Below are 72,089 nucleotides of genomic sequence, written 5' to 3'. Positions count from 1 at the left end.
GGTAGTCTTTCTGTTAATGTAAAGTCAAAGGAGAATATGTATAATTACTGAAGTTTTAGAGTAATTTGTGAGAAACTGAGACATGAAATATTTCCTACCCTTAGAGAAGTTCTTTGATCTGTAACAATAACCATATCTCTAAATACAACCTTGAAAGAAATTTTGAGGTACATTGTGATTTACCAGCTGCTTTCACATTTCTTGATAAATTAAGGGGTGTTACCTCAAACATATGGTGTTATAATCATCTAAATATCCTTTCAAGATTATGAAAAAAGTACCTGTTGGTAGAAAAGAAATATGTAATTATAGAAGGTAGTAAGAAGAACAAAAATAAACAAATAAACAAACAAAAATATCTATACAAAAGTCATTTGAAATCAGTGCATTCTGTGGAACAAAGTTTTCACAGTCTACTTGATCTCTCTCATATTCCTCTGTGTGTCTTTTATGGCTATATAAGACATATAGCATGAAAATATATGCTGTATATAACAATTTTCTTATAGAGATACTTTTATTCTAACAAAAATTTAAGTACATAACTGAAAACTACATTAAATCTAAATTAAAAGTAAAAATATATGATGAAACTATGGTCAATATTTAGTAATTATAAACAAATATTAATGAGAAAAAAATAATAAAGTGAAAAAATTCTAGATGTTGTACTTAAAAAATATGAATACTAATGCTAATAATACATAAACATGTTGATATCACCCTATGAAGCATGAAATGATAACTACATCCCTCCAATAACTGAACAGTTCTGAAAAATATGTGACAAAACATTTGCATTACTTGTGATTTGAGAAATGACAATGAAAAGCAGAGGAGAGAGCAGAATACAAAAAGATTCAAAATTCCATAATGACAAAACAATATTGTGGTAAGGTTTGAGCATATCTGTAGTTGAATGGGCAAAAAAGGTGAAACTGTCTATCAGCAGAGTAATGATTACAAGCTTTAAGTAACGTTATTTTCTCAAATATATCAATAGAGCATACCTGCCAAGCTCTGTGCCTTTCTCTCAGTAGTCACATGATAAAAGATAAAAAAAAAAAAAAAAAGAAAATATGATTTCATTCAGGTCCTGAATTGCTATTGTGGATATGTTGTTTTACATAGGATTCATTACCGGATTGGATTAGGTGATATGTTGGATGTGTCCGTGCACTTAATACATACATTTAGATGTGTAAGGATGGTTTGTAACAAAATTGTAACAAAACTGGTCACTAATAATCTGTAGCTGGCTCAGTGGATTTTGAGGAAGATGAATCTTTTTCTACCTCTTGAGTCCCACCTCCCGTCAGCTACCGCACTGGAGTCATAAAAGACTCATAGGAAAAATATACATCAAATTATGGAGATCTTACTTAACAACAGCTAATACTTGGAGGTAAAATTGGCTAATAATAATGATTATTAAGTGTTACATTTACAACAATTTTAGGCAACAGCTACTACAGAGAAAAGAAGACAAACAGAAAAAGATAAAAAACAGGGAAAAGAGAGAGAGAGAGACAGACAGACAGACATTCAGATACACAAAAATAGCAAAACAAAGCAGTTCATCACTCTTTAATACAGTGATGTCTTGGTGATGCTGATCTTTGGTAGTGGAGGGGTGTCCAAAATTGTGGCATGTTAAACTGGTGATCAGCAAAAGAAAATGTCAACAAAGGTTTTCACAGAATCACAGAATTGTAGGGGTTGGAAGGGACCCCCAGAGATCATCTAGTTCGACCTCCATGCCAAAGCAGACTCCCTAGACCAGGTTGCACAGGTAGGTGTCCAGGCACGTATTGAAAGTTTCCTGAGAAGGAGACTCGGCCACCTCTCTTGGCAGCCTGTGCCAGTGCTCCATCACCTGCACTGTGAAGAAGTTCCCAAGCACATTTGTGCAGAGCTTCCTATGCTCCAGTTTGTGGTCATTTCCCTGTGTCCTATCACCTCACACTGCTGAGAAGAGTCCAGCCTCATCCCTTTGCCTCCCACACCTTAGATATTTTCAGGCATGGATCAGATCCCCTCTGAATCTTCTTTTCTCAAGGCTGAACAGACCCAGGTCTCACAATCAGTTCATTGCAGTGATGTGTTTTTAAATTGCCACCAAAATTTGCAGTATCAAGTATCCTTCATGGTTTTAAATTATCCTGGCCTAATGGCACATAGTTCAAATAATATAATGCATACACCAAATGCACCTGGTGACTAGGTCACTGCTCAGATCACAGATTAAATATTGTTTTCTTTTTTTTTAGTTTAGAACATAAACCATGGTGCATCTCAATAAATGTGATTTTGCGAATAGTAGTGGAAGGCCATAGGCTTTGCACTGACCTGACACTGAAGACTGTCAAACTTCTGGCCTGGTTGTTTTTACCTCATCAGTACAGTCAGAGAACCATACGAAGCAATTAATCTCATCCTAATACATTTGTATTTGGCCTGTCAATTCATGATTGCTTTAATTATATTGCTACAGATTGATCCTATATGCTTGTAAATATGTCTCATTGCTCCCCTTCTGGATTTGGCAGCCTGTCTTTACCAGTTGTCCTTGTGACAAAGTAACATAACCAGTGCTGGGAGATGGAACACATCAAAATTCTTCAAAGGCTTATCTTAATGATTCCTGATAAAAGGACAGGATATTTGTAGGTAGTATGAACATAGTCTGAGCCTTATCTCACTAACAATAAAAGTACAGCTACACAATACAGAAAGCCAGGCCTGTCAAATCTTGACTTTTAAGCTCTTAGAGTTTGTCAAATTCAAATAAGTGGACATGTGATCAGAAGGAATAGCAACACTTTCCAGAGCACAATGCTGCATTATGATTTTAAAAATATATTTGGGAATCTATAGCTCAGATTCTATAGTTTGTAATAGCTCTGCTGTAGTCAGTGGAAAAATATTTTTGGCAAATTAAAATGTATGTAGAAATATTTCCATTCTCTGTTACCATATTTTATGTTTTTATCTAAATTTTTATCTTCAATTTTCTATTTTATTTCTAATTATATAGAATAGTTTTGTGTGATTTGTGTGTTTTTTGGATGATGAACTGCCATTCAATATCTCACTAAAGCAGCTATGTTTACTATGCAATGAATTTTAGCTAGTTTTTTCCTGTAAAATTCAATGAGCAATGAACTACTGAAATCCTTGTTTAAGCAGTTGTGAGGAAGAAATGAAATAACAAACTTCAGCGCCTACAAGAAGAATCTTTGCTGTTCAACTCAGTATTCAATGGCTTATCTTGTTGAGCTGCAACTTGTGTGCTTCACTGGACAGTGTAGAATCATAATTGACACTGCTGGTTAACTCAAGAAGCATCATCCATCAATTCACAGGTCCCAGTGTAATATGCAATGGGACCCAGTGTGCACAGTTGTTTTCAAATTAGGAAGGAAAATTCTAAGAGAAAGATGCACCATTAAAAAAGCACCTTAAAAAAAAAAGCTCTCAATTCATGTTCTGAGTATTTTTTTTAGTCTCAAGTCAAATAAGTGGGTCTGATGCTCTTTTGCTTCATACTATGTACTTTTGTTTACTTACCTGGAATATAAAGAAAGAAAAATTGTAGAATAATGAGAAATTACCATACAAATAAACCAAACAAATGGAAAAAAAACAAACAAACCACAATATGTGGTGTTCTTTTTTTTTATTATTTTTTTTCTTATGTGATTTTTTTAAGAATATAAAGTATATAATAATTCAAAGAGGCAGTATACTTGTACTACACATCTGAAAACATTGCTTAACGTAAAAAATATTGAACAAAGAATGTTTCCCATTTTGTAACTGTTGGACATGAAGACAAAATAATGCAAATTCTGAAGCCATTACAGGAATCCAGTTAGAAACATTAGACTATGAATTATGGAGTATCTCAGCTATGGTTTCTGTATACTTCTATATTGCTCCTTCTACTGAAATACAAGTTTTATCTGAGAAATTAAATGAGACACTAATTCCAAGGAAACCCAAACATTTGTGATTAAAGAAAATTTTGAGAAAATTAACTTTCAGATACTCAGCAAGTGTTTCTGAAGTTTGGAGTAATCTCTATTGAATGTTAGTGCTTCAGTTTGTGTATACCATCTACTGGATTTTGGTTTTAGTTTTGGTATAGTATTTTACATAGTGTTTGGGTGTTGGATATATAAAGAAGTAGGAAGAGACAGGTGGAAAAAAATGCGGAAATGTGCAGTAGCCTGTATATTAACAGGAAGAGAGATTGAAGTGACTTTTCAAAGATATAATTTCTTTACTCTGAGGCAGCCCCATATATACAGTCTCCTAATGATTTACATTCATCTCCTATTTTGAAGTAAATAATTCCTTGACTATTTTTCTCTTTCTCATTTGTGAGCTGACAGCACTTGTCTTTGTGGCATAAAAGAAGGACCACTCCAGCTAAGTTTCAGTTTTTCTACAGCCCTCCTTGATCCATGAGATCAAGCAAGATGCTTATTATTTTTTTATATCACCCTTATTCTGTTGATTTTTTTTTTACTTATTTTCAATTTTGTCTTTTTTTTTTTTTAATTTTGCCAATTTCCTAGGTTTACTTAACAAATAGCTAAGTTGAACCTTACGTATTTTGACAAAACAGTCTAATGTCCATGATAGTGTCAGGGCTCTAACGGAATTATCAGGTTCACTGCACCTGTCCAGTCCCTATGGCTTCCCCAACCTGACCAAGGCCCCCTTTCAGCTGCTGTGGCTGTCAGCTACTACTCAAGTGATGCCATAGCAGGACTAATCTCCAGTGTTCCATAGGCTTTGTTCAGCCATGGTCCGTAGTGAGTTGCACCCCACCCCATGGCTTTTGAATATGTCATTTAATTTAAGAAATTAGACTGCATGAATCAACTTCTGAGTGCACCTGCACTTCTGTAGAATAACTAAGTTTATATCCAAAGTGGGTCAGTGTATAAGATACAGTTAGAATATGATTTTTCTCACTTTATTTGAAATCCTCACCAACACTGAAACTGTGCTGTATGTATCTACACAGGTCCTATATGATTAGATGGGATCCCGTTATCTGTATTTCACACATACACTCTTGTAGAATACCTCTATCTCTACAGGTACTGAAATACATAAAAAGGAATTTTAAAAAATCAGGGGATTAAGTTGAAGTTAGAAAGAGTTTCCAGTGTAATATACTTTCAGTAATAAATCTCTCTCACTGACTTACCTAGTTCCATGTAAAAGTCATGAGCCACATGGTAACAAAAAACAAACTGAAATCCTCATAAATGATGATGAGTTGGCTTAATCTGCTGCATATTTGGTGGTACCATCCTCCGTGGAAACTTTGAGCACAAATGCATTCCTGTGTTTTCTACTTCGGAATTAAAGTTGCCAGCATATGTGAATTTCATATTTTCTGCGCTGTGTCTAAAACTGTATGATTCAGGAATATTTTACTGCATAGATACCACAAAGCATGTGGTGATAGTACCTACTTCTATACTTTAAGTGTCTCAAAAACCAATGATAAAAGTGTCCTCTATGAGAATAAAAGTGATAGACTGCACTTGATAAAAAATATATTTTAGAAATATAATTCAAAATTCTTAACTAATTACATAAATTTGAGTTATGAGTCACCTAACACCATTGAAATGCCATTTCAGAAGCAAGAAATCTGCACTTGATTGAATAACAAACTTTGAGGACATTTAAAATTACATAATTTATTTTAACAACTTCTTTAAATATAGAATAGACTTTTTATAAGCCTTATCTTCAGATTTTAATTTTCTACCTAGTATTATTTGCATATCTAGCATTATCTCTGAAGGAAAAGGAGATACAAAACTCATCAGATAACTGATGAATAAAAATCTCTTTCCTACCTCCCAAACAAATTCTACAGTCACTTTTAGGCTTCATGTTGTAGTTTCACTACCATATTTCCTGATTATTCGTATCGTTTTGTCCATTGTAGAATGAGATTCTGTCTGAATCCTTATTTTATTTCTTGGCTCAAAGCTTGCTTTCTAAGGCATTTCTTGAGATAACACTCTGGCTTATCTAGGAGACGAGTGGCAGGTGTAGCCATGTGGCGGCAGGCATGCCTTTGTGGACAGTTTTACATTTGAAAGCATTTCTTTGGAGCTGTTTGCCTTTGAAAGAGAGTGCTTAGGAGTGTTTACTTGTGAAAGATCTGGCCTGTGAGAAAATAATTGGTACTGGAGACTGGGGGTTGATACTGTTGTATTCTGTGAAAGCAAGATATAACTCTTATCTGCTGGCAAAGCCCATAAGGTGGGAATAAAGGAGTTCCTGCTGAGGTCCACAAACCAGAAGCTGCCACTCCAAAGAGAGATGACTCAACCGCTTTGGACTTATTTACATGTTCGTACTATCCTTGGGAAAGGAGGAAGTCGTCGTCAGTCAAACAACACAGCATCTGACAACCCATTGCTACTGAAGATCAACATCTGAACTACGAACTATGTTGGAATCCCAGTGACTGTCTCTCTTGCTTCCTGAAAAGTCTCTTTGCTATTTCCTATCTCTTTTCTATCGTCGGTCTTCCCTTCCCCATCTTCCTAAGCAACTAAGATTTGTAATAAACTGGTTGGGCTAACATTTGACCGGTTGTGTCTTAATCTCACTGTCAGGTACACACATATTGAAAGAACCTCTTCTCTCTAATATAAACTGAAGTGGGACAGATTCCTTGAATGGTAGAAATAATTATCCAGAATAGAGTTTTGCTGATTATCTGTTGTCAGAGAAATTGAGTTGGTTTAATGGATAAAACAACAAGTACAGTATTGTTGGTCTACTGAAGAAGTGCATCCTTGAAATTAATGTCCCAGAAGTCTCAACTGTCTTCTCAGTTGTCCTTATCTGTCATCTCTAATTCATGAAGCAAAGCTTTTTAGCAGCAGAAAAATGAAATAAAATTATTTAGTTCAAATGCCTAGTATATAATTATGGACCATCACATAAACATGACTTCTGTCAAATGTATAAGTTATTGCTAGAATTATTGCTTTCATAGAGAAATACTGTAGGAGTTACAGTAGTGATACACATGAGGTACTATGTCAAAGGAGCTTATTAGGAGTATGAATATATATAGTTTCACTTTAGTCCATTTTAAGAATATATTGATGTGTTTTTGTTTTGTCTTCTTATGTTTTAACTCAAAATACTTAAATTGCATATTTGAGTGAAGAAAATATCAACATAGTATAAATATTCTGGTTCCTAAGCATGACATGTAAGTATGATTATTTGTTCTAAGGCATCTAAAAACATTTTTAATTAAAATTAATTTATGCCTAGTAGGGAAATTTAGACACTTGTTTGGGCTTCCACAAATGGAAGCACTGACATACGAATGAATTTGGGATTCCCCAGACGAAACTGTAGACATCTAGGACATTCAGAAAGAAAGCAAGAAGGACAAGCAGAGAAGGAAACAAAGTGAAGGAATAGAAAAAAAATAAATAGATCAGGTACACAGAATTTAAAAATGAAGTGTCAATGAAAATAACAAAATTAAAGCGGTTAAAAGTGACAGAGTCAGAGCGTATATGTGAAAATATAAAAGATAAAACAAGACATTTTAAAACAAATGACTGAATTTGAGAAATAAGGTCTGAGTAGAAAGGAAGATATCCCATATTAAATTTAAAGATGTTCCACTATACAAAATTTTGTCATGAGTCCTGGCTTGAGATAAACTGCAATGAGAATTTTATACAGGCAGGATTTGACCTTTTTCTTTAACAGTTTAGGGTGCTTAAAAATATAGACAGATCATAATAAGAGAAGATAGAGAATTAAAAGCATAGTCTCTTTTCTCTCTATTCTGTCCATTGTTAATTTTTAGCTTCTTTAATCCATTTTGTGCTGTGCATTTGTTGTATCTGAAAAGGATACTGGAAAGGTTACTGAACACTATCATCAAAACTGGGAAAGAAAGAGGAACTAGGTGCTAATCAAATATACAGACAATGTTGCAGTTTTCTTATGGAAGAGTGCCAAAGAATATTTAAATTGAATCAGTGATTTTTTGAATGTGCTTTGGGTCATATAATGCTGGATGTCAAAATCCTATACATTTTAATCTAGATAATATATTTTAACTAAAAATATTTGTAGTGCGGCTTTTTTTACATTTTAATTTTAAAATTTATTTTATTTTTGGTGGAAAAGAGATACTAATCTCCAAAATCCAAACTGTTCTCAATGGTGCAGGGTGATAGAATCATAGAATAGCTTGGGGTGAAAAGGACCTCAAAGATCATCTGGTTTCAAGCCCCTGTTGTGGACAGGATTGCCAACCAGTAGACCAGGCTGCCCAGAACCAAATCCAGCCTTGCTTTGAATGCCTCCAGGGCATCCACAACCTCTCTGGGCAACCTGGTCCAGGGCTTCACCACCCTCTGAGTGAAAATCTTTCCCCTATCATCTAACCTCAATCTCCCCAGTCATAGTTTAAAACCATTCCCCCTTGTCCTATCACTATCAACCTATGTAAGTAATCATGCCTCTTCCTGTTTATATGCTCCGTTCAAGAACTGGAAGGCCTAAGTGAGGTGTCCCTGGAACCTTCTCTTCTCCAAGCTATATGAGCCCAGTTTCCTCAACCTTTCCTCATAGGAGAGGTGCTCCACCCCTCTGATCATTGTAGTGGTCCTTCTCTGGACCCATTCCAAGAGCTCTGTGTTTTGTGCTGATGGCCACAGGCCTGGACACATTACAAGAGCTGAGTATATGGGAACGATTACCTCCCTGTCCCCGCTGGCTACCCCTTTTTTAATGTGTTCTAGGATATAGTTGGTCCTCTGGGCTGCAAGTGCGCACTGCTGGCTCATGTCCAGGACCCCGAGGTTCTTTGGGCTGATAGAATGAGTAGGAATGGCGACAAACTGAAGCATAGGAAGTTCCACACTGATATGTGTGGGAACTTCTTCACAGTAAGGGTGACGAAGCACTGGAACAAGTTGCTCAGTGAGGTGGTGGAGTCTCCTTCTCTCTAGATGTTCAGGACCCGCCTGGATGTCCAACTGTGCAACCCAGTTTAGGGAGCCTGCTTTAGCAAGGAGGTTGGACAAGATAGTCTCTACAGGTCTCCTTCAGCACCTACGATTCTATGATTCTGTGATTCTGTGAAAATAAAAGAATTGCACATGAAAATTAGTTATCTTTACAGAGTGTTCAGTGGAGTGGTAACTGTGCACTTCTCTGGTTTTAGGTCTCTTCTCATTTAACAGGTCAGAGAAAGCAAACTCTTATTTCTCTTTCCTGAAACAAAAGCCATGCTTAACTGGCTTGTGGGCTAGTTTGGCCCACTTCCATGATGATTGGGGTGGGTGGTTCATCTTCAGGAAATAAGTTGGCTTACACATATGAGTATCAGAAGAAGTACACTTTTCAACGAATCCCCAAGAACAGGAAGAGAAACAGAAATGAAAACTCATATGAATAGATAAGGAGAGCAATACAGGTTAACAAGATTGTGATTAGAGATTATTTGATTTCAGCCTATTTTAAATTCCCTCATATCAATTGAGAAATCTCTGAGGCATGCTGTAGAACGGAGAAAAAATTGAAAGACTTAGGATTTAGTAAATGATTGCATCCTTGAACCACAACAAGGAATAGTTTTGTCTTAATCTAGATTGAATTTTAGCTAGTGACTAAGGCAATAGTGGTAAATTATTATGTATTTGTATATATTCATGGTAAAACAGAAGACAGTAAAAAAATATACAGTTATATAAAGGTAATATGTAAATATATATACAAAATACAGGTTCTTTTTTGTTGTTACATTTTAGAAATAGCATAGTTTTATGCAAAAGAAAAAACAGGAGTATGCAAAGGAATTGGAAAAATGAAATGTAGTGATAAAGATAAAAATGCAAAGAGTGTAAGTAAGAAGTAGTAGGTACTAGAATCAAAGTAAACTTCAGTCTAATATGCACTACGTGATAATATATTGAAACAAATAAAATACTATTGTGCCAACCTAATCTAACTATAAACCACTCATTTAAAAGTACCGTGACATATATGCAATTCTAAAATGTAGTTGAGGTGTGTATCAGCTTAAATGGTGTAGAAAGTGTCATCCCTAGTTACTGTTTTCAGTCCACCACACACAGTAGTATGAGGAGGCATAAACAGATATGAAGATAAGCAGAACTAGGCCATTATTATAAAAAACTGAATGGTGCTCTTGCGTTCATCACACAGGTCTAAAGCAGTGTACAATTTCCCCCTTGTGACATGATTATCAAAGCACGAGCGTATGATTCAACATCATTAGCTCTGCAACATATTGTTCTAAATAAGTAATAAATAAAATTAAATTCAATACTCAAAAGATTAACAACTGTTTTATAGTCTTGATGAAAGTAAGCAAGATCAAAGCCTACAGAACGTTTAAAATCTGAATTATATTGATTGAAGAAAGAAATGGTTTATAAATAAATAAGCATTGAGATAAATGTAGGTAGTTATCTTTTGCAAAAAAAAAAAGAGTCTTTACTTTGTACATTCTGTACATATTAAAAAATGAGTTAAGATATTTGTAAAAAAGAAAATGAATAGTTTTGAACAATGAATTATGAGGGCTTCTCTGAACGTAATGCCTTGTTTTATTATGTTGGCCCATGATATCAGAAGCACACGTTGATCATATGACAATAGAGGTTGAACCTTTCCTCCTATATTCCAATACATTTTGTTGCTGTGTGACAGATGGAACAAGAGGGACAGTTTTACCATATGGCATCTGATATTAGAGTGCATATTAATCAATATGTACAACTGAATACCTCAATTCAGAAAAATTGTACCCACTGACATTCACTGATGTTTGCTGATTGTTTCTGGAGACCAAACAGTGGATGTAAACATAGTGAGGTGGTGGGTGGTGTGTTTCAGCAGGAACAACAGAAACGTGAAAGACAAGTCATGTTCTAGATGGCAATGTGAATTTTTATGAACATTGCAGCATTACATGCAAACTATTTATAACATTGCTGATGATAATCATAGCTAATAGTGGTGACAATGTTGAAAAAGAGCATTTTGTACCTGACAATTTACCAAATAGTGTGCTCTTGCCATCTGTTGTACTTTTCATGGAAATAAGTAGTAGACAGTACCCCTGATGAAACGTGGACAGAATCAGAACTGATGGTGGTAGTTGAAACCCAAGTGAAATGGAGTGTAATCTCCATTTCAACAAAGACTTCAAGAGTAGAGGCTCCTGAGCAGAATCTCATGCTGGGGGATCTTTTCCAACTGGCCAAACTGTAGCAAAAAGTGCAAATTCAGAAGTGCAGGAAGATAAAGACAGCACCAGCCCACCACCCTGAGTGGTAAGCATGAAGCTCTGATGCATCATTAGAGGAGCTAGGAGTGACACTGAGACACCTCAGAATGTACAAAGGCAGGCACTAAGGAGCATGAGCAAACAGGATGGGCAAATGGGAAGTACCTGTCAGTGGAGTATTGCAGTAGTACATGCAGGGAGGCTGTGGGGAGGTGTGTACTCTGAGGCATAGAGAGATGAGTTCAATATGTCATTATCGTCCACTAAGTTCAAAGTCATCATAGTTTAAATACAGGATTATCATTCTCTGAGAACAGAGACCCTAGTTACGGTATCTGTGGACAGCACCAAGCTGTGTGATGCAGTCCACACACCTGAGGGATGGGATGCCATCAAGAGAGTGGGCCCAAACCTCATAAATTTCAAGGAATCCAAGTACAATCCCTGGGTTGCAGCAACCTGCACTATCAATACAAGCTGGAGTACAAAAGGATCAAACACAGCCCTGCTGAAAAGGATCTGGACATGAGTCAACAGTGCGCTTTTAGAGCCCATAAAGCCAACTGTATGCTGGGCTGCAGCAAAAGAAGGATGGTCAGCAGGTCGAGGAAGGTGATCCTGTCCCTCTTCTGTGCACTGGTGAGATATCAACTGGACTATTGCGTACAGATGTGGAGTCCTCAGTAGAAGAGAGACATGGACCTGTTGGAGTGTGGTCAGAAGAGAGCCACAAAAATGATCCAAGGAATTGAACATCATCTTTGTGAGGTCAGGCTGAAAGACTTGGGATTGCTCAGCTTGGAGAATAGAAGGCTCCAAGGTGGCCTTATAGCAGCCTTTCAGGATCTAAAGGAAGTTTATATGAATTAAGGGGGCAGACTTTTTAGCATGACTTTTGTGATAGGACAAACATGAAAGAGGAAAGATTTAGACAGGATATAAGAAAAAAGTTATTTATAGTAGGAGTAGAGAAGCAGTGAAACTGGTTAGCCAGATCTGTGATGGATGCCCATCCTTGGAGACATACAAGGTCAGGCTAGACCAGGCTCTGAGCAAGTTGATCAAGCTCTGGATATTCCTGTTCATTGCACAGAAGTTGGACTGGCTGACCTCTAATGGTCCTTTCAGCTCAAACAATTCTAAACAGCAACAGGGTACTCCTGAGAAACAGTCCTTGGCTCTCTGAGTGATTTTCAGAGTGACTCGCCAGAAGAATTTACTACAATAACTGAACCTTGCTATGATACTGAACAGTAGCAGTATGCATAGGTTTGGTGCAGGCATTAGACGGAAGAAAAAAATGAGTATTTTCAACACAGCTACATATATCCTGAAGAAAATTAATCCGTAATTCTTGTATACACAAATCTTTCTAAGTGAAGAATGATCATGCAGTCAAAGCATTCTGAACTTTAAGATCCCTGCACTCAGTTCATTGCAGGCTCTGCATAAATAATTTAATGAGTCTATGCTTCATTTCTCTAAGTGCAAGACTAGATTAACACTGTTTCTATTTCCTTTATCTACTTTGGTTATGTAAAAGTTAAGTTCTTTTTATCAAGATATGCCCCATCTTTTAACTGTATCTGTTGTTATAGCGTGACGAGAGCCTAAGTTGGTGAGCATTTCAGTGTTATTTTATTCAACAAATAACATGAAATATTTGTCTAAAAAACCATATATCCAGTATTCCATCCCAAACACCAAATTTTATAAGTTAAACAAGGACTGATTCAAACAAGGACTGGAACTTACTGTAACTGAGGAGTGAGACTTTTTGCTCTCCAAGGGAAAACAAACCAGCAGGTGGGTTTTGCAGGAATCTCAATGCAGAAAGAAGTAGTGATCTCATTTATGAAATTGTTGTCTCAAACTATTCAAGCAAGGTTATCACTAATCTTAAGGTTTCAAATTTCATGAAATTTAAGACTACAGTATAGAAGACTGCTCTGAATGCCATGATCAAGAATCCAGTTCAAATGAATCAAGAGGAAGGATTTGGCAACTTGGTAGAATAAAGGACATGAGAAACATTCATTCAGGACTATTTATTGCCTGGAGCTCTAATAGATTATTAGCAGAATTTATAATGCTGAATTATTTTTTATTTTCCACTGTACCAGTGGTATATCTGTATCTACATATTAACACTGAATTCTTTTTTTTTTTCAATGTGCATTTCCGTTTATTTAGTATTTTTTTAACCTCATCTTTTTCAGTGAAAATTTTGGCAACTATAATAAATATAAGATGGAACATCTTCTTAAGGCCAGAGAAAAAAAGAGGAACAAAGTTAATTAAAGAGGAACATTAATATTAATACCTGCTTAAGATGCTTTCAGTGACTGACAATGTATTTTCCTAAAAAGACCTACACAAGCAACCTAGATTTAGGTACAGTGAAGCCTTTCACCTGTCTCATGTCTCAAAGAAGAATTCTAACCAGAGGTATGTATGGCAACAACCTGAAGTATCTTGACTTTTAAAGAAAGTGAAAGCCTAGTTTTCTTGTAAATCCTGTGAATACTGCAACTCTGTTCCATTCTTAGTCAGGTAAGTAGGAATTGTTCAGCCCTAAAAAGAAGGCCGAAATTAGACTGAGTCAATCCAGTCTCTAACTAATTGGAAATTGACTTGTGTTTGTGGTGTTTTTTAAATACAAGAGAAATAATTCATATTTTAAAGAGCATTTAAGAACAATTATTGATAAGCAATGAATTGAAAAGCCCCAACTGCTTTTGCTGTCACTATCTTGTTCTATTGTGGAGACAACTGTTGAATATGAAGATAAGATAACCAGAAAGTTACTAACATATGAAAGGAATAACAAAAAAAAAAAAAGCTTTATCAAATAATGCAGAATTTTAAAATTATTGTTATATTTTAATTAAATAATTTAATAGGGAACCTATGTGACATCCAGTGATTTTATCTCGAAAACAATGATATTTATTTTTCCCGTAAACATTTGAACTACAAAAAAAAAAAAAAAAAAGTAATCAATCTGATAATACAATCTGGTTCATAATACATTTTTGCCAGATTGTAGAATTGTTAAAGCACAGAAGATAAAAAAATATTTCTAAATCACTGATCCTCATATATTGTGGAAATCAACATTTTTGATACAGAAACAAATGCTTATATCTGTGTTGCTTATGTCTGTAATGTAATGAAATTATCTGTTGTTATTATTCATTAACGTTCTAACCATTTTCCCCTAAGAAATATTTAACAATCTAAGAAGGAGCATATGTTTGTGCAAATTATATTCTCCCTTAAGATTTCATAAGAAGCTCATGATAATAAGCAATTATACAGTACTTCTTTGGCTTAAACTTTTAGATTAATCACAGAAAGGTTTTGTGTATAACCTTATTGCCAAGAACACACTTTAATGTGACAAGTTTATCCTCAATTAGGTTTTGATAAAGAGTCTTCTTTGTACTATTAAGCATGTTTTTGTTTAGTACAAAGATAGTGTATTCTCACTACAGATATATTAATCTAAAAGATACTCTGCTGAATACACTGCTTTTGGTGAATAATTAATTTGATAAAACTATTCTTCTCACTGGTCTCTTTTGTATGCACAGCTTAGCTTTTGATGATTAAGATGACAAGATAATACAATATCATTATGCAAACACTGTAAACAACAGGTAAGCACTGTGCAGTGCATTGAAGAAATGAATCTTTTGTAGTTTTATCTTATTGTTTGTAGATATCAGCTAAACCATATTTAACATCTTTTTCCACAAATAATTTGAACATTTGAATAGTTCTGTACTTTTTGTTAGAAGAAAATAAAGTCTTATAAAAAAAAAATCCAGTGTTCTGTACTTCTATTTGACATTATCAAAATGTACCACAGAGGTAATGTGTCATGTTTTGTCATAATACAAAATGACAAGCTCTGTACAAACACATGAGCAGTAGATTTCTTATCTGGTATTAGTGAAATAAGTAGGAAAGGAATAAATGTATTCATTTATAAAGAGATTATACAGTGTAATCGAGAGCGAATAAAATCTTTTAAAAAGAGCTTCAAAATGATTCTATTTTTAAGAGAATTAGAATAGGAGAGTTAGAATAGGAACTGTATTTGCAATAATACAGAAGGCAGCATCGGTCAACATGCTGACTCAGCATATCAGCTTCAGTAGGTGAAAAGCAAAGTGGATTTTTATTGTGAGCACAGAAGAGAGGTTTCCAGTTGCAGGTTCCTTATCAAATAGCATATCACTGTAAGAACATACTCTTTGCTGCAAGTTGATCACTGGTGAACTCTCAAAAGAAGACTAGTAATCATGAACAAATATTTCCAGCAGTCTCCTAAAGACAATACCAGAACTCATATCTTCAACTAGCTGTATATGCAATGAAAACATATCCTATTTGAACACAGATTTATTTGAATTATGGTACTATGTAACAAAGAAACAAAAGCAGGAAATAAAGGTTATGTAAACCTATGTTCTTAACTGTTAATTTTGGATATGTGCAGTCATGATATATCACACTTGGTAATTTAAGCAATTATGGTGACATTCTTTGATTCAACATATCTCACTGAGATATCCAAGACTTAGATCATTGTTTCATCTCTAGTTATAAAAACTACTGAGTACGATAGCTGTCAGAGTGAATGTTAGCTCAGCTGTCTCAGGTACTTATCTTAAGGTAGAATGATAAATTGGGGTTTCTTCCACCACTCATTTTGAAGAAATCTTAGATCAGATGAAATAAATCCTCCCTTATGACACTTACCATGGTAGCATGAAACTCTTCATTTTTTCTCTGTCATCTAAAAGAAGGAGGTTAGATAATTATTTAATCTGAATTAAATTGTGTGCTTTATTTTTATTGAATGGTTAAAATTAGATTCAGTCTAGCCCTTAGAGTACAAAATATAGCTGTTCAACATCTCTTAGTAGAAAAAGAAATTATTTAGCATGTCTTTTTCTCACAAAAGATTTTTTCTTTATACTGAGATTTTATCTAATAAATTCTGTCAGAAACATGTAACGTAAATATGTGCATAAAACTGATGTTAGCCCCTGTACTGTTTTTTTCTGGGATGGAGTTAATTTTCTTCATAGCTGCCTGTATAGTACTGTCTCACATCTAGAACCAAAACAGTTTTGATAACATATAAACTTTTCACCTATTGCAGATAAATTCTTACACAGCATCAAGGCCTGCTCTATTTCTTGTGCTGCCCTACCAGAGAGAAAGCTAGGGGTGCACAACAATATGGAAGGGCTCATGTCATACCAAGGACAGCTGACCTCAACTGACTAAACAGTTTATCTTGGGATGGGGCAATCCCAGATATATATGCAGTCTAGGAGAAGAACTTGAGGGCAGATGTGCAGAGATGAACTCGGTAGTCCTGATGGATGAAGAGTTTGACATGAGACAGCAGTATGTGTTTGCATCTTGGAAGACCAACTGTATCCTGGACTGTATCTAAAAAGGAAACATTATTCTCATTTTTAAGAGAGGGAGAAAGAATGAACTGGGGAATGGCAGGCTGGTGAATCTCACCTCTGTTCCTGAAGATCATGGAGCAGATCCTCCTGGTTACCATGCTAGGGCACACATAAGACCGAGAGGTGATCCGAGACAGCCAGAATGGCTTCACCAAGAGCAGATCTTGCCTGACCAATCTGGTGGCTTTCTAAGATGGAGTGACAGTATCACTGGACAGAGGAAGGGTTAGAGCTAGGGTTGTAATGTAGGTAGATGTAATCTACCTGAACTTCTGCTGGGCCTTTGAGATGGTCCCTCATCACATCCTTCTCTCTAAATTGGAGAGGTATGGATTTGAAGAATGGACTGTTTGATGGTTTAAGTACTGATTGGCTGGTTGCAGCCATAGGGTTGTGAACAATGGTTGTATGTCTGGGTAGAGGCAGGTCACAGGTGGTTTCCCCCAAGGGTTAGTCATAGGACCGATGCACTTCAACATCTTTAATAATGACATAGATGATGGAAATGAGTGCACCCTCAGCAAATTTGTAGATGACACCAAGCTGAGCGCTGCAGTCGATATTGGAGGGAAGAGAAGCCATCCAGAGGGACCTGGACAGACTGGAGAACTGAGCCCATGTGAATCTAAAGAAGCAAGGTGTTGCACTTGGGCTGGGGCAATCCCAGGTATTTATCCAGACTGGCGGAAGAACTGGAGAGCAGGCCTGAGATGAAGAGCCTGGGAGTCCTGGTGGACAAGAAGCTGGACATGAGCCAGCAGTGCGCACTTGCAGCCTGGAGGGCCAACTATATCCTAGAACACATTAAAAAAGGGGTGGCCAGCGGGGACAGGGAGGTGATTGTTCCCATATACTCAGCTCTTGTAAGACCCCATCTGGAGTAATGTGTCCAGGCCTGGGACCTCCAGAAAAAGACACGCAGCTCTTGGAATGGGTCCAGAGAAGGACCACTACAATGATCAGAGGGGTGGAGCACCTCTCCTATGAGGAAAGGTTGAGGGAACTGGGCTCATATAGCTTGGAGAAGAGAAGGCTCCAGGGACACCTCACTTAGGCCTCCCAGTTCTTGAACGGAGCATATAAACAGGAAGAGGCATGATTACTTACATAGGTTGATAGTGATAGGACAAGGGGGAATGGTTTTAAACTATGTCTGGGGAGATTGAGGTTAGATGATAGGGGAAAGATTTTCACTCAGAGGGTGGTGAAGCCCTGGACCAGGTTGCCCAGAGAGGTTGTGGATGCCCTGGAGGCATTCAAAGCAAGGCTGGATTTGGTTCTGGGCAGCCTGGTCTACTGGTTGGCAATCCTGTCCACAACAGGGGCTTGAAACCAGATGATCTTTGAGGTCCTTTTCACCCCAAGCTATTCTATGATGGCTCCACAGATACCTTCTTGTGGTCTTCCAGTAGTACTTCAGGAATGTCCAGCCCCTCACCCATGGGTTACGTGTGACCTGGCACAGCTCACAGTATGACCACACAGTCCAGTGCCAACATGGCATTGTTTCTTCCTCAACCAGCCCCACCAGTCCTGGGGTGCACAATTATCACTCAGCACCAACCAAATACTGGTGTGCTATAAACCCTATCTGAGCTGAAAACAGGGCACAGGAATGGCGCAGTGCAGTGCTAACTCAAGTTACAACAAATAAGTTCATAGATTTTGGTCATCAGCTAAACACAGTCCTGTGAATAGCAAAAAAACCCATGCAGTTGTGCTTTCTGTTGTGATAAAGGAATTTGAGAATAGTTTTCAAGGTTGCAAAAAAAAAAATCACTTTTTTTGTTTATTTGCAACTCCATTTTCAGTCAACATAAATATTTTACCTGTGAATTTTCTAACAAAATTTGTAGAGCTGCAATCCAAAATCTGGTTGTGTCTCTTTATCAACTTTTTGTAAGCCTTCTTTTACCAGAGAGAAATAATTGTTTCTTTATAGTTATGCTAAATTTCCATCACTGCTTTTTGACAGCATGTATGGAGGTATTCAAGGAACATTTAGACACTGTGTTGAGGAACATGGTTTAGTGAGAACAATTGCTGAAATGGATGGTCTTTATCAACCTTGGTGATTCTATGATTCTATGACAATTAACTTTTAAGTGGCAATGTGTGTCTGAGAGAAAAAGTCTGAATTTATTGCACTGTTTATCACATGCAAATATTACACTAAAAAAAAATACTGTATGTTCATTAATTCTCCACCTACAAAAAGTTCTAAAAGTTATCCATAGAAAGATGGAAATGAATACGTACATCTACTTCAAATAAGTTTTGGAGGTGTCTTGGCCTGCAAGATCTTTTAAAGCAATGGAAAAGAGAAAATTAAGTAAATGTATTATTTTTTTTTGTCCCATGCAGACACATCAGAGAAGACCTCTATGAAAATTCTTCCATAATATCAATTCTATAATTGAAAGAGTAAAATTTAGAGATTTTAAATTCTCTTAATGATAATTCTTAAGTGCTATTTAACATCTTTGTAGGCAACACAGCCAGTGGGATCAAATGTGCCCTCAGCAAGTTTGCAAATGACACAAAGCTGAGTGCAGTTGACCCACTAGAGGGAAGGGATGGTATCCAGAGAGGCCTGGACAGGGTTGAGAGGTGGGCTCATGGTGACCTCATGAAGTTCCAACAATGCCAAGTACAAGGTCCCACACCTAGGTCAAGGATATCTTAAGCAAAGATATAGGTAGGGTGGAGAATGGCTTGAGAGCAGCCCTGAGGAGAATGATTTATGGGTTTTGATTTATGAAAGATTCAACACGAGTCAGCGTGTGCTTGCAGCCCAGAAGGCAAACCGTATCCTAGGCTGCTTCAAGAGAAGTGTGACCAGCAGGTTGAGGAAGGTGATTCTGTCCCTCTACTCTGCTCTCATGAGACCCATCTAGAGTATTACATCTAGCTCTGGTGCCCCCAAACTATAAAGACATGGAGCTATTGGAGAAGATCCAGAGGGTGGCCACGAAGATGATCAGAGGGCTGGAGTACCTCCCCTATGAGGACTGCCTGAGAGAGCTGGAGCTCTTCAGCATGCAAAAGAGAAGGCTCTGAGGTGACCTTATAGTGGCCTTCCAGAACTTGATGTGTGCCTACAGGAAAACTGAGGAGGGGTTTTTTGTAAGGAAAGGTAGCGACAGGACAAGAGGAATTGTTTAGAACTGGAAGAGGGTAGATTTAGACTAGATATTAGGAAGACATTTTTTACTGTGAGGGTGGTGAGATGCTGGAACATGTTGCCCAGTGAGGTTGAGAATGGAACTCCTACCCTGGAAGAATTCAAGGTCAGGCCGGATGGGGCTTTGAGTAACCTGGTTTAGAGGGAGGTATCCCTGCCTAAAGCAGGGGTGTTGGAACTAGATGATCTTAAAGGTCCCTTGCAACCCAAAGCAATCCATGACTCAATGAGCTGATGATAATGGTAGTTCATGTATTTTTTTGCATAATAAATACAGTTTTTCTGAATGTCTTAAGTTCCTGATTATAAAGACTAATATAAAATTTGTTTTCTGACTGTTAAAATAGTGCTTTGCTGTTGTTAGAAGACGGTGTCTTAGTCTTTATTCTACAATACTTTTGCATTCTTTTCAATTTAAATGTTACTTTTTTTTCAATAAACATTTCACATTTTGCAAAAAGATGAGCCTGTATAGGTAAATTTCAGTACTAAAATAGCATAGTAACAAGTAATTCAATTGCTGTGTAAGCTCAGGGCTAAAACTGCAAACAAAATAGTTTTCTGAGTTATCTACTGTATGTAGTTTAAATTCATATCAGGTGATGTTTGCAATTTGGATGTAAACAAAGGTTACAGACCATAGCAGTAAAACTAATCTATTACTATCATCTGAAGACCTTAAGTATAGCATGTAAGAGTTAGGGTCAAATTTTCTCCCCAGGCTTTACTGATACATTCATTCTTCTTGCTTGCTCTTGTTCAGTACACAGCAACTACTTTTTTTAAGATCCATTCTGTTTCCTTTTATCTGTTTAAGTTAATTGCCACCTAACAGCAAAAAGAATCTGTAAAATTAGCAATGCCATACTGCTAAATCATTTCACATTCTTCAGTTTTACAATGGAAACTACATCAATCTTTTAAAAAGTTTTACTTTGCTATACATTTGAAATTTTCCAGTATGGAATTAATGTGCTTACATTTTTCATGTTATGCAATCAATAGAAATGAAAAAATACATATATTTGAAACTCGTAAATAAATGTTCCTTAAATGATGGAGGACTATGGAGTTAAAAGCTCACACTTGAGAAGTATTAATTAAAGTATTTACTGTTCAAAATATTATCAAATTTTAGATCCCATCATGAAACCAGAATTAAAGCATTCCTGAAAACAGGATGAAATGCTTTATGAGATATTTCTACTAGAAACAAAGAGGAGTTTGTCAGCCTGTAGGGGCCCAGTCATCCTTCAATACTAGTTGAAACAGTTAAAGGTCATAACAAAAATTGATAACTAAGAATCCCATCATAATTAGTAGTTGAGGATCGCATCCTTATACATTACAGAATAAGCATGAAGCACAAATTAGAAGTACACAAAGTAAATATGATAAGGATGACTGAAAGAGCTACCTAAAACCTAGTAAACTGTAATTTCTGACTGTGCTTACTACATTAGATCTACGTATAAATTTTAACCTGACATGTGACATATCTTAACTCTAATTTTTATTATGCAAATTCACAGAATTTTCAGAACAGAGTAAACATTTTGCTTTAACAGAAGAGAGAATTTGTTCTTCAAATCACCATACTATAGACTTATCAACATTGATAAATATCTGAACAGATTTGTATTTCTTTTACTGTTCTATTCATAAAGCATATTATCCTGCATGACTGTCAACTATCAAGATTTTCAGTGGGTGCTATAGATTTAGAAGAGAAAATGAACTTTTTTTTTAAATATCTCTATGTCTTTTTCATCTTCAGCCTGGTCCCCTAGAATGTAAATTTAACAATAATAATAATAATAATAATAATAATAATAATAATAATAATAATAATAATAATAAAAAATGAACAGTATAATTTGGAAACACCACTAATATAAATATTGAGCATATTTTGTTTCAGTACACAGTTTATGTAGAAACCTACAGTTTTCCTGGCTTTTGCTTCTCATTCTTCAGTTACATTATTTACCCACTGACATTTTACCACTTGAATATTAGCTGAAGCTAATCACAAGGAAATAAAATTTATGAAAAGCAAAAATTTCTATGTGAGTATATTATTAATACAAAAAGCCGGCATGATCAAAAAACAAAACAAAACAAACAAAAACCAAACACCCTCTATGTTTCTTTTTGTGCTTTTGGCACTCAAGTCAAGAAGAGTAAGGAAACTACAAAAGGAAAGTGGAACATTGTCTCTAATTTCTGCTAGTGACTTTTTTTGAAGTAGATGAAGAGGAAATTTGGAGGTAAAAGGCCATAAAGATGCCCTTTCTTTCTGTGAGAACTTTTCCATGTTTCCAAAAATATCACTTTTGAGAAGAGGAGGAAGAGTTTAAATGAGAACACTCTCAAAATGTGGAAAATCCTGCTCCAAAACTGTAAGAAATGAAGAGCAGAAGCAAAATTTTAAGACAGAAAGGGTTTGAGTGGGAGGTAAAAAGAACAGATAAGTGTGTAGAACTGATTGGAAGGCTAGATAACAGAAAATAAAGCAAAACAAAAACTCTATTTATATCTTTTGGTGTATATGTGAAAATCATTAAGTGAAAGTGAGATTCTTAGGGAAGAGCTCATGTGAGGTTAGACATTCCACATTTTTTATACCGCTTTAAGCTCTGCAGATCCACATTTTTTCCAAATTTTAGTTGCAGATTAGATTTACTGGTAAAAATGATACTACTTATTTATCTGTGTGTATTATAGCCTCCTTTCTAAATTCTTTTTTTTTTCTTGACAAATACGAGTACAACTCTACTTTAAGATTTAGTAAGTATATGGTCACAAAATTTATAGCATTAATTAACCTAAACAGGAGATTTCAAAGAATAAAAGAAAAGAAAATAGTATTTTAAAGTAACAAAAAGAAAAAAAAAAAAAATGAAGAGGGAGGTGAAACAGAAATGTAGCTGCATTCTACCTAAATTTGCATGAAAATTATTATTCGTGTTATTTCCATCCTAAAAACTAAATTGAATATAAACACTCAATCTTCTATTTAGTACTTTAGTTGAACATATATTTTGTACATAATTTGTCACATAGATATAATAATTAATAATAACAAATTAAATAATAAATGAGTTGCAAACCTGAAAGATTACCTGTGCCTATTGAAATAATAGGATAGGAACTCACTCTTACTAGTCTCACCTTAGTTACTAAGGGTAAGTAAGTTTTCACCTCTTCATAAAACAGGTAGAGAAGTAGTCAGAATTTTCAGGTGGAGGAGGCAGGAATAATGACACACTAGAACTCTTGAGGTATTCAAAGATAAAGCAGCTGGATAAAAGTATCATCTGGACATCAAAGTTTACAATAGTTAATGAGAGTGCAAAGAAAGTCCAGAGATGAAAGGAACAAAAGGAGAAGCAAGATTGGGGCAACAGTGGAAGAGACTTTCTACAAAAACTGGCATTCTATTCACCATGATTGGCAAAGGTAGAAACACGACTACTTGTTGCAGATGCTTGTTGAATCAGAGCTTCATTGCCAAGATGGTTTTGGAAAACATGGCTATCACCTCCAATACTATCTACTGCTGTTAGGGCAACAAACAAACAGGGTACAAATTCTCTGGAATCTTCATGACATGCTCTGCTTCTTGTTTATATCATCAGTCATTCAGCTGTTGAGCTTCTTTTCTCAGCGTCTCCCCTCCTCCTCACTTCCTTCCACCCCAGCCTGTGTTCAATGATATTTAGTTGCAAAATGACATTTCCTTATAAAGAGAGTCACTCTTTTCACCCTGAAGTGACATTTCTGTGGCATACAGGAATGGCATGCTGAACAGATTAGAAGAAACAAAGAAAAGATGGTCATCTTTTTTGGTTTTGATGACTATTGTGTGCAAAGTACTGCACTAATAAAGGTGTTCTTTTACATTTATGCTTCCTTACTCACTGTATAAACAAGAGTTAATCTGTTCCAGGAGAAAATTCTATCAATAAGGATTCTGTGGTTTTGGCTGAATATTTATTTCACTGAATTTGTAACACTGAATCTTAATTATAAGGCTCATTTTTAAAAATACCAAGATTTAATTTTAGCTTTGTCATTTATAGTAAATGAAAAAGGTAAGATAAATAAGTGACTGGGTGCTTGTACTTTGAAAAGGAAACAGTAACTCAAGGTGAGAAGTTCAATTTAATTGTCTAAACATGGTCATTTTATGTACCTGAGAAATTCTGGGGCATCTGTACAGGATTTGCAATACTCAATGCAGTCCCTTGTCGGATATTAGAAGGTTTTTAGAACAGCAGCTGGAGGGCAAAGAGATTGCTCTAAAGTATCTCAAGAGGTATTGAACACTTTAAGTCTAAGATACTCCATTTTCTTCTTGTCTGTAAGTATTTATTTATTTATTTAGCTAGACTGAAACTCAATTGTTTAATGTTCTGCTTCAGACCAGATATAGGTTCAATTTTCACACTTCCATGGAGAGTGCCTTTCTCCATTTTCTCTATTTCTTCTTTCTAATGAAGAGTTTCTAATTGGATCCTTCAGGTAGTCAAATATCATTTCTTAGGTAATAAAATGCTCCTAAGAAAGAATAAGTCAACTAAATGCTAAACTGGATGGGCAGACTTAAATTAGTCAGGTCTCAGACTTACACTACCTAATTATATTCAGTTAGGGTCTTACTTCAGAGGTTAAGTGATAGACAGTTTTGAGTATATCCTTAATTTAGTTTGCATCTCTCTCACGTCTCATGTGATTGACAGGGAAGTGAGTGTCATGGCAGTGCTCAACCTAATGACATCTAGCTAAAGAAGTCCAGAGAGGAAAAACAACTATCCAGGGTCTGCCTTACCTCCTGAAAGAAAATCAGACTTCACTCAATTTAGAGGGACCTTTCCGGAACTGCTCTTGGTTCAGTGCTTACTTTGGTGGTATGAATCTGGTGTTACTGTACTTCTCAAATCTCTGCTCTCATATATTCTTAGATGCTTTGTTCAACAAGCTAACTACTGCACATGGCTTGTTTCATTGTTTTAATGATAATTATGTACAACTCTACTACCAGGCAATTATAATTTCTTTTGAGAAAGGACAGCCTCTCAGACATGAGGATGAGAAAAACTAAGTGTTGTTGAAATAAGGACACCCACCAGCAGCTTCCTATCTGGAGGAAACAGTAAATGACAGCACTAATGAAAAAAACAAATATATTCACTGATTTAAAGATGCTAACATAAATTCTATAATAGTTTCATTTTTATTTCTTTTTCCCCACTTCACAAGAATCATGTCAATTTTGTCTGAGCTTAGTTTCAGACAGATTCCCGTCATTCATGGACTAATTCTGTTAAATGATGTTCAGATACTAAATCATATTACAGAATAATATTCTGTTCTACTATTGATATGACCATATGTCATGGTTTTATCATTTTTTGTTATCAGAATTCCACATCATAATTTCATGTGAGGTATTGGGAGTTAAAGAGTTAATGCTACAAGTCTATGGGCTGCCTGGGTCTCAAAAGAGAAGAAAAACTACATATTTCCAGAGGGTATCTCTATTTAGCTATCTACTTTTTTTTTTTTCCCTCAGGGCATCCAACCTCTGGATTATCTACATAAACACTTTGCTTTAGATTATTTTCTTATACAGATACGGAGAATATTTCAATACAGTTCATTATTTTACAAGTCAACCTGTTTATTGACACTTACCCACTTTCAACAGATTTCTGACTATCATGGTTTTATGATTTTGTCAACAATATTCTACATCATAACATCATGTGAAGCTCTCAGAACTAATGAGTTAATGCTCTAAGTCCATGGACTGCCAAATTTCAAGGTACTGGGTTCTCAGAAGAGAGGGACTACACACCCCAGAGGACTTTACGTTCCCATTTTCTACTCAGAGGGAAAGATAAAAATGCACACAAGTCCCAAGACTTCCTCTTTTGCTAGACAGCCCAGCAGTAGAAGTTTCCTAGCCATCTTGCTTTCAGCTTTAGTGTAAGGCCTTCTGTTTCAGACACTCTTGCATTTTATTTAATTAGCTTTAATTCCAATTATATTGTGTTCTTTTGCATTCCAATATATTATTTAGTAAATCAGTTTTCCTCCTCAGATCATTGCTGTTGTTTTGTTTTTAGGCCTATCTCCCTAACCTATCCCTTTTCCCGCTTCCCAAGGTTCCCCCCCTCAGCCCCATTAGTAACAGAATTGGGCCAACCCAGGCCATAAACTATTGACGCCACATCTTTCTTTATGAAATATGTCTCTTAATGTATCTTTATACAATAAAAGTGAGATAGTAAATGCTTAAGTTATCCCATTCTGGTTATACAGTTTACTTGATTTTCCTGAATTTCTTCAACTCTGTTTATGTGCTAGCAACTTTTTTTTCCCCTTCACTTTCTGAAGTGAAGTAAGTAAGTGTGGTCCAGAAAGTGTCCTTTTAAGTGATAAAATAAGATGAACTTACTATGATGACCAATATTTTAGTTGCTACCCTAAGATTTTATCTGACTTATATTTGATGTATGAATATGAAATCATGAAATCTAAAGCACATGTGAACAAGAAATTTATTATAGGTTAGATATTGCCTCAGTCTATTAACAGGACAAGCACAGAATTGTAGGGGTTGGAAGGGACCTCTAGAGATCATTGAGTCCAACCATCCTGCCAGAGCAGGCTTCCTAGAACAGGTTGCACATGTAGGCATCAATGCAGGTCTTGAATATCTCCAGAGACTCTACCACCTCTCTAGGCAGCCTGTGCCAGTGCTCCATCACCCTCACTGTGAAGAGGTTCCTACACACAATTGTGTGGAACTTCCTATGCTCCAGTTTGTGGCCATCTCCCCTTGTCCTTTCACCACACACTGCTGAGAAGAGTTCAGTCTTATCCCTTTACCTCCCTTCTTAGATATTTATAGACATGGATGAGATTCCCTCTGAGTCTTCTTTTTTTCAAGGCTGAACAGACCCAGGTCTCTCCACAAAGGAGGTGTTCCACTTTCTTTACCATCTTTGTAACCCTCCGGTGGACTCTTTTGAAAATATCCCAGTCTTTTTTTGTACCAGCGGGCCCAGAGCTGGACACAATACTCCAGGTGAGGCCTCACCAGGGCAGAGTAGAGGGGGAGGATCACCTCCCTCAACATGTTGGCCATTTTTCCCAAAATATGGAGGCCTTTGGAAGGTTGTGACGAGGAGTAAGACAAAGCCACTATAACCCAATGGGAATCAGAATAATAGAATCGTAGAATCCTTAGAGTTGGAAAGGACCTTTAAAGATCATCTAGTACAATTTCCCTGCAATAAACAGGGTAATCTACTGCTAGATTAGGGTTTCCAAAGTCTGATTCAGCCTTGTCTTGCAAGTCTTCAGGGACTTGACATCCACGACATCTCCAGGCAAACAGTTCCAGTGCCTCACATTGGAAAAAATTTTTTTTTCTTATATATAGTCTAAATCTACCCTCTTTAAGCCTTAAACAGTTTCTCCTTGTTCTATCACCACAGGCCCTTTTAAAGAGTCTATCCCCTTCTTTCCTATAGCTCCCTTTTAGATACTGAAATGCCACTGTCAAGTCATCTCTCAGTTTTCTCTGACAGACCCGCAGCTCTCTCAGCCTGTCCTCATAGGATAGGTATTCCTTTCCTTGGGTCATATTTGTGACCCTCCCACAGAGGTGCTCCAACAGATCCATGTCTCTCCTTTACTGTGTACTCCACACTGGGACACAGTACCCCATGTACCAGTGCAGATTAGTGGGGCAGGATCACTTCCCTCAACCTCCTGGCCACATTTCTGATGTAAAACTTGTGTAATCAGCAAACTTTGAGAGCGTACTCAACCCCACTGTCAGTGTCACTTATAAAGATATTGAAGTATATCAGTCCAAGCACTGAGCCCTGGAAGACACCACTCAATAGCAATCCCTATACAGCTATGAAGCCAGAGTGGTGGAAAATGGACTTGATCCTTCAGCCAGTTCTACACCCATTGAACAGTCTACTCACCAAATCCATATCTTCCCAATTTGGAGGGAAGGATGTTGTGCGTTACTGTGTCAAAGGCCTTACTGAAGTCCACATAGATGACATTGGTACCCCTTCCTTTGCCCATTGATTTAGTGAAATCATAATAAAAAGCAATTAGGTTGGTCAAGCAGAATTTGCCTTTGGTGCAACCATGCTGGTTTTTCCATATCACCTCCCTGTCTTCCACTTACCTCGGTATAGCTTCCAGGAGGATTTACTCTGTGATCTTTCCCAGCACAGAAGTGAGAATGGCAGATTAGTAGTTCCCAGGGTCATCTTTTGTACCCTTGTTAAAAATGACTGTGATGTTTCATTTATTCCAGTCATCTTATTGCCATAACTTTTCAAATATCATTGAGAGTGGCTTGGCAACTACAACAGCTAATTCCTTAAGGACTCTGAGAAGTTATAAGAGCTCCATGTTTTGAATATTCATAAACCCATGGGATCAGATAATATTCTTCCGAGTCCTGGAGGAGCTGGTCAAAGTGATTATCAAGCCATTTTCAATAATTTACCAACAGTCTTGGCTAACTTGGGAGAAGTTCCTGTTGACTGGAGGTTAGCAAATGTGATGCCAGTCTACACGGAGAGCAGGAAAAGAATCCAGAGCATAACATTAGTTTAAATGAAGGTCATGGAGCAGTTTGTCTTGAATATCATTAGACAGCGCATACATGACAATCAAGTGATTAGAAGCAGCACTCAGCATTAATGGGTCCTTCCTGAGTAAACTTCTCCCTTTATAGCGAGATGATCTGCTTAATAGTGGAAGGGTTAGGGATGTTGTTTTCCTCAGTTTCAGTAACAAAACTGACACTGTTTCCTACATTGTTCACTGAAGAAACTGGTTGTTCATGGCTTGGACAGCTGTGTGGTTCGCTAGATGAAGAGAAGGCTGGATGTCCATGTTATGGTGTATGGCCAAGACAAGCAATGCCATCAAGGCCTGCTTCAGAAACGTTATGAAGAATTTAGTCATGAAAAGATTGGGTAAGCATTTGGAATGGGTTGACCAAGGAAACTTTGGAGTCCCCATCCCACAAGGTACTTAAGAGAAGTGCAGATGTGGCACTAAGGGACATAATTTAGTGATGGTTAGACTTGATGCTTGATGATTCTATGATTCTGTGATTCTGTGATTTTGAAATTCAATACAGGATGCTGGACAACGCTGAAAAGATTTAGAGAGGGATTGCTATCTATTAAGTAACATGCATTCACATGTATTAAATCAAACAAATTATATTTATATATTTTTACTCTATGTATCATCTACATCTAAAATATTTTTTTCATATATCAACACACAGTTCTCATGTTCAATTATCTTAAATCAAGTGCAATTATATTTTTCATATGTAGACTGTATCTATCACCTATCAGATTTACTCTGAGGAACTTAGCCCATTGTCATATCATTTATGTCTAGTTAGTTCTATCTTTAAAAAATTTCCTGTAAATGTTTTACCTTCCACAGCCATTGAAATTATCAAACGCATGCTATGCAATTGTACAAATAGTAGCACTCCCTACATATTCTTTCAGGAAACCCTCTAAGCTAAAATTAATTCACATCACATTTTAAATTTATTTATGGGGATAAAAACAGGTACTATTAAAGATTATATTAAATATTAAAGGACGGTAGTTACAGACAATAACAAAACATAGAAATAGCACACTATAAGTCCTGATAAAGCAGGAAATTAGAGGGCAATCTAAAATAAAGCTTCCCAGAAATGGAAACCCTCACTTACCAGTTATCAACTTGTCCAGAATTTTATCAATATAAGAAAAAATGTGAAGAGAAGCTTCAATTAGTAGGAAAAAAATGGCTTATTAAAATGATGTGGATAAAAAAAAAAAAAAGAAAAACCACCAAACAAATTAAGATGAATTACAACAGGAATCAAAGACTTATAATTTTCTTTGAAAAAAAGAACAAACAAAAAAACCCCTACAAATAAGCCAAAAAAAAAAAAAACCAAAAAACAAAAATACCCTCCACCCCTCTGTCCTCCTACCCAAAAAAAGGGAAATAAAATAACAACCAAAAAACCCACATAATTTAAATCCTTATATAACTGCAATTCAAAGACAAAAGCTGGGAAAAAAAATGGAATAATAGTGAATATTCTTTTGCATAATAAAAAATGGGATAACCTATCCAAAGTGCAAAGTACTCTTGTTAAACTATTAGAAGTTAGATTATTTTGGATTATGTATGCAGATGGTAATGCAATAATATCTGCTAATATAGTGAATGTTACTTCATTGTAAATTTTGTACCAGAATCTGACAGTGATAAATCTGCTCCAATTTTATATCTCTATATGGTGGGATGTATGAATACATGAAGGTGCAATTATAATTCAGAGCTCTTAAGGCACAATTAATAAATTCAAGTTGTGCTATGAGAGTTTCAGTCCATTTCTTTTTTCATCCTTTGTTGATTACTTGTGTATGTTTTTACTGATGTTGTTGCTAGCTTGTTTTTATCAGTTTTATCTCAATTCTCTGGGCACTGTTTGAGATCAATGTCAATGAACATTAAAATTCAAGCATTAACTGGAATCTCTTAACAGGTGTTTATTTAGTTAGGCCTTGGAGTGAAATATTTCTCCTGAGACTGGAATCTGAAACAACTTATCTGCTAGATAAATTCTTAAAAGGGAGTTTATTTTATTTTATTTTAACATTTTTTTTCTAATTGAAACAATATCTAAGTCTTAATGACCTTGAGCTTTATAATACTCAGGCAAACACAAACTGAAGTAACAATAATATTTCTACAACACGTTATCAGTCATACATAAACACTGACCAACAGAAATCTGTGGTCAGTGCTTGAAAGCATATGATTAAATTCACTCCTTTCAGACAGTTTGATTTAGCAATAGAACAGTTCTTAATGCACATTTCCTTTTTAAATTAACTTAATATCAATATCATCCTTGCTTCTGTGAACTGAAAGGGACAGTCTTGTTTCATCTTTTTTTTTTTTTTTAAATCCTTTCAAATTAATATCTGGAGTCCTTTAGGCACTCAGGTAACTGATAGAAGTATAGGAAGAATTCATAATAAGCAAATGCATTTGAAACATCAGAATAGATATCACCTTAGTGAGGATGAATCACTGAAACATTCATTAGAAATTCACACATCATGAAAAAGCATGTAACTAGATCATTTAATAAATGCATGTTAGATTCTAGCAGCTTCCTAATCCCATCTGAAAGTATTTTCTTAGTATACAATATGTAAGCAAAGCTTCTTACAAAATGTCATAGTATTGTAGAATCATAGAATGGTTTGGGTTGGAAGGGGCCTTAAAAGACCATTTAGTTCCACAACCTCTGCCATGGACAGGGACACCTTTCACTAGATCAGGTTGCCTAACGCCACATCCAACCTGGTCTTGAACATTTCCAGGAATGGGGCATCCACATCTTTTCTGGGTAACCCGTTTCAGTGCTTTGGTTCTCTCAGAGGATTTTTTGCCTTTGGGTGTGTAGAATCCTCTGATGCTAGAAGTTTTAAATAATGGACTGCAAAATTTTGAATGGAAAGTTATATATCTCAAGTTAAAGCTGTGGATTTGATGGAGAAAATTCCAAGGGAAATTCCAGTGGGCTTATTTGTACAATAAATTAGAAGAGATGACTAGAGTGATTCTTCTTAGACATAAGTGAGTATACTTCCACCTAAATTCTATAATCTAACAATTCTCAGTTTAGGTTGAATCTTTTCTTAGGAAAGGAAACTGATTTTAACCTACTTTGCCTCAGCATGTCAAAGCCCAAGAGTGAATCTGATGAACAGAAAACCTGTGAAAAATGGAAGACAGAGACAAAAAGCAAACCAGATACAGCTTTCTGAATTTCTTGGAGAGCTGTAGAAACTGAAACAAGAATATTTCTTCTTCTTTTTCTTTTTGAACTAGATTGCAGATTTCTGTGAAACAAGGTACAAACTGAAATGTATCCAGAAAAGATGATTTTTTTTTCTGATGGAAAGTAGATCTTTTTTGTTTGTTGCTTATGTTTTGTAGCTCAGTTCAATTATGAATGTACATGATAGCTTTCAAATAACAAAATTTAGTGCCCTTACCAATATCCACTGCAGTTCTTTGTGCTTAAACCTCTTAAATATAAATTCACCCTTAAGTATTCTATTCCCAACCATCAGCCAACTATGTCAGCCTATACAAGTTTCCTTGATGGGCAGTTACATATTCCTTGGTGAATCTCTATCAAATAGTGTGCTATGGAGAATTCTGATTGGCTCTGATGTGTAACTCTAATCATTTTCTTCAATTAATGTTACTGAATTTATATGGGTAGGAATACATACTACACAGAAATTGTACTAGTAATTAGCTAAGTATTTTCACCAGTTTTCATTATTTATATTACTTGTTAATAAATACAACACATAAGTGTGTTTTCTAGTAAATATCAATATCTAGTAACAGATATGAGGATTCTGAAAATTAGATTTTGAAATGTCTAACTTTATTCAGTGGAATGCAGATAACTTATCTGAGTACCTAAACTCTTGTGAATACCAGGACAGCCCCATACCTGAAAACAGGACCCAGAAAACAAGATCTGAAAACAACATTCAATGACTTACTTAACAGAGAAAGAATAGTTGGAGGCAGAGGCACATCTCTTCCTAAGTTGTTGCCAACAAGATTGCTACTTGGAATGAATAATATGAAATACTCTTACAGAAAGAAAACCAAACCACAGTTGTGTTAAGATGTGGATAAGAACACAAAATTCTGATTACTGTTCAATGATCTGTGTATTATAATTATTCTAAGTTATGAAAATAAAATTTATCAAGAACCAAGCTCAAGAACTCTTTTATATTAAGTAGGAACCGTGACCATGAAAGAACTTTTTGTTTTGTTTCGTTTTTTTTCCCCCTCTGTAATGCATTTACTCTTTAAACATTTTCTATATGAAATGAAGTTTCACTAAAAGAGTATTGCTGTTCTTTCTTCCCAGTAGTATACACTGTTTTGGTGAAAGGAGGTAAAAGGACAATGTTTATTTACCTATTTGAGAAAGAATTTAATTTTGTCTACTGGAAGAATGTCCTGGCTTGTAGATATAATAGTCATTAAAATAATTTCTTTTTGATACAGCAATGCAATGCAATTTGTAAATAAGCGGTATAAGGTTTTTATTTGTTTAGAATTGTAACTTTGTTTGGAACTACAGGGAAGTAGTTCTAAGAATGAGTTGATCATCATTCTTAAAAAATAAAGTACTAATATATGAGGTTACTTGGAGTCAAGCTGAGGAACTTACAACTTTAGCATAGGATGACTTAAATCTGCTAAATTTCCACTCCAAGGACTGTGATCACTTGTCATCTCTAACTTATGTCATGTTTTAACCTGTTACAGACACTGCTCTCACTTAGTATTTGAGAAATGGAGATTTATTTTGAAGAAAACAAACTATTACTTTTAAATATAGAGACATGAGTAAAGATATTATAATTCATATTTCACAGTACAGAATCCATTAAAAACTAATTGCATCTCTTCAGGGCATCACTAGCCACAGTTAAATACTACTGCAGAATGTACATTTTGCTGTCTGCATGTATGGGAACTGTTGAATCACAGCCTGAACCACTGATTGATCACCTGAAGTGAGCACTGAGTCAGCCACAAGTGCACAAGTGAAGTCAGTTCACCTGTGTGACCAGAAGGGTTGGAGTCTGGCTCCACCTCTCCTAGACCCCATTTAAGGGCTGACCACAACTGGGGAAGAATCTCTTGTTGGAAACCCTTCCTGTGTGAAGTTCCAGGCAAGCCTCAAATGTTAGTAACAGGTGAGCCTTTCCTATTTTACCGGTTGTCTTTATACGATCGGGATAAACCATACAAAAATATACTGTCTACCTTCATTGTTTTGTGTGGATACTATTCTTTTGGGATATTCACCCAACACTGCATAATGCTAGTTTAGATTCCTTCTTGGATTCCCTTTGTTCTCTGAAACTGTTATTTGATGTTTACAGGGTTTTAACATAACCTACTTTTTTAAAAATTGTATTTAAATGATTAACAGTAACACCTTAGACCTCAGCCCTGTAATGTTGAGACTATGGTTTTTACTGAGGTTTTTTCAGCCTGACTCTTTTAGGCTTATCTTGTTCATTAACTTGTCTGTGACCTTCAAACATTCTGGAAGGAAGTATTGAGATGATACCACTCCTACTTTAATTATGTAATCTTTTTGTGTATTTCTTTTCTCTAAACAAATCCAAGAAGGAAATAGTAGAATACTTATATCTCTTACCATATACAACTCTTCATTCAATATCTCTGTTTTAAAGGAATATTTTCCCAGCTTCTGTCAGTATCTCTTTCTTATGCTGTGTGTGGGCGTGACTAGAGGGGGATCTTGTCAGGGTAGGAGGTGAGAAAGGATGGACAAGTTGAAGTATAAGACAGTAACAACCCTTCAGTGGAGGCTGCCACTCAGAGCTGGATTTAACCAAACTTTGACAAGACTGAGCTGTGGAAAGTTATGGTTATTTCCACTTACTATCAGGAATAGCTACTGCAATAGCTATGAACACTAATTAAGCACAGCAAATACTAGAATGGGAACCAGAGAAAAGTGATTGGGAAGTTATTGAAAATCATTCTATTTAAACAAACAAAAAAATAAATCAGAGGAAAAATGTTCAAATAAATTTGTTCAAAACAAATTGCCTTCTTCGGCTCAGAGAAGAGAAGATTAAGGGAATGCCCCATTGCAGCCCACAGCTTTCTCATGAGGGGAGTGGAGAGGCAGGTACCAATCTGTCTGGTGACATCAGTAGGACCCAAGGTGTCAACGGTTTATAGGCTGGTTTGACCCGGTTCCATGACAATTGGTGCAGGGGACCCATGCCCTGGAGAAGGGGAGGCGAACCTAGAAACAAAACAGCAGCAACAATCTGAGGAGGAAAGCTAGTTTACTAAATAAGATATTGGAAAGCAAAATAACACAGTATAATTGGAATTAAATGTAATAAATCAAATAAAATGAGCAAGAGAGAGTGTCCGATAAACCGAAGGCATTATGCTAAATGCTGAGGGTGAGATGGCAGTGAGCACCCACTGCTGAGTCGATCCCAAAGGAAAGAGTGTCTCGTGACAATCAATACCCCCAGGTCCATTTCCTCTACACAGTCTTCCAGCCATTCTGCCCCAAGCCTGTAGCATTGCCTGGGGTTGTGGCCAAAGTGGGTTACTAGATACAAAATAGACTCCTGGGAGATACTGCTTATCTCCACTTGAACATACGGCCATTGATCACAACCCTCTGGCTGCCAGCTTCTTATCAACTCCTTATCCACCAAATAGTCTACCCTTCAGATCCATCTCTCTCTCCAATTTAGAGATAAGGATGCAGTGGGGGACAATGTCAAAGGCCTCGCACAAATCCAGGTAGGTGACATCAATTGCCCTTCCTTTGTCCACCAGTGCTATCTCTCCATCACAGAAGACCACCAGATTGGTCAGGCATGACCATCTCTTAGTGAAGCTACGCTGGCTCTCTTGGATAACCCACTTATTCCTCATGTGCCTTAACTGGATTTGCTCCATGATCTTCCCAAGCACAGACATGAGGCTCATTGCCTCTAGTTAGCCAGGTTCTTCCTCCCTTTCTTGTAAATGGGAGTGATGTTTCCCTTTTTCCAGTCAGCAGGGACTTCACCTTACAGCCACAACTTTTCAAATATAATGGAGAGTGGCACAGCAGCCATGTCAGCCAGCTCTCTTAGGACCTTGGGATGCATGTCATGTGGCCCCACGGACTTATACACAAGAGAGTCAGTCTCAGACGTGCTCTACTCTTACAGTAGGGTGGGAGTTTGTTCCCAGATCTCACCTAGAGCTTCAGGGATGTGAGAATCCTGGCTGTCAGTGAGGACTGAGGCAAGCAACTCACTGAGTACCTGTCATCAGCATATCTGTAGCAGCCAGCTCTCCTTTCTCATTTAGGAGAGATATGCATGATCTGATATGAAAGCTCTTGCACTCTCAGAAAGGCATCCCTAAAGGAAGAGCAACCAGCTATGTTCAACTCCTTTGTCTCTAAGGACAGCAACCCAGGAGATCTTGTCCAAAAATTCCTTAAATAACCACTAGTTTGTTCTCTTGAAATTCAGAGTCCTGACTCCAGCCTTCGCCAGGCCCATGTTCTTTGAGATCATGAACTCAAATCAGGGCATGGCCACTGCAGCCCAGGCTGCTTTCAATCCTAATATCTTTAATGATCTTCTTTGCATTGTTGAGTGCCAGGTCCAGCAATCCCCGAATCCGAAAGTTAACCATCAATGGACTCCAGGAGTTTCTTGTACTGCTTAGAGCTTGCTGTGTTGTCTTGCCAGAGGATATATGGGTGGTTGAAATCTGCCATCAGGATGAGAGTCTGTGAGCATAAACTTCTTGTGGCTGTCACAGGAAGGCCTTATCACCTAGCTAGGTCCCAAGCCAGGGTGATCTGTTTGCCCATGTAACCTTGTGATAGTGGACACCAGTTTCCCTTTCTGTCTACTGAATACATCTCAACCTGGTGACCTCTTCTCTCAGCCTGGTCAGATGCTCAAGAAGATCTTCCAGTTGAGCACATCAGCACACATAACACTCCTCACCTACACAAGACCCATGAGTGGCCTCTATATTCCAGAGCTCCTCGCATCAAAATGTCTGGGCACCATTCTCACTCTTCAAGTGGTGTGTCTGGGTGCATGCATCAGCCCATAGAGGTTTTGGTGCCCTGTCTGTGTTTCTGCCTCAGCCTGTCTGCCACGTCGGGTGGTCACCATGTTAATACTAATAGAAAGTTTTCCCTTAGTGACTCAGGTTGAGAAGAGCAGCTAACTCTGTTCAAACGCTGTGCACAAACAGTCCCTTGTTGCTGTTCCTGGCCAGAGCCTTCTCTTCTCCAGTCTGAAAAGATCCTGCTCTCTCCCTTTCCCTGACAGGGCAAGTGTTCCAACCTTTGGATCACTTCTGTGGCCCTCTTCTGGATGTGCTCCAATCAGTCTATGTCTCTCCTGTACTGAGGACTCCACATCTAGACAGAGGTGAGGCCTCACCAGTGCAGAGGGGCAGAATCACCTCTCTCAATCTGCTGGCCACGCTTTTGTTGCAGCTCAGGATACAGTTGGCTTTCTGTGCTGTAAGAGTACATTGCTGGCTCATGTTCAGCTTGCCATAAACCAAATCAGTGAGCAAGCTTTCATAATGTACATGTGAATTGCTAATTTCTGTAATTTTCAGATGTGACTTGAGCTCAGATAGTAAGGAAATTGGAATAATTATTTCCTCATTTCCAGATTTTTGAAATTTAATGATTTAAATGACCGGGGGCTGCAACATCTCTTCTAGACCTGAATGTTGTTCTGCTCTCGGACAGACATCTCAGAAAAAATGTCTACATCTTCAGTATCTTCAGCAATGAGGGAAGAAACTATTTTATTTGTATTTGAAATTTATTCAAAAACTTCAATTATTTATGGAATTTGAGACAAGTCAAAAAGGTATAAATTTTATTATTTGATAATTTAAACAACTAAAAATTTATTTTATCCTTGATAACGCAGAAGCAGGAGTCTTGAATGTCTGAAGATCCATTGTGTTAGATAGTAAGCAATTTCTACAAGATTTTTGACAATATCTTTATCTTTGAAGTTTGAAAAGCTGCCATCTGGAGCTTTATTCCCACTTCTTGCTGAGTAGCATTCTCTTGGCTGAGAAGCCATGTCATATGTTTGGGAACAGCTTATTTATGTAGTCTTGAGCTTCCCTTCATCAAGTAATTTTCAGTGCTAGTCAATCTTCCAAGAACAGAGATTTGCAGAGGCAAATCACTACAAAGTTTGGAAGATTTTTTACATGGAATGATTTGGGTGTATTTCTTCTGCATATCTGGTTAATCCACAATCTTTTCTTCTTCATACTTTTTACATTAGTATTAAATATATACTGATAGAAAAAATACTAAATGTGACTTGAGACATAGTTCTACGTGGAAATAAGTAACATGAGATTTGAGTTAGACCACGTGTGAAACACTAGTAGTTAGCACTTTCTACTTCTCTGTGCTTATAGCAGAGCTAACATACACAGTTTCAGAAAGGACTGTTTTGCAGATGCAGTGTGCTGATAGCTTAAATCAGGACATACTCTCTTTTTAGACATATGAGTAGTCCTAAAATAAGATCACTGCTGTAGTCCCAACAGTAGCAAAGTTGTATACATCTAGTAGTATGAAGTAGTAGTATGAAGTAATAGATATTTCAGAATAAAAAAAACCCAAACAAACACAAATGTTCACTGTATTTATGACAGTAAAGATGTTTAGCCCTCAGCTGTTCCATTGGAGTATGCATGTCCAAACTCTGACAGGAATGAGTAAATCTTGCTTGCTTGTGGAATTTTGTTATTTTTGTATAGGAAGTAACAACAGAAAGGAAGTACAAGAAGTCATCCAATCAAAATATTCAGCTTTTCAGGACTGACACTAAGCATAATGATTTATTGTATGTTACTGTGAATAAGTCTCTTTAGAATTCTGCTCCGCCTCCACACCTTATTCACCTGCCCTTTTTTTTTCCAAGTAACAGCGATGCAGAGGAATCCAGCAGAGCACAAACTCAACTGATATCTGTCTCAATTGATTAGCTGTCTAGCAGATCTGATTTTTGGGTTAGATACCTGAGAGAGCTCCAATTCATTAGTGATTGTCCACTTGTGATTAGAAACTGTGGGATGCCTAACCTCCACTTTTAACTGCTCCAATTTCATATTCCTTGTAGCCGTTAAGTGTGTTAATGGCAACTTAGCACCTAAATTAAGAAAACAACTTAGCAACATGCTACAGATAACTTCAAATCAGCAGGCGCCAAACTTAGGGAAAAAAAAGAAAAGAAAAAAGACATGATTGCTGCTGTAATGCTACTTCAGGAGGTATATGAAGTAATAAAATGTTGCAGTTATTTAATCTATCAGGATCATAGAGTTATCATTTGATGATAACATGATTGTTACATTATTGCTATCCTTTGTTACTGATTGCCACTTCTTCACTCAGGAGTACCATTTCCGTTTTATGTCAATTACTATATTTTCATATATTCTACTTTGTAAGGAAGCAAGGTTTCGCAGTTTTCTAGAATAGGCTTGCAGATTGCAGGCCATGTTAGTAATATGTGGCGCAAGAAAGGCTTGCTCTGGTACGGCCGCACCTTGAGGACTGTGTTCAGTTTTGGGCCCCTCACTACAAGAAGGACATTGAGGCCCTGGAGCGTGTTCAGAGAAGGGCAACAAAACTGGTGAGGGGTCTGGAGCACAAGTCTTATGAGGAGCGGCTGAGGGAGCTGGGATTGTTTAGTCTGGAGAAGAGGAGGCTCAGAGGAGACCTTATTGCACTCTACCACTTCCTGAAGGGGGGTTGTGGTGAGGAGGGGGTGGGCCTCTTCTCCCTGATAAATAACGACAGGACGAGAGGGAATTTGTGCTGGGGAAGATTTAGATTAGACCTGAGGAAACATTTTTTCTCTGAAAGAGTGGTCAGGCACTGGAATGGCCTGCCTAGGGAGGTGGTTGAGGCACCATCCCTAGCGCTGTTCAAGAAGCGTTTAGATGAGGTGCTAAGGGATTTGATTTAGTAGTTGGGTAGGGATGGTGATAGGAGGATGGTTGGACTAGATGATCTTGTAGGTCCTTTCCAACCTTATGAACCTATGAACCTTACTGCTTTCTGTGCTTATGCTCTATTTAGACAGTTTCTTTATTAAATCTTTCTGTCTTTCTGTAAGTTATATGAAAGGAGCCTCTCACTCTGCCAACATGATATTTCTAATATTTCTGATCCAACAGGATTGGTGTGGCTGTAAAAATAATTTCTAGATGCTACATAGCCCAGATTTTTATTAGTATTATTATTATACTGAATATTTATATTATTTTTTTAAATTTATTTTTAATGAAGAATATAAGAACTACAGTTTTATTGTAGAAAGAGTATCCAAAAATTTCTCATTTCTTCCACCAAAATAAATGTGTCCACCAATTATCTAAATTTCAGAACATGGCTAAATTCCACTGAAACAAGTTTTTAGAATTTTACCGTTTGCCAAAACCGATCCCATTCTGAGTAACAGTATGTCTAAATCCTGTTTGTTTTCAGAAATTAACTGCAGAAATATCTATGTTCCCTAAAGGGTTTATTCTGTGAATCATTGTGAGAATGGTGCATTTAGCATGCACATATTAGATTAGGTTGTCATACAAAATGGAGTTACTCTAGGCTCTGTTACTGCACAACAGAATAATTGGCAGTAATTTCACATAATATCTGAGGAAGAAAAGAGAGTTCTGGGAGAGAAAGAGGAAACATCTGTTTGAAGACACTGTACTGCATACCCCATACAGATAGAGGAAAATGTGAGAATAACTATTTCTGGGAATTCTTGGTTAGCATTTGAAGGAATTCAAATAGAAGATGAGAGAAGATAAAGGAGAGAATTTAAAAAATAAAGTGAGAAAGAAAAGAGTTTAGAGAAGACCACTGGTAGGATGACAGAGAAAAATCATCTCAGAAAAAAAAATGTATGAAGTTTCAAATATTTCTCATTATATGGGAAATCAGTTTCATTGTCTTCTGGAATATCCATGATATACACATAAATTTTGAAACAAGTGATCTTTGGAAGAGAAAATATATTATTATTTGAAACAAAGATATACAAATATAGATATTTGCACGCAATAAAGATATTTTTTCTTTCCATTAACATTATTGCAAAAACAAACACAATCAAACAAACAAAAATATATATATACTGAGCATACATTGTGCTACTGACTGTAAAGCAGTTAGGACCTAGGTATATTCTAGATTTTTGCATGAAAGATTAGAACATGAAATGTCCAAGAACCATCATAAGATACTGAGGTGTGTTAGAAAGATAAGCACATCTGAAAAAAAATATTGTGTTGCCTGATTGCTATCAACTTCTGTATTCTAAACCAATGTGGAACTCTATTGGCAGAGCATACCTCTTCCTTCTTATCCTGGAAAGCATCAAGCACTTCCTTTGGTCAAGACAGCATGGCATTTACTATTACCCTGAAGCAATGAAAGCAAAGAACTGCGTTTAGATAGACAGACTCCATGCTTAGCTGAGAAGTCACAGTGGAGATTTAGTTTTGTCACTTTTTGAGAGTTACTGAGGACGCTTCCCTCAGAGAGCAAGAAATGAGATTTTAGAATATTAAGATCAAACTAGATGCTCCTGATTGGTTTACCTTGCAAGAATAGTGTTTCCTGTGATTAATCCTTTGCTTATTAATTTCTCAAGAGTCACAATAATTTGAGTGCTCAGCTTTCAAAAGAGATATTAGTAAAAGTTTTCTCATAGATATTTATATGTTTATACAGATATGTTTACATAATGACATACAATATGTTTAATTAGTTCAGCTGGATTAACAGATTTTCATGACTGACATAATTGTTTGTAATCAGCAAGTTGCTGTGTCAAAGCCCTGTGTTCGAATGTAATATGCAACAGAAAAGCAGTAGTCCTGATGCTTATGCTTGGTGCCACAAAATTTTTATCTTGGGAAAGTAACAATACAAATGTTGGTTCAGTAAGGTAAAAAATATGACTGTATTAATAATACTGAACACAGTAGGTTTGTTTTGTCCTTATATTCTTGTGTATCACATGCTGATTCAAAAGGAAAATACTCAGATGCTCTTCTATTAAGTAGTTAAAGGAAAAAGTGTTGGAGCCATCTTCAAATCCCACTGTAAAGAAATTAAAAATACTTTGTGTTTTAATGCTTTTTAACAAAAGTAAAATAAATTACAACCATCACTCAAGAAAAAAATACACAAGTAGCAAGCTTAGGAGAGTAATGAGATCATGACTTCAGTGACAGTGATTGTGCTAGCAGGTGAATATTTGTCTTCAGTCTAATAATGAGAGAGGAAAAGGAAATGATACAGGTCAAAGCCTACAAGCTTCTTTAAGACTTTAAGAGAATGGCTAAGTAAAATTCTCCAACATGTCCTTTATGCTTCCTGATCTCTTTTCCTGTTTTCTTGATCTTGTTAAAAACTCAGACAGGCTGAAGTGGTAAAAATTATTAATAATTATCCTGTACTAGCCTTTATGAAAACTGAAATCTTTTGAAACTTTCGTTACTATTTCCTTACTTGTTTCTTTACTTCTTGTTAAGTTTCCCATGGGAGAAAAATCACTATTAACTGACTAATGAATACTTGGATAATAAATTTAAATTATGAAAATACTCCATAGACAGATATTAGACAAGAACTGAATAACTCAATTCTTCATTAACTCCTTGTGGCAAATATTCCATTATCTTGTTAAGTATTTTTTTTATTAATTTTAATTTAATACTTAATTTTCTAATAGAATATTGAAACACCTATAAAAAGCAGATACAGAAATAAAAACCTGCATTAACAGCTTGCATGGAATTCCAGACAAATTCTTAGTATAAATTGCTTTTCCTCTAATAAATTTAATTATGACGTGCTAGTTTATATAGCAGAAGAGGTCTTGGCTTTTGATTTTAAAGCAGCAATGAAATTCTGTGACACTGCTTTTGCAAGTTGCTACAAGCTTAATATGTTGTAATCCTGCTTTGAAAAAAAAATCATACTGGGAGTTTTTTTACTTCAGTGCAAAATAGGATATGTAGTCTATGCTGGGAGATTTCAGAACTGAGCAGTTATAATTAGAGTAATGCAACGGATGAATGACTGGGTATGTAAAACTTCAGCTGATGTAGAAAAAACATATTGTGCTGACATGTTCTCCATTCAGAAAGGTTATTTTTTAATTTATTATTATTATTTTATACAGTGGAAAATTCTTTGTGCATGAAAATTGACACATGAAGATAAATGCTTCTGTATACCGTACATGTATGGTAAACATAAACAGGCTACAATTAAAGTATCTATGTATTCAGTATTTTATTAAAATAGTTTTGATGACAGTCCATGGAGAAGGTGACAAATTGTCTACACCTCAGTGTAGGACTTTGAATCATTTGAAATGCCTTATAGGTGAAGATGCGCTTTAGATTTTACAGAGCTTGTTAAATTTCAGAGAATGCTCTGAATCTCACGATAGGGAAATCAGTGAATAGAATATGAAAAGAATATGTGACATATGACATATGAATATGTGCATTTGTTAGCACATATAAAAAAACCCAAGTACATGTGTTTTAATCTTCTTCCGTATCCTAGCTGTAAAATTCTTGGTGAAAAGTTTGCCCTCAAGACAATAATTTTCTTACTTAGTTTCATATACTAGAAAGGATTTTTAAATCAAGTGGATTCCAAGATACCTGAAGGACTTCATCTAAAAGATATTTTAAGGACAAAAATACTAGGAAAACTGAGCCTTTTACAACATGCTGTTATGTCTTTCCCTTTGAGTGTTTAGAAGAGTTCATTTTTTAATGTAATTAACATCTTGAATCCTCATAGCCTTTCTCAGAGCAATAGCCTATTCTATTCTGTATAACCTTTCCTTTTCCAAAACTTTATTTTTCGGTTGAAACTGTTTAGAACAGAACCAGGTCTTTTCTGCACATTTCTGAAATGAGACAACATTTTTATCCTGTTTGCAGATGGCAATAATTCTGTAAGCTCAAATACAGTATGATAGTATTACTGTGTTTCTAAATGCTTTTATCTAAATGCTTCAAATAATTACATGATGTTGGAGGAACTTGTATTTAAGTTAAATTCAGGAGTATTTGTTTTCTTTATGGATGTAGTAATTACATCTACAGTCATATCTTTATGTATCTGCTAGACTTGTAATTTTTGTCTTCACTGGACAAATAGTTAAGATTTAAGTAATTTTCTGACACAGTACTAATTTAGTTGTAGCTTAAAGACATTTTCTTCTTTTCCATAGTTCTTTTTTTCCCTCTTTTAATTTCTTTAAACTCAAAGGAAAGGAACAGGTATGGATTTTGTATGAATTTTGTTTGAGTTAAATTGCTTTGTTGAAAACTTCATCCTCAGGCAGTTTTTCTAACAATGATCAAAGGAATAGAAATTGCTCATTCTTGTTGCAGCAGTATCACTTCAAGAAAATATTTAACTGCTCAATATAGAACTCACTGGAATCCAAGCCTCAATTTTTCCAAGGAGCAGAGTTGAGAGACACTTGTATTCTTACTCTTTGATCCCTTCTCATAGGATTGTATGATAATTCAGGCTGAAAGGGACCTCAAGTAGATCTCTAGGCAAACCTATGAAAACAGGGACAGCAACAGATCAGGTCAGGTTGCTCAGGGCTTTTTACAGCCAGGTTTTGGAATATTTCACTAACTTTTTAGAAAAACTACTTCACAGTTTGATTAATTTCCTTACTGTGAAAAATGTTCCTCTTTATAGCAAATCAGATCCTCTTTTATTTTAACTTGTGTCTGCTGCATTTCATATTGTATTTGTATGATGTATTAGTATGTGCATGTTTAGAATTATTTTCTTTTGATTTCACATGTTATTCTTAGAGCATTATCAGACATCAAGTTATAAGTCCTGAAAGGTAGTAAAAGTCTCTTGATCACAGCACAAAGCAGTAAGGAATTTCTTATGGTAGCCCTGTCACAAATTAAGCTACAGCCTTTTTATGATTGCAACCATACACATGAATTTCAAAGTGCCTCTACACTAGTGATTCATAGTGGCTGTCTCTAGACATCACTTCACTTTTCTGTCTCCATCCCATTTTTTTTTTTTGAGGAAATGCCTGAGTCACTTTTTTATTTATTTAAATAAACCCTTGTTTTACATTCTTAGGCTACTCAGTTCTTATCCTATTCTTTGCCCTCTTTTTGGAGTCTAAACGTGAATGCCAGGAGAAAATTTCTTCAAGCTTTTTAATTCACAATGGAATACACAGACTAGAAAACTTAAGTTATGAATTGACCTGAAGTTAAAATACATTCCTGGTTTTCACACTTGCTCTAAACTTTCTGAGTCAAATGTGAACAGATTTTACTGAAGTACTCCACTTTCACAGATATGATCGTGGTTCTGCCTACTTGAGAGTTTATCTGCTTGTTTATTTGTTGAATCATTGGCAGAATGGTTGTTGGTTGAATCATTGGCAGAATTGTTTAGGTATTTTTTGTTTGCTCATCATCATTTTTTTTCTTCTTTCTTTGAAAGTCTATTCCCCTTATATGTCTTATCAAAGTGCTTGTAAATTACTGTGCTTTCTAATTGAAGTGAAGGGCACTTGTTTGAACTTAGGAATAACTTTCACTAAATTTGTCATGTATCGTTAATAGAAGAACTATCATTTAGTTATTAGCACTCCAGAATAAATCTATGGTTAGTACCTAATTTACAGAAAGTGAAGATTATTATATCCATGTTTGGTGACCTTGAAGGTGCATTGTGTTCAGTACCCTTTTTATAACCTTTATTACCAGGGAATACAGAGCTTTAAAGAAATACTAACATTTCACTTTAACATCCACAATAATCTATTATAAAGCCAGCTAAGCCAGTCCCCAAATACAGAGAAATGTTATTACATGCTCAGCTAGCTGTCAAGGGGCCATGAGTCAGTAGCTTACACTTATCAAAAGTAACAAGGTTGTTCTGAATTTTCTTCCAACAAAGCCAGCCAGCTTATGAAGGGATTAAGCTCTCTTTGATTAGAACAACCAGAACACATCCTTCCCTTTTAATTAGCATTCCCTTTTGCTTGGTTTAGGCTGGTAATTTGACACTCATAGTAGCCAGTGCAAGAAAAGGCTTGCATTTTTGGCCTACCCTGGAGTATGATAGCAGTAGTATATTAGTATGCACTAGCTAAAATATGAACAATCTTACAGATCATTTCGAAGGCCTAAGAAAATCCCAAGGGCACAATGTCAATAGATACAGTGTAATAATACATGAATACAGTGTGTGACAGGAGATTCTGTGAGCCTTTAGGCACAGTATATCACCCCAAGGCCATAAATTTTTACCTTCTATCCTAGAAAACGAAAAAGGTATTATGTCAGTTTTATTGATATTTTAGAAGTTTACATTTTAATTTCTGTCTTAAGGCAAGACAGACGGCAGTAGTGGAAAAATGAGAAGAAAAATATGTCCAAAAAATGAAGTACTGATATCAAGACAGATTGGAATGGAAATAACCCTGTCATGTTGAAAAGAAAGAAAAAAAATGATTTTATTGGAAATCGAGTAATTGTATGTTGACTGTGGATTGCCTTTTCTCACCTTTCCCCAATCTTTCCTCTTTTTACCCTGAAATCTCAGTGTTGATTGGCATTTAATAAAGATCAAAGAAACTATATCACAGAGTCCTTTGGGTTGAAAGATGCCTTTAAAGATCATCTATTCCATTTCCCCTTCAAAGCCTCATCCAAGCTAAAGTTTAACATTTCCTGTGACAGGACATCCACAACTTATCTGGCAATATGTTCTGGTGTACTGCCGCTCTCATAATGAACATGTCTTCCTTATGTCCAATCTGAATATACACTTTTTCAGTTTAAAATCATGGGGCTTTGTCCTGTCACAAAAAGCCTTTGTAAAGGGCCTCATCTTTCTTGTAGGTCCATTTTAAGTACTGGAACGCTGCAATAAGGTCACACTACAGCCTTCTATTTTAATCCGTGATCTGGTCTTTCTCACAGCCCTCATCTGGCCTTGCTGTAACAGATCTGTATCTTCCTTGTGCTATGAGTCCCAGAGCTGAACTCAGTAGTCTAGGGAAAGTACCACAGGAGTGGAGAAGAAGAGGAGAATCACCTCCCGTGACATGCTGACCTCCCTTCTTTGGTGCAGTCCAGATTACAGTTGGCTTTCTGGACTGCAATAGTACATTCCTGACTCATGTAATGCTTTTCATTTACCATTACTCCTAAGTACTCCCTCTCTGCAGGACTGCTATTAGTCCATTTTTTTTCCACAGTTTGTACTGATATTTGGGATTCCCCTAATCCAGAGGCTGTACCTTGCTTTTTGTGTTGTTGAATTTCATGAGTTTCAAATCACAGAATCACAACATTGTAGGGGTTGGAAGGGACCTCTAGAGATTGAGTCCAACTCCCCTGCCAGAGCAGGCTCCCTAGCCCAAGTTATGCAGGTAGGCATCCAGGCAGGTCTTGAATGTCTCCAGAGAAGGAGATTCCACAACTGCTCTGGACAGCCTGTGCCAGTGCTCTGTCACCCTCACTGTGAAGAAATTCCCACACACAATTGTGTGGAACTTCCTACGCCTCAGTTTGTGACTACTTCCCTTTGTACTATCACCACACACTGCTAGGGAGAAATCAGCCTCATTCCTTTCCCTCCCACTCCTTAGATATTTATAGATGTGGATCAGATTCCCTCCTGAGATCAGGATGGAATCTGAGAGATCTAAACTGAGACCACTCCTGAAGTCCAAGTCCTTCTGTACTGCATGCCTTCACTTCAGCATGTTAACTGCACTATTCTGCCTGGTGTCATTTGCTAAATTTGTTAAGCATGTAGTCAATTCCACTGTCTATATCATTAATGAAGACACTAAGTAGTATTAGATGCTTCAGAGACACCTCTTGTTACTGACCAATGTGCTTCAGAAGTTACTTCTGTTAGTTATACAAAACTCTGAATACTATACTGAATAATTATCACACTGAATGTCTGCCAGATAATTGTAAGTTACCTGCTTTCTTTGATACATTTTATTGTCATAAATTTTAAATGAGCCCTACTGTGTCCTGCTCAAATGTAGTATTTAAGATTATCCTTCTAAACTCACCTGTTTTCTGTCCTTTTCTCCTTTCTTCTCTCCTTGGTTCTGTACTTCATGTACAAAAAATCAATTTTGTTTAGCACAACCAGTGGTGACAGTCTTGCAATGCAGACTGTTTAATGAGCAACTGTTCATCTTCTACTCTTCACTTACCTAGCATTACATCACAGTTCTGCCCTGTGATCTGCTTGTATAATCACTCCCTAGCTCAGTTCAATCAAAATGGTATTGTTTTGTTTATTTTTAATAAAAGTAAAACACCTGAAACATTTGTCATTTAAAGATCAATTGAAATTAGAGATCTTAAAGAAAATACTCTGTCTTCTCTCACCTATTCTCTGTACTGGAGGGGAATATTAAACTAACAAATATAGACCATATATTTGTAGGTGTTTAGACTTTCCTTTTCAGTTTATGCAGGGATTTGTGGCTTTTAAAAAGATCAAAGGAATCTTAGTTACACCTCCAACTGAATTTTATAAGCCAGCATTGTTTTCTAAGAGCAGCAGAACTGATTATTTGATATCTCATAGCAGTATTAGATTTAAGAAAGAACGGTAAAAATTACATTGAGTAACTTGGATTTTGTCCATTGGCCTTTTATTTTAATTGTTTCATTTCTTACTGGATTATTCATCTGCCTACAGGCAGGAGGAAGTATAAACTACTGTAAAAACTCAATAGCTGAAACTACTCCTCCCATAGCTCTTGTCCTTTGACACAGTCTGTATTTTGATTTGATCCAATGCATTCTGCCTGACCGAAACATTCAAAACATACTCTTGCTGTTGGGTTTTCATGCCTCTGCAAGGGCCTAAGCCATCAAAACAGCTAAATTGTTCATGCTTAAGAAGTCTGATTTTAGGAGAAGACTACTATTTTGAAATAGAATATTCCATTTGGAGAATAATTTTAGTGATAAAAAAAAAAAATTGTTTTTTTGATCCTTTTTCAATGTATATGATATAAAAATCATTTGAAACTCACTTCATAATATCTGATACACATTTTCAGAAGGATTTTTTTCTTGAAGGATAAGGTATAATGAAAGGATTTCTTTTTTGCTTTTTTTTTCTTTTTTAAATAGCAACTGCTAAGACACTTAATGGTCCATGAAATAACATTTTTATATTATGATTCTTTAATATCTGAATAACATGGAGTTAAGGTAGTTTAATGAAACTTGTAAAATAGCCACCTTTCCTCAAGAATATGAGTAGAGATACAAAGTGAATGAGACGTAACATTAAAGATAATAATAGATGAGAGTTTGGGAAATGGCACAGAGGCAAACAAAAAAATTATCATGGAAAATTCCAGTATGTGAGGATAGGTTTCAAAGACAGGACACAAGTGTGTTATGAAGTTTCTTAGAAATTTGAGTTTATTTAATACATTTAATACAGAGATTAATTAATTAATAGATTTAATACAGAGAAATATCATAACAAATGCTTATTTCCTCTTTTTTATGCAGGCCCTGAACATCTAATGAGGAATTTATTACATGAAAAGGAAGAGGAAATTTGTTGTTTATTGATGTGGCTACTTAATACTTTAATTCATTAATTTGTAAAATTCATATTAAAATAAGTTGGAGAACAATCTAGTAAAAAAGTTACTAGGTAACAATTAAATTGCTAGAATACATCATTTCTGTTCCCTCACTCTACTCACACATGTAGGTTGTCATGTAATGCACATACACACAGTCATCTGCACACACACATATACATAGATCACTCCAAAAATAATGCCATCTTTTTATTTACATGGAAATTACAACAGATATAAAGAGCACAGTAACATTATTTGACAGAGCAAATTCTCAGCTACAAGACAGAAAAAAAAAATAGTCAAAATAGTCACTACCATTAGCCATGCATTTTTACCAGTGATGAACAAAAGCCTGCATGCTGTGGTCATAAAAATCTGCGCCAGTGGAGGTGATCTAGTTTTTCACAGCTGTGTAGTGGCATTGTTGCTAAGAAAATATTGCCCATGCAGTCCATTTTTCATTTAGTCAAACAGGTGGAAGTCAGGAAGAGTCAAACTCAGAGTATAAAATTAGATCTGTCCAGTCAAGATTGGCAATGCAGTCCATCGTCTTCAAAATGAAATGGGGCCTTGTGTTATCACATTGCAAAAGAAAGATTGTCTTCTTCTCTGGCCTGAGTCTGGAAGTTCAATCCATCAGCTTACTCATTATCATGACATAGTGGTTAGAGTTGTTGGTTTGTCTGGGTTATGGGAAATCCAGAAAAATCTCAAAGGACAAAGAATCCATATTTCAAAGGACAACGTATATCATTTTACCTGTGGATGGCTGGGTCTTGAAATTTTTCTTTGATGGAGAATTCACATCCCCTCTTCATGGACTGGCCTTTTGATTACAGTTCATAGTCCTGACATCATATACTGTTACTAGTAGTGATGCAGTCAAGGAAACTGTCATCAGCCTTGTTCAATAGCTGCTGATAAACTTGCATTCTGCGTTCTTTCTGTTCCCGTGCAAGAACTTGAGGGACTCACCTGGCACCAACTTTGTGATATTCCAACATTGCCACCATTGTTTAGTTTCCTCCGTAAAATGGGTTGACTTTATTGAAGCAGAATGAAAACAATCACCTTATAAATACTGCTTGCTTGTGCTAGCTCTCAAGAATATCTGAGTTTTGTACTCAAAGCATTATTTGGTCTACTTAGCTATGCTAACAATCAGTCAAATATTTTAAATAACACCATAGTTGATTGTTTTCCAGTCTATACATACATCTGCCATGTAGTGAAAGAAATGAGGAAGATTTCTTTAAAAAAAAAATAGTATCCATCCATCTGGCAGTGATTTTTGTGGCTCTGAATGATTATACTCTTTGCTACCAAAAATAATAATAAACAAAACATAACAAAACAACACAAAAAAAGTTTATACTTCTGCATGATCAGTGCTGATTTGCTTTTCTTGAGTAGGCCTATCTGACCAGTAAATGTACCAGCTAAGTGAGGTAGCTTAAGTTTGCATATTTCTTCAATGAAATAATATGATTATGAAACATATACATCCTAGTTTTAACAGTTTTGCTTTCTTTTCTATTAGAAAGGTTAATTGGTCTTTTGTGACTATGGAAAGAAAATAATTGATTTTATTATTTCAGTCATTTGTGATTATAAGAAAATCCTAATGTTAAGCAAGAATTATATTGATCTAGTGGTAAACAATGAATCAGATGAAGTCCACATTGTTTCCCTTACTTGTTCCAGCACAGCAGAGTTGGGAGGATGTGAAGCAGGGGCACTGACTGTCAGTTCTTTACCATATCATGGACAATTAGTTTTATCAAATATAGCTTGGGTATTTTCAAAGAGCATTTTCATTCTTCAGTTGTCAGAAGTATGATTAATAAACATAGAGCCACTCTTGTTCCTGGCAGCTTTTCAGCATCAGAAGGCTAATTCCTTCCTCAGCTAAGTGTCACATGCATGTCTCATTTAGTATTATTTATTTATCTTTGTACACCAAAATATATTACAAAATGGAACCAATATCATATAAAGAAGACTGTCCCCAAAGATTACTGAAATCTGTAGCTGCTTCAACTTTTAAGTATTTCATTATTCTAAGGTAATTTTATAGTAAAAAAATAAAAATTGATGTTACTGAAAACATTTTTATGTGGTTGTGAATTCCATTTTTACATCTTAGTAAATACATTCTTTCATAAGTTTTAGAAAATTGAAAAACTTAGTTATATTCTTTTTGTTCTTCAAGTTAAATGTTAAAAATTTTAAATATTTTGGGATTATATCTCTCCAAAGGACTTCACTTTGGAAGTAACCTGAACATACTGAAAAATCGTTAAATGATTGGGTGGGAGACACAAGATATAAATATCAATTGTAGGAGAAGAAAAAAAAGATTTTTTTACTTTTGGGTACATCTAGGTAAATTCTCATTATTGTGCCCCTGATATTCAGTGCAACATCAACATTTGTTGTGCCAAGTGGGGCATTGCTTCAAAAAAATAGCATAGTAAAGGAAGCACTGATAAAATAAGAGAATAAGATGCACATTCATTTCATCCCAAGAAATCAGATTATTTGATAATTGGATTTAGGGAAACCTTCATGTACTCTAGACATGGGGTTAATTCTCTGAGTGAAGCAATGGCAAAACAGTCTTAAAGAAGGAAGCTACTAGTTATCTGGTAACTTTTTTTCTATCACCTTTCACCTCTGATTAGGAATGAGTTCATAAGCCAAGCAGCCTGCCACACTGAATCTGTTTTGACCGCAACAGTAGTAGGTGAGTGATCACCCTGTCCCTATCTCAATCCTTTTTTATATATTTTTTAATCATATTTCTTCCCCCTGTACTGAGGAGGAAGTGTGAGTGTGGCATAGTGGTTCTTAGCTACCTATCTCTGCTAAACTACCCCATTAATAATGTGGCTTCTTCACAAATTTAGAGGGAAAATGCTGTTCATTTAAAACTAAATTTAGGAAGGCAGTATCTCTTTTTGGGAGTCATTAAGACTTCTTGCATTTTTTCACTAATTTCTAAAAAAAATCACACATTTTAGAAAGACAAATGCACTGGGAACACAAAGTTTAAGTAAGTTAGATCCAAAGTAGAGCTGCACAGTAGTTCAGTGGTAAAAAGTGGCACACTTTGCTATAGTATCATTGGACAGGAGAGAAAGATATGGGAGTTATTCAGTAATTCTTACTGATAAAACCTTCCTTCTTTGCACTTACTAATGTACTGAGAATAATGACTCTTTCAAAAATGTTTATGCGTTTTTACCTTTTTTTACAGTCATTCTTGTCATCTATCTTGTTGTCTTAGATCTTATTCTAAATCTGGCTAAATTTTACCATCAATTTACAGTTTTAAGTGTTTTAACAGATAAAATTTCGATTTATTTTGTCCTTTACAAGTTACATTTGTTGTATAAAGATACTGCATAATGACTCCTCCTCTTACCTCTGAACATAGTTTTACAGTAAATCTATGTAGAGCCAAACACTCAAATACCATGGCAGGAGGAAAATTTGTTAATATGAAATTTCCAGTCCTGTTGTTCTTATGTACAAGGCCAACCTCAGATCTTCTCAGATTGGCTGCTGGACTCAAATATTGATGCTTTTTTTACTTCAGTAGGCTAGAATCTGCCTTGCTTGTTTGACAGGATGGCATCGAATTTAGTATATGTGTTACCTGAACCTCTGAACTCGTTTGCAATCAGGGCCAGTGTTACAGCAGTTTTAACAACCCATTGTATGTTTGATTTCATCAGAAGCTGGTGCGTGATATGGGATATGATAAATCCACTCAATGCCATGATCTTTAGCACAAGTATTTACAAGAGAATTTTTGAAATGAGTCCCATTATCTGACTAAGTTCTTTCTGGAGTGCCATGTCTCCACAGGACTTGTTTCTCAATACCTAAGATGGTGTTTCAGGCAGTAGCATGAGGTACTGCGTATGTTTCAAGCCACTCAGTGTTTGCTTCCACCATGGTAAGCACATAACTCTTACCAGGGAGTCACCACCCTGGAGCTATTCAAGGAACATTTAGACATTGTGTTGAGGAACATGGTTTAGTAAGAACAATTGGTAATAGGTAGATGTTTGGACTGGATGATCCTGTAGGTCTTTTCCAACCTTGGTGATTCTATGATTCTATATTTCTCTTGGGCACATGAGCATCTACAGGATGCACCTTTATAACTGTATTCTTTATTCAGGCAGCAATGTCTTTCACAGTTCAGCAGCCCAAATAGCTTTATCTCTTTGTTGCCAAATGTTTTGTTCCTACTGCTGTAACCACCCCCATAAAGCATTTGCCACCATCCATGAATCAGTGTAAAGATAAAACACTGGCCACCTCTCCCATTCAGCAATATCTAGGGCCAGTTGGACAACCTATACACCTGCAAATTGGCTTGGCTCTTCTTTTCTCTCAGTGGCCTCTTTAACTTGTCATGTAGGGCTTGACATGGCAAATTTCCATCTGTGATTCATTCCCACAATACAACACGATCCATCTGTCAACAGGGCAAATTTATTTTCATTTTCTAGCAATTCATTGGATGGTGGGACCTCCTTAGCATGTAATACTTCTGCTGGTGGCATTTCAAACTTTCTACCTTCAGACCAGACCATGACCACCTCTAGAATTCCTGAATGACTGAGGTTCCCCATCCTGTGATCACTGTGTAAAGCACAATCCACTTACTCCAAGTGGCAGCAGTGGCATGATGGATGGGGGGAACATTTCCTTTAAACATTCAATTCAGCACTGGCAGTTGAAGTGCTAAAAGGAGCTTTGTTTCAGTACTGATAACTTCAGAAGCAGCCTCAACCCCCTCATACATGGCTAAGATCTCCTTTTCAGTTGGATTGTAGTTCTTTTTGGACCCCCTGTACGCTCCACTCCAGAATTCAAGGGGTCAGTCTCTGGTCTCTCCAGAGGCTCTTTGCCACAAACTCCAAGTGGGACCTTTCTCTCCAGCAGTAGTGTAAAGGATGTTCTTTACATCATGTCCCATCTGTACTGGCCCCAGGGCCACAGCACAGGCTATGTCCTGTTTATTTTGCTGAAAAGCCAGCTACTGCTCAGGGCCCCATACAAAATCATACTTCTTCTGTGTCACCTGATCAAGAGAGCTTAAAATGAGACTATAGTTCAGAATATGTATTTTCCAAAAACCCACTGCACCCAGAAAAGATTGAGTTTCCTTTTTACTAGTGGGTGAAGACATGGCAGTAATTCTGTCAATCACATCTACTGGGATGTGACAACATCCATTTTGCCACTTTATACCTAGGAACTGAATTTCCTGTGCAGGTCTTTTCACTTTGCTTCATTTAATAGCAAAACCAGCTTGCAGAAGAATTTGGATTATTTGCTCTCCTTTCTCGAAAACTTCCTCTGCTGTATTGCCCCACACAACAGTATCATCAATATACTGCAGATGCTCAGGGGTATTGCCCTGCTCCAATGTATTTGGCTCATTCATAGCAAATAGTTGGGGTGTGCTTCCACCCCTGGGGCAAACAGTTCCAGGTATACTGAACGCCCCTCCAGGTGAAGGCAAACTGTGGCCTGCATTCTGTGGCTAGAGGAATTGAAAAGAAGGCATTGGCAATGTCAATGGTGGCATACCACTGACTCCAGTTCTTACTGGAGTTGTAGCATGTCTGTCACAGCATCACTCAGTATAGGTGTGACTTCATTCAGGCCATGGTAGCCTACTGTCAGCCTCCATTCTCCACTGGCTTTATACACTGGTCATATGGGGCTGTTAAAAGGTGAGTGAGTTTTGCTGATCGCTCCCTGACTCTCTAGTTGATGAATCAACTCAAGAATGAGGAGCGAGGAATCCCTGTTAGTGCAGTACTGCTTTCTGTGCATAGTTTTTGTAGTAGTTAGTACCTGTTGCTCTTAAATTTGTAGGAAACCCACAACAGATGGATTTTCCAACAGGCCAGGAAAAGCAGACATTTACTTAATACTGTCTATATCTACAGCAGCCATTCCAACAGCACATTGATAGCCCTTGGGGCCCTTTAAATGTCCCTTTCTGAGGTAAGCAATACCAAGTATACATGGAGCCCCTGGGCCAGTCACAATAGGATGTTTTTGCCAGTCTTTACAAGTGTATCTCATTTCTGCCTCCAACACAGTCAACTCTTGAGAGCCCCCATTCTCTCCAGAAATATGAATTGGTTCTGCCCCTTCATGACTTGATGGCATTAGAGTGCACTGTGCACCAGTGCCCACCATTGCCTTGTATTTCTGTGGGTCTGATGTGCCAGGCCATCTTATTCACACAGTCGAATAAACTCTGTTATCTCTATTATCCCTCTCCCAGCCCTTACTGAGGGCAGGGCCCCTCTATTGGTTATTTGCAGTAACAGTAGCAATTGCATTGGTGGTTAGTCTGTGTTGTAATCCTATCATCTGTGCTTGTGATATAGGAGTGGTTTTTTTTATGCCACTTCTTCATGTCTTCTCCATGCTCAAACAAGTAACTCCACAAGACACATGACATAAATCTACTACTGTCATTTACTTGAGCAAGAAGATGTCTACCCTTAATAGCTGAGATTTTTGATGAAACAGGTGAGGAACAGGGTTCATCACCTTTAATCAGTTTGATCAGCTCCTTCAGTATTCTCTTTTGATCATCCCGATCTTCATCAGTTGTTTCTGATACTAACATATATTCATCACCATTAATCAGTAGAGACAGTATACCATCCTGCTTCTTCTCCATTTTATCTAGCCTTTCTGTGACTTTTGAGATGGATGAAGTATAAATATGGGGAGGCATGGCAGGTTGATTATATCACCTTGTCACAAACTGGCAATGGTAAATGTTATGCGCCCACCATGGTAGAGGCAAACACTGAGTGGCTTGAAACATATGCAGTACCCCATGCTACCACCCGAAACACCATTTTAGGTCTTGAGTCTCAAGTCCTGTGGTGACATGGCACTTCAGAAAGAATTGAGTCAGATAATGGGACTCATTTCAAAAATTCTCTTGTAAATATTCGGGCCAAAGATCATGGCATTAAGTGGATTTATCATATCCCCTATCACACAAAAGCTTCTGGTAAAATTGAAAGGTACAATGGGTTGTTAATAACAATGTTGATAGCAATGGGTGGCGGAACATTTCAACACTGGGAGAAGCATTTGGCAGAAGCCACCTGGCTGGTCAACACTCAAGAATCTATCAGTCAAGATGGTCCTAACCAATCCATCTCAAAACATACAGCTCCCTTCAGAAGGATATAAGGTCCCATGTAAAGAACATCTTGGGAAAAGTGGTTTGGGTCTTTCCAGCTTCTAGAAAAAGAAAACCTCTCCATGGAAATATTTTTGCACAGGGACCTGGGTACATTTGAAGGGTGATGCAGGAGAATTGGGATGTTAAATGTGTACCACAAGGGAATTTGATGCTGGGAGAGTGCAGTTAGTAATTCCATGTACATATATATATGTGTATGTGTGTGTTTAATGCTTGTTAATCATTGCTTGTATATATATAGTATATATATATATATATGTAGTGATGTGAAATAAGGGGTGGAATGTTTTTATGGTTTTTGTTATTGGTATTCCACATCATAAATTCATGTAAGCTATTGGGAATTAAAGTCCAGTTGTGTGGACTGCCAAATTTCCAGGTACATGGTTCTCAGAAGAGAAGAAGAACTACATACCCTAAAGGACTTTATGTTCCTGTTTTCCACCTAGTGGGAAAAATAAAACTGCATGCAAAATCCTGAGACTTCTTTTTTTTTAGCTGCTCATCGTCGGTGGGAGCTTCTTAGTCATCTCGCCTTCAGCTTTAGAATAAGTCTTTAGGTTTTGGACACTCTCTCATTTTATTTGATTTATTAGCTTCAGTTCCAAGGTTATTGTACTATATTGTGTTACTTCGCATTCTGACATCTTATTTAATAAATTGGTTTTCCTTCTCAGGTCATTACTGCTGTTTGGTTTTTAGGCCTGTCTTTAGAGCTAGTCTTTAGTCTTTTTAGGCCTGTTTTTTAGACCCTCTCACTTTTCCCTGTTTCCCTTTCACAGGGAAGGGGTTCATGGGTCCCCCACCCCATTAACCAAATTGAACCGTGCTGAACCAGCCCTGTAAACCATTGACAAAAGGCTTTTTTTTTTTTTTTTTTTTTTTTTTTTTTGTAATTTAAATTCCTGTTGCACTGCACATTGCGAAAAAATCCTCAGTCAGAAAAAGCTGTATAAAAATAGTTATGTATTACAATAGACATATGGAAGATATTTTGAAAAGGGAGTTTAAACCAGACAAGGTGAGATTGGTTATATATGTCTATGTTTAGGTATCTGAAATTCAGTACCAACTTTTTGCCCAGGATTAAGTTTACCTTGCTGGTGTTGTGTACTTGATGCCCAGGAAGTCAACTGGGCTGCATCAAAAGAAAGATGATTAGTAGGTTAAGGGAAATGATTCTCCCATTCTACTCCACACTCATGAGAGCTGGAGTATTGTATACAGCTGCATGATAAGGACATGGGGCTCTTGATTGTCTTCAGAGGAGAGCCATGAAGGTGATCAGAGGGCTGAACATTGCTGCTATGATGACAGACTGAGAGAGCTGAATCTGCTCAACTAGGAAGAGGCTCCAGAGAGACCTCATTGTAGCCCTCCAGTACTTAAAGGTAGTTAATACAAAAGATGGAGAACTTTTTACATGCACTGTGATAGGGCAAGGGGGAATATTTTTCTACTAACAGGAGACTTAGGTTAGATACTAGGGAAAAATTTTCATTCAGAGTGTGGGGAGGCACTGGTACAGATTGATTAGTGAAAGTGGATGCTCCTTGTCTGGGTAAGTTCAAGGCCAGGTTGGATGGGGCCCTGAGCAGCCTCATCTGGTAGTTAGCATTAGCTCTCCCCATACGAGGAAGGGTGGAACTAGATAGTCTTTAAGGCTTCTTCTAACACAAGCCATTCTATAATGCTGTGATTTATTATGTCTGTAAGTGATCTCATGTCCTTGTGCCAGATGCACTAGAGACATAGCATTTTCTTTCTGTATCTACTGTGCGATCCCAAAAGGTTTGGGAAAGTAAATCATTTATAATGAATGACACCATGTACCTTTACATTTAATGGAAGGCACTCTAAATCTACATGAAAAAGATGTTTTTAGTTAGGGATAGAATACTATCCAGTATGAAAGTTCTGGTTAACCTCAAATCTAGTCAAAATAATAATAACTTTTTCTCAAGTACTAATGAAAGAGAGAAACTTAATGGAAGAAATTCTGTGACTATTATGTTTAATGATTTGGAATAACTGTCAGGTCTCAGAAGGTTTCTGTGTCTGGATTATTACTGACCATGAAGTTCAGAAAAAAAAATGTATTGAATGCAAAAGAATAGATGACAATACACAAAAGAGGTTTTATACTTAGAGAAAATAAATTAAATTTGAACAAATACTTCAATTTGTCTGAGAAGAGATGGATTGTGTTTGAAAAATTGGATAGTTCTTTATTGTGTATAAATATTCTATTGGTGTGTTCACTATCTGAAATTCACTTTGAAATACTGTATTCTGAGCAAGTGTTAGAGAATACACCTTGACAGTGAAATGTGAGCTTGTAAATGTCAGCAGCTCTATTTTAAACTATTTCTTATTCTCCTAATCTATGTTCATGCTTTGAACACAGATAGATAATGTTACTATTCATAATAAAATACTCAATATCACTTCACTACTCTTCCTGCCCTAATAATTACTTGCTCCACAGATCAAATATCAAATTGTAATGACATAGTTACAGCAATGTGAATGTTAAGGTATTTCAGCTCTAGTTCAAATAGGAAAGTAAATTTCAAAGTCAGCAGGGACAATAGCTGTCTGGTGTTTTCTTCTAATTTAAACTGTGGAAACTCACTGGTAAAAACCTTAGTGGATGCTATCTACCATAGTGCAAAGTGGAAGACAGATTTAAAATTCCAACTCAAGATTATTTTGACCAATCTGGGTTAATGTTAACCACTACAATTCTGGATAGAACTCCGAGGCATCAAACATTCCTATATGTACTCATCTTGATGTTGCACTTCCCTACATATATGAAAAATATTCAGCTACAGCTCCACAATATTAAACATAGAATCATAGAACCATAGGATGTCTTATTGCTCTCACGTACCTTATGGAGGACAAGCTTAGACTGAGTCTAAATAAGATCTCCAGAAGCATTTGTCTCCATTAATTTCAACAAAAAGGACTATTGTTCTTCCAGCTGGGGTCCTGTAACAAATTAAAAAATAAAAAAAAGCAAAAAACAAAACAAACAAACAACTCACAATGTATGAGAATCTGATGTGCTAAAAGTAGTACGATGACTTCTTACTCTGAGAAAAAAGAACAGAACAGAATTGTTAATTTGAAAGAAACCAAATGATCAAGTACAACAGCCTGATCAGTTCTGTTGAGGAGTCCAGAAATGCACATAGTATTCAAAATGATGCTGCATGGCTGGGAGATATACAGGAAAAAATCACCTTTCCTTACTGGCTGTGATATTTTTAACCAAAAATGAGGTTTGCCTTCTTGGCTGCTAGGACATTCTGCTATCTCCTGCTGAGCCTATGGCTGACCCCCGGATCAGAGCTGCTCTTTAGCCACTCATCTCCCAGTCTGTTCTTGTTTTCAGCATTACACTGTCCCACATGCAGAATCCAGCATTTACCTTTCTTGAATTTCAGGCCACTCCAGATTGTTCAGTGTACCAATATATCTAGATCCCTCTGCAAGGCCTTTCCTTCTTCCAGAAAGGAAACAGTGGTTTAATATCATCAGTAAATTTCCCAAGAATGAATAAAAGCCATAGTATTAACTGAGTCCTGAGAACACTTAGTGGCTGGCTGCCAGTTGGATGTAGCACTATTTATTACAACTCTAGTGAGCTCTAATGTTCAACAAATTCACCATGAGCCTACCCAACTCACAGTTGAACAATTTGTCCAGAACAGTTCTGTGAAGGACAGTATTTAATGACTTAGTAAAATTCAGAAAGATTACATCCACTTCATCCACCAAGTGTGTGACTTTATTGTAGAAGAATATAAAAATACTAGGTCAGAGTTCTCCTACCTACAGAATAGCTGATCTAAGCCATCAGCCTGAGCAAGTGGTTGATAGCAGACACTACAATGATACTACTTTACTATCTATCTTCTTAATCGTCACTCAGAGGCTCTCTACCATATCATCCTTAGCTGCAGGAGCTGTATAGTCTAATCTCTCAATTACATACAGTGCAGCATTCTCCATCTCCACCTCCTTTGCCTTGCCTATCCTTTCTGAACAGCCCTGTATCCCAGCACTCCAGTTCTGGGTCTCATCCCACCAACGCTCACTAATACCACTGGTATCATTACTTTGGGAAAGGAATGAAAGCAGTGAAGTTTCCATCTGAGTTGTTCCTCATTCTGTGTGCACTGGTATGCAAGAATTTCAGATGTGCTTCTCAAACCTAAGTAAGTTCTCCTTGGTGCAGTGTAGATGCTCCCATTAGCCTTGCTGCTGTCAGACAGTGCTGTATCATCTCTTGAGTTGATCTCAGCATTCCTAACAGTATTCCATGGGGGAATGAGGAAAACACTATCTGTGCTTCTCAATCCTTTTGTCTCCTTCCCAGAGCCTGAAATCTCTTCTTCCACTCCTCAGCATCCCTTAAGTTTCTGCCTTCATCCTCATGAGATCAAATACCATGATTCCCTCATTAGTGACCATACTAGATTGATTTTAGCATAACAGAAAGATCAGAGCATGGCTCCATGGATCTGTCACTTCCTTGGACTCCCAGATGCTTCTCATTCTCTCCATTCAGTGATTTGATCCCATTGATCCCAGTGAATAGTAACCAATATTACTGTATGTGATTAATATCTTGAACTCTGTGAGAATGATAACATGATAAATCAAGAGAAAACATAAGGCTTATTTTTAGGTAACTAACTATTGTAATCAAATGAGGGTATCACTGCTGTGAATGGAATGTAAAAGACAACTATACAACCACTCTGTCATAACTTAGTCAAACACGGTTCAATTTGAAGTATATTCCTATCTGTCAAAACTACTAGTTGAAGTTAAACCCAATTTACAGAAACTTTCAAATTTAATAGAAAAAAATGAAGAAAAACTATAACTAAATAATTTGATAGTCTCAAAAATATGTCTTTCAGTGTTTTTCACCAAAATTCAGATAAGTAATTTTTTCTTATAATACAATGTGAATGTGCATTATACCATACAGAGAACACATGAGGGGAATGCTTTTCTAGTACACCTAAACACAAGATTGCTGAGATAAGAAGAAAAAAGTGTGTATGTGTTTGTGTAAATGTCTTTGTTTTCATTAGGAGAAAATGGAGTGGATAGGAAGGGATAAAATGTATTTTGGTCCTTTTTTTATGTTTTCTCATGAACAATATACTGTTTAGAGGTCAAGACAATTTCAAAAGGTGTTTTCTTTTTCTGCGAGCAAAGAACAAATATATTGTTTTTGGTGCCTTTTCTCCCTGTAATGTTTCTATGAGAAGAAGAGAAAGAAGAATTTGATCAATTTTCTTCCAGCAGAATAGCTTACAGGAATGAGGGGGCAAACTTTGAAAAGTTGTGTGCATGGCTAGGCTTACATTGTGAGACTCAGGAATTATAGAGTAACTCAGTAATTTCAATCATGAGGGACTTCTGAAGGTCATCTGGCTAAATTCCTCTTTACCTGGATTTGAATTTAAAATTAGAGCATGTTGTTAAACGTCAAGTTCTGAATATCTTCAAGAGTGGAAATTTCTCAGACTTTCTCAGTGACCTGTTCCTGATTTTGGTGCCTCTTAATGTAATTCCTTTATTTTTTTCCCAATATGTAACTTGTTGCAGTTTTGTCTGCTGCTTCTTGTCTTTTTTCTATACACCTTTGAAGACAGATTCTGTTTTTTCTCTAACTGGTTTTTAATCATTGAAGTCATTAATTGATTCTCCAATAGCTGTTTCTTCTGTCTTCATATGTCATATGCTTCACAACCCTAATTGTATTGGTATCTCTTTGTTGGATTCATAATTCTAGATGTGTTCTCAGAAGCGTCAAACAGGGAAAAATGATCACTTCTTTGTTTTACTGGCAATCACCTTACCAAAGCATTCCAGTTTGTTCTTGACCCTTTTTTATTACAGCATACTGTTTCCTCATGTCCAGCTTGTCTGTCACAACCTTTAAAAATGTTTTCTGGGATGAGGTGCCCAGCTTATACTCACTTATTCACATTCTGTACCAAAGGACTTAGCAATTATCTTTTATAGAATCACAGAATCTTTTGCATTGGAAAGACAATAGGAAACCACTTTTTATTTATTTATTTAGTTTTTCTTTTCTTCATTCATTAACGTGTAGAAATGAAAAAACTCCAAGATTTTCTTGTCACACAGTGATGTCTGGTGAGGTTTATAAGATCATAAATCTTCCATCTGCTGTATATAAAAGGGCTGCTACCTTATGATTTCTGCTAAAGATTATCCAAATATTTCTATAAGAATAGATAAAATATGTGGATTGAATATGCTAGGAGAAGAACAGAAATACCATTTTTACAGATAAATACTGCTAAAAGTTTAATTGAATATACATTCCTTCAGGTGGGTCATTGCTGGGAATCAGGGAACATTTTATGAGGACATAAAAAATACCTTGTTCTTAATTTACACATTATATTATTGAGTTTAGTAATCGATTGTCTATTTTTAATTAGCTCTCTGTACCTACAGAATCACAGAAGAATTTGGATGATTAATGGAGTCAAAATGAAATTTAATCACTTACAACAAACATACCTGAGAATTTGCCCCTGTTCTGTAAATTAATTCAAGTTTGTTGTCACTATTCTCATATAGGAAGTGCCTATTGAATTCAGTTGACTAATTCCAGATTTTTTTCCTTCAGTGTTTTCATGTACCTAGAAAAAAATAAGTATGATTGTTCATTAATCTTGCAGGTTTATTACACAATAAAGGGATAACAAGACTCAATAATCTTGGGAAAAAAAAAAGAAATATTATTTTAAATGAAACATTATTTGAAACAGTTGTATTTAGACAAAGTTGAACAGCAGAAGGAAACACATTTTCTTGTTGCTTTATATTGTAAGCATATCTATACATCTGACATTACATTATTTAAATTAACATCTCTGAGGCTGTAAGAAGGAGGTGTACTTGAAATAAAATTGTAGGGGGTAAGTTTTAATGATTTTAATTGACTCTCCAGAGAATTGAGTGAAGGTCAGAGTTAAAAGCTAATGGCATTCTCAGAAAACTTTATTACATAAATGAAATTTCACTGTTTTCTAGAGAATATTGTAGTTTGTGAATTACAGTTTGTATGGAAAAATATGGTGGTGTGAAGTTTCATTACATAATGTTAGAGGTATCTGAACTTGATCTTCTGTATCTCAGATTTCTTACATTATACACGTATGTTGTTCAATAAGCTGGCATAGTACAGCTAGCATAGTTTTGTTTGCTTTTTTGTTTGTTTTCTGTCTTCCTCAAGCAGAGCAATCTATTTTGCTCCATTTTTTCCACGGTTTAAATGCCTTTTAATGGATAGCATCCTATTTATCTTTAGATGATCTTGTTTTACAATATGTCTATTTATCTTAAGTCAATTAGTGTTTTTTCCTACAAAATGTTAGTTTGTCCTATGTTAATTCTATCATCTTCTCTGTAGAACATTATAACATAACCCCATGTATAAAATATCAGTAATCTTCAAACATGAGTGTAACTTAGGAATTAAACCTTAGAATTTCACTTTTGGTGATTCAAAGTCTGAGGATTTTTACACACTAAGGCCAGCTACTGGAAGAAAAGCACTCATGTAAACCTAGTTGATTTTTAAATGAACACACACATACAAATACATATATAATTCTAGCCTAAAGTAATACACAAACATCTATGAGAAGCACAAATTAAGAAAGTGATATATATTGATGATCCACCCGTTACATGAGAGCTCTTTATATAAATGCATCTGAAACTTTCAAGCAGAAATTCAGATGGAAATACAATTCAGGCTGCCTCCCTAGTATACTGGATCAATAGTCAATATTTCAGGAGTTAGCAAAAGGTAATTAGTTTGGAAGTTGAAATTGTAGACTTTACAAATACTCTGCTTTTCAGAGGTTTTCCTGAACTATTTAGTTTTGAGCCCTGGTATCTCTTATAAATTCTGAATATGACAAGTAATTTACAGCTATAAAGAAATATTAATACTGTGCATTTATTTTTTCTATCTATGGAAACTGAAAGAAGAATTAAATACTTAGCAGTACTGAAAATGTTGAAGCATGTATTACCTGAAATCAACAGGATGTTCTTAAGTGTGCTGGAAAAAGTGTGAGGTGGTTTATCAAACCTTTCTACAGAAGTAAGTCCTCTGTACCTTGTACACAATCTTATAAATATCTCTGTATGAATCACAATTTATTCCTGATTAATTTCAATGGATAATTCTCTTTTTATTTAGAAATTGTAAGATTGGCTGACTGTAATTCAAAAAATAGGTCTTTCAATATCTATACTTTCAATATGTCAACAATGTTCTGCAACAATAACCACGTGTTTCTAAACTCCTGTTTAACACAGGACACTGAGACAGATTTGTCCAATAACACAGGACCTTTTATTTGTAATCTAGGAAAATGTCATGGTGTGCTTTCAAAGTTAGAGTAATAATCTGGTATATGGGTTCAGGGACTGCATTTTTGAACATTCACATTTCAGTGTGAGCTGCTGACAAGCTGAAATAAGAAAAATATGAAAAAGGCCATCAGTATAAAGGGAATATAAAATATCTTTAAAAGTAACCTTAAACTGATTGATTGAAACTGTTCACAACTATCTCATATTTTATAATGGCCTAAGTAAAGTTGGCTAACCCAATTTTTTCAGTGTCAGATTTGCCACAGCACACAGGTAATCTGTGCAATCATGCAGATTTGTGATCCAAGAAAAGTAGAAGTTCAACAGGGGGGAAATAATTAAGAGAGAAGGACCAAAAGAAATAGCAGTTTCACACAGATAACAAGAACCAGTTTGTGGTAAGTATTTTTAGTAGAGATATCTTCATATTCTCAGAACTATCATCTCTTTATAGTGTGCATTTTATTAGGCTTCATAAAGTAATAGATGCTGTTTTCCCATTAGACCAGAAACTCAACCTAATGAAAGAACAGAGTTCATTTTTACTCTTGTGATATTACTGACTTAAGGATACTATGGTATTTTGCTTCAGTTCACTATGCAGTGTAAAGTAACTGGCTAAGCACCAGATCAAAGAATTAGAGTACTCTTCGAAGTGCTGGGGGGTACAACCTGACTTTCAGAGGTATTAAAGGAAAAGGAAGGGAAAGGCAAAGAAGTACTTGATGGGATGAGCTGATTAAGGTTGTAGTATGGTAGCAAAGTCCAAAAGCAAACAACCAACATTCATTATAACTTCCAGTAGTAGTAGGTTTTGGTTATTTTTTTCTTGTTTGTTTCATGTGGATTCCAAGCAACAGGTCAGTTCCTAGAAGGCTTGCGAAAACGACCTTGTAATTGTGATTTCAGTACTGGTGGTAGTCTTTCCGAAATTCTTTCAAATTCTTAAAATAATATGTTGTTAGACAGTGCCTACTCAAGGACAGCAAATCAGCTGGCAGCTTGTGGTTTTTAAATATTCAGACAATTAATCTTTCTCTGTAGTTTTACCATAGCAAATTAGCTATAACAGCAATACAAAGTCTGACTATATTGGCACTGTTTGCCAGTATGGGTGTCTCCTTATGTAATTGTTACATCCATTAGCAAATTCTGAAGTCTAACTTCCTTGAAATTCGAGTTTTCATTGAGAGCATGTAGTTTAAAAAATCACATAAGAAAAAATTATGTGTTTAGGCAAAAGAAGAAAATCATGCTATCTTATGTGTATATTAAGACAGTAACTTAGTAACTTCAACTAAAATATAAAACAGTTTGTATGAATTACTAGTAAAAGCAAATCGCAATTGAGTTGTTTTCCTCAGGGAAAAAATTACCTCAGGATTTGAGCAGATGAAATCACTCTGAAATTACAGTGATACTGTATACAACAGTAATTCAAGTGTATTAGGATTATTAAAAAAGGGAAGGGAAGGGAAGGGAAGGGAAGGGAAGGGAAGGGAAGGGAAGGGAAGGGAAGGGAAGGGAAGGGAAGGGAAGGGAAGGGAAGGGAAGGGAAGGGAAGGGAAGGGAAGGGAAGGGAAGGGAAGGGAAGGGAAGGGAAGGGAAGGGAAGGGAAGGGAAGGGAAGGGAAGGGAAGGGAAGGGAAGGGAAGGGAAGGGAAGGGAAGGGAAGGGAAGGAGAGGAAAGGAGAGGAAAGGAGAGGAAAGGAGAGGAAAGGAGAGGAAAGGAGAGGAAAGGAGAGGAAAGGAGAGGAAAGGAGAGGAAAGGAGAGGAAAGGAGAGGAAAGGAGAGGAAAGGAGAGGAAAGGAGAGGAAAGGAGAGGAAAGGAGAGGAAAGGAGAGGAAAGGAGAGGAAAGGAGAGGAAAGGAGAGGAAAGGAGAGGAAAGGAGAGGAAAGGAGAGGAAAGGAGAGGAAAGGAGAGGAAAGGAGAGGAAAGGAGAGGAAAGGAGAGGAAAGGAGAGGAAAGGAGAGGAAAGGAGAGGAAAGGAGAGGAAAGGAGAGGAAAGGAGAGGAAAGGAGAGGAAAGGAAGAAGGAAAGGAAAGGAAAGGAAAGGAAAGGAAAGGAAAGGAAAGGAAAGGAGAGGAAAGGAAAGGAAAGGAAAGGAAAGGAAAGGAAAGGAAAGGAAAGGAAAGGAAAGGAAAGGAAAAAGGTATTTGTAGATATTTACAACTCCCATGAAAAGAGAAAAATCACTCCTTATTTATTATTTTCTCAGGACATCCAATCTCTGGATCAATTTACATAAACATTTTGCTTTTGATTATTTTCTTACACAAATACAGAGAAGATTTCAATTCATTTTCTTACAAGTCAATCTGCTTACTGACACTTACCCACTTTCAACAGATTTCTGACTATCATGGTTTTATGATTTTTGTTATTGGTGATATACATCATAACGTCATGGGAGGCACTCAGAGCTAAAGAGTTAACACTCCAAGTCCATGGACTACCAAATTCCCAGGTACTTGGTTCACAGAAGAGAGGAACTACACACCCCATAGGACTATGCGTTCCCATTTTCCACTCAGAGGGAAAGATAAAACTGCACACAAGCCCCGATACTTTACCTTTTGCTGGTCATGTCAGCAGTTTCCTAGCCATCTCACCTTCAGGTTTAGAGTAAGGCCTTTGGTTTCAGACACACACTCTCTCTCACTTCATTTGATTTATTATATTCCATTCCAACTATATTGTATTATACTGTGTTCTTTTTGCATTCCAATATATTATTTAGTAGATTAGTTTTCCTATTCAGATCATTAACACTCTTTGGTTTTAAGGCCTATTTTCCTACCCTTGCTCTTTTCCCCATCCCCCTTTAACAGGGTATGGGCCCATGGGTCCCCTGCCCTATTAGTCATGGAAATGGGCTGAATCAGCCCATAAATCGACACTAACACTGACATACAAGCATTATTACTTAGTTTTGTTTTCAATCTATGAGCTAATACTTCGACATGAAAAAAAAGGCATTTTCTTCTTATGCTAGGCAGTCAATCACAGTTCTTTATTTCCATTTAAGCTGTAGTTTATTTAAATACAAGGATGGTATACAATGACTACAGAATTCATGCTACTAATCTGTATCATCTCCAGTTACTTGTCATAAGAACAAAATGGAATAGACACCACTGGGAGAGTAATTTATGGGAACACTTAAATGAAATAAAGGACTAAAGTATGGTGGGGTTTTTTGGAGTCCTAGTGACATTGTTAGTCTCATCTTTCATTAGAACCAGGTCATTCTAGAACAAATTTATCTGGAACATTCAAAAACAGTCAGGGAAGACTGTATTGGGTGTAGGTGACAATGTTTTTATAGGTGGGATGGGGGAGGTTCTGCAAGTATCAGTTCTATTAGGAAAAGCCAGGGGCTCCTAGTGGAAAATTGAGACAACATTTAGACAAGCAAAGTAAACAAGGCTAGTAAAGTTCCCTGGCACTGGTGCTAACTTACACCATGTATTTTATAGCTCGCAAATTCTCTGTTGGTCATGGTCCCAGAGAAACTACAACTCCAAAACCGTGATAAGGAAATACAGCAGGCTAACGTTGGCTGGAATATGCAAAAACCCTGCTTAGAAATGATTTGTGAGCACAGAGAATTTCTTTCCAGTGCCTGAGATTGTTCCTAAACATACCTGAATTTACTTGTATAAACACAATCTGAAGATATGGGCAGTGTAAAGCTTACTGTAGTGGTAGTGGAGGACTGTAGAGGGTCTAGGAAAACAAACTAAATTGTACCTTCAAACTACCTGATGTAATATGTGATGTAGTGAGCCAGAACAATGACAAATGCTGTGTAAACAAATATCAGTGTTGCTAATAGGTGATCCTTTCCTTGTTTTATTTGGAACCAGAAGCTGTAATGTTGTAGAAAAAAATCTAACAAAACAAAACAAAACAATACCAATTGTTAAGCAGTGGTGAAGATTGGCATAAAGAATGATGTAAACACCCCAGTAGCTGGTGGAAGATTAAAATGAGCTATTTATACTTCTCAGTGAAACAGGTTAATTCTCAGGTTAGTATAAGTAATATGACTTCCATGAGTTTTAGCAAAAATATCTTCTAAGAAGTGGTTAACCAAGTTTGTCGACCACATCAACAACTCAAGATCAGATCTCATCCTTGAATAATAAAGAATAAATTAGAGTTACCATTACAAATTTCATATTGTCTGGGACTGATGAGTTTCAGCTCACACTACTTAGACTACCTGATGTAATCTTAGAACCTTTTGTTTTGTTTTGTTTTGTTTTGTTTTGTTTTGTTTTGTTTTGTTTGAGAAGTATTTCTGTAAACACGTGAAGTTCTATCAAAAAACTGGAGGGAACTTGCTTTGGTCTCCTCTTCAAAAAATGAAGGTAAGTAACTATAGAACTGTCACCTTAACTTTGACATCCAGAACAAACACTGAAATAAATATTTGGAGATACCTATAAGAAAACAAAGAGTTGTATTACAACCAGCATTAATTTATTTAGAATGTCTATTTCTATTCATAAAATGATAGAGGATTTATAAGCAAAGGAGCAAGAAAGGTATCATGTATCTTCATTTTAGTAAAATCCAAATCAAACGGGTCAAGGTCATGAAAAATGCAGGCATAATAAGGGGACATGTAACCAAAAGATAGAAGCTAGAAGATATATAGCATAATCTCTTATTTGCACAGTTCTGCTGAAATTTCATTAGCAATACTACTTAAGATTTTGGGCACTGTATTTCCAGAAATATTCAGGTAATTCTTGGGAACGGCAAGGAAATAGTTAAGAGACTAATTAAATTTCAATTTTTAATTGATAGGGTAAAATGAGTAAGTTAGTAGGTACAGTTTAAAAAATGACAAAAATAAGTCTGAGGAGTGAATATAGGAACAACTTTCATATGCATGAAAAGCATTTCTTAGAGAGAACGCTATTTTTCCACTATTTTTTCCAAGCCACGCAGACCAAAAAGAATGGAGTTGAACTGAATAAAAGAGAGAAAATGAGATAGCAGGAAAAAAACTTAAAAGCTAAAGCCTGGGATCTGCAGTGATTTAGGAACCTTAATCATTAAAACTCCTTAACTGGAGGGTAGACAAAGATATGTCAGTAATGACTACATCTACTTTTTGGACTAGCTTTTCTTTCTAAAATTACCATTTTATGAAGTACAGTGACCTTTCACAAAATGGCCTTTCAGCTTATACTTCCATGAATATGCATAGGAAGCTTAAACCTGACTTTGTGGTACTCTTTTTTTGTCTGTGATGATTTTATTCCATTTATCTCACCTCTTGGCATGCTGTGATGTCCTTTAATAAAAATAAAATATTCTGAAGACCAATCTGAACCTTTGTTTGCTTTTTTAGCAAAAGAAAAACCTGATCAAATGTAACGTTGAATAACTAGTGAGAGTTCACTGTTATAAGATTTCCTAAGATATTAAGAGAAAAAGTAATGGAATAGAACAGTTTGAATTAGTTGTTGTGAACTGACATAGATTATTCAATTTGTGGACTGCTTAGGAACATTTAATTTTTATTTCAAATACATTTATTTTGTAATTATTATATTTATATATTGGGGATATATTTTCAGATTGTTCTTTTGCATTGTAAATTCACGTTTCTCATTAGCAGTATGGTCTTTCCCTAAGTAGGAAAATAGAAAATGTCAAATCCAATGGCTGTAGCTCCCAGCCTTCAACTAACAAATTTATTTTCCATTACTTCTTTCCTCTCTTTATTGAATTCATGTTGGAGATGCCAACTGCACAAGGCTACAAGAGTTGGTATCTGCGAAGAACTGCAGCTTCTGAGGAACTTGAAAGTAGTTGCAATGCTAAATAGCAGCCAAAGTTCGTAGTGACACTGAACACACAGAAATGAGGATGGAGTGGTGAGTGAGGGGAGAAAAATCTTCATAGGCTTCCAAGAAATCAGTTTTCATGACTGTCAGCTAAAGAATTGCTAATATCTATTTTCAGGCAAACTCTGTCTTATTGAAATTGATAAAATAGATTTTTGTTAGTTCTGTGAAAAATTAATATCCTATAATTTCTTAGCTCATCAGAACAGCTCTCATGTTTCTCAACTAGATCCCATTTTGTCATGAATAAGTGGCTTTTTCTCTAACATAGGAATATATGTATTAATGAATCTATATGACTACATGAATTAGCAAGTGTACCTCATATTCACAGAATCACAGAATCATAGGACTGTAGAGGTTGGAAGGGACCTCTAGAGACTATCTAGTTAACCCCCCTGCAAAAGCAGGCTTCACGAATGGAAGAATTAGAACACCTTCAGTGGAAAATACTTTGGAGTAGATTACTATATTTAGCAGATGGTTTCAACCAAACCCAAGAACTTCTCACTTTTCTTCGTAACACACTAAAACATAATAATGATGAAAGTGTTATTTCATCTGTAGTCTCCATAACTTAACTGATGTAAGATGGTGGAAGTACAGCTGAATGAAAGCTTGAACAAGTAGTTTAACTATGTTCAATATCTGAGCAGTAAGCTCAGGCAAAATTTTTATAACACAGCAACATATGCTTATGGCATTGAGTTTTGCTCCTACCACATTTTCTGACAGATAAATTTGGAGTTCGCTTTTTTTTCCCTTTATTCCAGCATATTTTGTTGTGGTTTCTTGTTTTATTTATTTATTTGTTTGTTTGTTTCTTATTTATTTAGAAGCACTTTCTATTTTGTTATTGTTCTGTTTGTTTGTCTGAAAGTTGTTTCCATTTTTTTATTTTTATTATTTTTATTTTTAGCTTTATTGTTTTTTTAAAAGGCTCATATATTTATTATTATTATTGTTCATACACTCCTACTTGAAGATCAAAAGGATTTTTCATGATTCTGATCTATATGTCCTGACT

The sequence above is a fragment of the Cyrtonyx montezumae genome, unplaced genomic scaffold (genome assembly GCF_038088225.1).
Source record: "Cyrtonyx montezumae isolate F1298 unplaced genomic scaffold, pur_monq_1.0 scaffold_3, whole genome shotgun sequence".
Taxonomy (NCBI): domain Eukaryota; kingdom Metazoa; phylum Chordata; class Aves; order Galliformes; family Odontophoridae; genus Cyrtonyx; species Cyrtonyx montezumae.
Note: the sequence above shows the minus strand (reverse complement) of the source record.